Genomic DNA, 72,089 nt, shown 5'->3' with positions numbered 1-72,089 from the left:
CGTCACTACCCGACCGAGGTTAGGGTTGACACTTACTGAGTACCTCTATGGTGTATTCATGCCCTTTCTGCGCATGTTTTTTATGTGCAGATCTAGGTACTTCTACTCAGACTTATCACGCTTGAGATGAGGCGCTTGAAGAGACTCCGAGGTATATCTGCCGCGTTTGTAGACCGAAGAGTCCCTTTCTACTCTCCTTTTTGTATTAGCCCTTCTGTATTTTTCGTTTCTTTGTTAGACATTCTGGAGTTAGATGCTTGTAGACATTCAAAGGCTTGTGATCATGAGATTCTGGGTTTTGGGAAATGTATTTAGATTTTGAGAGTCATTATTATGTGTGCCGAGCGACACTTTTAAATGCTGTATTATTTCACTATTTTGGTTTTTAATTATTTCTTCCGCAAATTGGTTTAGTTTCCGCATTTTAGGCTTACCTAGTCGTAGAGACTAGGTGCCTTCATGAATGTTCACAGAGGGCGAACCGGGATCGTGACAAGTCCTCAGCCAATGAAAACGGATAAACATAATGAATAAAGATGGCACGACATCACCCATCGTGCTTTTACTCTCAACTTCACCATGAAATGATAATAATGGCACGACATCACCCTTCGTGCTTTTACTTTCAACCTCACCATGAAATAATAATAAAGGCACGACATCACCTTTCGTGCTTTTAAATTTAATCTCTCCATGAAACAATAAATATGGTACGACATCACCTTTCGTGCTTTAACCCTATTTCTCACCATGTATAAATCAGTAAATGAAGCAATAATTGGCACGACATCACCCTTCGTGCTTTAACACTCTCCCTTACCATGTAGCAATGAATATAAACATTTGAGAGATAAAATAAGCAAGAATAAATGTTCTATCAACAACGGTTCCAAAATACCAAACTTTAACTTCCAAAAAGAATACTCAATTATCACAAATAGTTCATAAATATGGAAAGAACGATCAATTAAGTAATAAACTAGTCTAAGCATGGATATCATAATCAAAGAAGGCAATAAATTACAAGGAAACAAGTTCTCCCCCCTCCCCTGCGCATGCTTTTACCCAACAACAACACATAGGTACTTGTCACCTCATATATACGTTATACCCATACATTTAAACACGTAACAAATAAACAAACTAGTCCTAATCCCACAAGTCAAGGTTAACCACGACACTTACCTCGCTCCGCAATCGACTCAAAGTTCAACCACGACTTTACCTTTCGAACAAGCTTCCGAACCAACCAAATCTAGAAAATTATTAACCAAACGATTCAAAATAAGCATTAGGAACTACCCACGAATGAAAGAGGTTCAACTTAGGTCATTATTTAAAAAGTTAACAAAAGTGAACCCCCGGGCCCGCTTGGTCTAAACCCAAAAAATTCGGACCAAAATCTGATTATCCATTTACTCCCGAGCCCGGCTATGTAATTTATTTCGAAATCCGACCTCAATTCGAGGTCTAAATTTTAGTTTTACAAAAATTCCTAATTCTACCCAAATTCCCAATTTCTACCATGAAAATCCTAGATTTATGGTTGAAATCTTATGAAATATAATGGGTAATTGAAAGATAGTAGGTTAGAGTCACTTACCAATGAATCGAGGAAGAATAGCTCTTGGAAAAATCACCTCTAAAGTTTTTAGGGTTGAGAATTTGAAAGAATGAACTAAAATCCCAATTTTCCCTTCTTAAGTCCAAGCGCATATGTCACATTGCGACCTGGGGTTCGAAATTACGAACCCTGCAAATGCAAAAAATCCTTCCCAAATGCGAAGTCTTAATATTTCTACTACCATCGCATTCGCAATTGCGAACTTTAGACTTCTGCAATTGCGAACCACTCCCCCAGTACTACTTCGCAAATGCGAACCTGACAAGAATCTTAACAGTTCGCAAATGTGAACATGGACCTCACAAATGCGAGATTAGAGGCTGCACCAAAAATAGTGTGATGACTCGATATGTCTGTTCAAGGACGAACGTTTATTTTAGAGGTGGAGAATGTGATGACCCGATAGGTCACTATGAGTTTTAGTCTTCATTTATGTGTTCTAAGACCTTGAATAACTTCGTTTAGACTTAATTGAATGTTTACTCATACTCATTCTTTTACAAATTAAAGAAACCAATCTGTCGTACTCCAATGTGAGTGGAAACTTAGCAATACTCTGTGGAGAATAACTATAATGTACCGAGTTATTATCCACCACAACCTTACTACCCCAATATAATGCAACCCTAATTTTTTGCTCTAAATATATTCTAGCAAAATCCAAAAAATATTTGATGAATATGAAGTGATACAAAGGATGCTGAAAAATTGAATTTTTCAGAATGATTGTTTGAAGAATGAATATGTGATGACTCGATAGGTCACTTTGAGTTTTAGCCTTCATTTCTGTGTTTTGAGACCTCAAATAACTCTGTTTAGACTTCTTTGAATTGCGCGCATAGTCCCTGTCTTGCACCTAAAAATTTTTATATGAAAATTTAAGAAAATGTGAAATTTTACTTTAAAACTCATATGAGTTGACTACGGTCAATATTTTGTGTAAATGGACCCGGATCGGTATTTTGTCGGTCTCAGTGGGTCCGTATCGTGATTTGGGACTTGGGCGTATACCCGAAATTGAATTTGGAAGATTCTAACTTGATTTAACGTGATTTGTTAAAAACTAGTAATTTAATGGCTTAAAGAATTTTCAAGTTTGACCGTATTCGGATTTTGGTTCCGGATCTAAGTATACGTTCATTTCATTATTTATGACTTGTGTGCAAAATTTGGTGCAAAACGGAGTTGATTTGACGTGATTCGGACGTCCGGCTGTAAATTTGAAAGTTCTTAAGTTTCGTTGAAAGTTTCATTCATTTTACTGTCCAATTCGTGGTTCTAGATATTATTTTGGTGTTTTGATTGCGCGAACGAGTTCATATGATGTTATTACACTTTTGTAAATATTTGGTTTGGAGCCCGGGGGGTTCGGGTGAGTTTCGGATAGGCCATGGAGTAATTTTTGGACTTAGACAATTGTTGGTTTCTGAGATTTCTGATATCTGGTGCATCTTTCTTCGCGATCCCGAAGCTATTCTCGCGAAGGGTAACTAGAGACTGGGGAGAATTTCTTCTTCGCAAACGCGGAGAAGGGATTGCGAATGCGGAGCATGGGAGGAGTAACCCTCCGCGAACGTAGCTCTTCACTCACGAACGCGATGAGTAAGGGGAAAAGCCATCGCGTGTGTGTGTATAAGAGATTGATTTTAGAGAACCACCAAAGCTGTTTTGAAATAATTTTATAGGATCAATCTTGTTTTTCTCAAGCACAAGTAATTGATAGTTTAACATAAGCATCAAGAACACATGGTTTTGTTCTTTGATCACCATTAACCACGACTTCGAGTGGGATATACATGCCCTTAAACGCTATATTTTTTCAAAAATTATTCTAAATACAATATATCTCGTGATTGATTCTCTTTCTTGAGTGCATATTTGCTTCGTTTTGTTGAATCTTCAAATCCTTCTTAAAATTGTACTTGCTTTCTTGCTCACTATTCATTGAGTATTTTCATATGTCGCATCAGTTATCATTAGAGAGACTTCCTTATGAACAAGGGCGGCCCTTCCACAAAGCAAATAAAGCAACCACTTTAGGCCTCGTATTTGTGGGGGCCTTATTTTTTGTTACACCTAACACACTATGTATAAGTTTAAAAAAGAATTTTGTACATTGAAAAAGTTTGATTTCTTTCTACCAAGAAAATTGCACTTGAAATTAATATCGAACCTGAATTTCGTAAAAAACGTGTGATATATAGGAAATAACAATTTGATACAAGTATTAAGGAAAATAACACAATTAAAAGATAACAGTTTAATTAATACAGTTAATCAAATAAAAAGATTTAATTCTTTTTCAAATGCCTAAATTGCTTATGGAATAATTTTAGTAACTCACGTTACCGTTGCTTTGACGGAAAGAAGTTTTCAAAATTCAAATTGATAAAATCTTATCTAAGAACAACAATGGCACAAGAAAGACTAAATGGATTAGTTATATTGTCAATTGAGAAATACTTATTAGGAGTTATTGATTATAAGAAAATTATTAATAACTTTGTATATAAGAAAAAACTAAAATATAGACTTCGAATAAATAATAAAAAAATTAAAAAGTTAAGGCCCCTCATAAAGTTTGGTTTTAGACCCCAAAATTCGTCGGGCGGCCCTACTTATGAAATTGTCTTCCAACTTGTTTCATCCGAGTTCCAACAATAGTTGCCATTAAGATTTCTTTCATATTCAGCTCTACAGATTTGCAAGTCTCTGATAATTTCTTTCATCAATCTTGATGAGTATTGCTTTGTGAATGTTACAAAGATTGATCATCAGTGGTCAAAATATTTTCCTATAGAACTTTTCAAATCTTCATAGATTGAATGATTTCTCTTTGATTCTGAGTTATATTTCTTTATCGTCAAGTAATGATAATTCTTATACTATTATTTGTTACGTACATTATATCTGCAATATAATATTTATATAAATAGTCTGTAAATCAAATTCCCCAAAACAACATTCGATTTGAACCTGAATATATTGCTTTGTCCTTCTTCCTTTTCAGCGTGTTAATAGTTAGCTTTAAGCTTATGGAATAAGACGAATCAGATGGAATTATTTGTTATCTTAAAAGAACAAAATATATTATTATCTTGTTCAATTGTCTTGTTTTTTTCTCCAAAACTCATTTACACTTTTTTTTGACAAAGAAACCAAACATGTATGCATGGTTGGGACTGGTAAGGAGAACAATCCCGACAAAAACTTCAACGTTATTAATATTAGCCTAGGAAACACTAGTACTAATTTCGGATTGTTATCCCAGTCCCTATACTTCATAAAGTTTCATCCAACCACCTCAACTTGATCAAAATAAAACTTTTAAACCCTTTTGATCGTTGACCGAACTTATGTGGCATTGATATGGCATAAGCGGACAAAATGAGTTATTTACACGCACATTTAGTGTGTGAGTTGATGATTTTTCTTTATTAAAAAATCAAAAATCAAAAAAAAATAAATGAATAAAAGAAATACTAGCATAGTTCCCCTCCACCCTTCTCTGTTCTTCTTCATATCTACCCTCCACCCATCTTCTTATAATGACCCAACCGGTCGTTTTGCTTTCTAGAATACCATTCACCTAAATAAGACTACGTGATTTTACTATTTTATGACTTGCAGGGAGGGTTAGTTCAGGATTTGGAAGGGTCCGGGTTGAAACCGGAACACTTGGTTCCTTAAAGTTGGCTTAAAAGGCTAAATTTGACTTCGGTCAATATTTTGAGTAAACAGCCTCGGAATTGGGATTTGACGGTTCTAATAGGTTCATATGATGATTTCGGATTTGGGCGTATGTTCGAATTGGGTTTTGGACGACCCGGGAGTATTTCGACGCCTAATAGTGAAAGTTGGCATTTTGACTGAATTCCATAAGTTTGGGTTGAACTAGATTTTTACATTCTAGACGTCCGTTTGAGATTCTGATCTTGGGAATAGCTCCGTATGGTGATTCTGGACTTAAGAGCGCGTCCGGAAGTGGAATTGGAGGTTCGTAGGTCGTTTCGGAGTCATTTGGTGAAAGTTAGAAATTTGAAATTTTTGGAAAGTTTGACCGAGGGTGGACTTTTTGATATCGGGTTCAGATTCTAGTTTCGGAAGTTGAAGTAGGTCTGTAATGTCACTCAAGACTTGCGCGTAAAATTTGGGGTCATTTCGAGTGGATTTGATAGTAATCGGACGTGCGGAAGTGTTTTTAGAAGTTTTTGAGTTCATTAGTTAATCCATGCGTTTTGGCATCCGATTCGTGGTTTTTGATGTTATTTCGGTGTTCTGATCGTGCGAGCAAGTTTGTATGATGTTGTTAGACTTGTGTGGGTGGTTGGTGTGGAGCCCCGAGGGCTCGGGTGAGTTTCAAACGTTCGGAATGATGAAAAATACTTCAGTTTTTCTGGTATTTTCTGGCAGCAGTTGCACGTCTCGCAAATCCGAGAATTTTTTCGCAAATGCGAACCTCAGATTTGCGAGAAGGGCTTTGCAATTGCGAAGAAGCCCGACCTGAGCAGTGTTCGCATTTACGATCCCAACAGAGTTCGCATTTGCGACTCACTGGCCGCATTTGCGACCTTGGCAGCTGATCTGTTCCAAGCCTGCACTACTATTGAGTAGCGAGGATGGTCGATGCAGTTTTACTCAACTAGGTCGAGATCGAATCCACAGGGAGTTAATTTATTTGAAATTGGATTTATATCCAAGTCTAGATGCGGATTTTGCTCTTAATTACACTTCCACAATTGTTTGGTTTGTTTTCTACTTCTACTTCTACTTTTATTCTATTGCATGCAATATTTGAAACTAAGTACAATATTTTTGCTGTTGATTTTCAAGGGTTTAAAGGAACTAGGGTAGTGACTTCCACCTAGGTGGATATCTAACGGGTAGCAAAAATTGAGAGCAATCTTGTGATTAATTGGGGTCGTAATACAGCTATCATACTCGGGTACTGACTCTATACCTCTCGGTAGTTTGAGTGATTTTGCCCAATTTGGGTTTCTCAAGTCCAAATGGGTATTTGTACAATTCAAGTGATATTAGCTCAAGTCGGGTATCACTATCTTTAGGTTTAACCCTTTAATTGAGACAATCAATTTCTTGAGTTTACCCCAATATTTTATTAGCCTAGTTTTCCTAAACTTAGTCCCTCTTTCTCAAGTAGAGACTAAGTCATAAATGCATGAATTTTGCAACCACTAATTCCATAGTTTTAGCAAGAACTAGGCTAAATACTACTAACCCATACACATTCAAGCCTTAAAATTCAATACCCATCAAATACCCACACTAGGGTTGGGTCACAATCCTAGCTATGGATTTAGCTACTCATGAAAATAACATAAATTAAAGATGAAATAAAGATAAATCCATAATACTAAATTAAAAGATGAAAATCTAATATTGAGAGATAATTCTAGTACAAAATTGCCCAAAAAGATCTATTTATACTAAGCTGAAGTTTCGGACAAAAGTGCCCCTGCAGAGGTTTCGCGGCCGCGTAATTCTCACCGCGGCCGCACTCATGCTTTTGCGGCCGTGTAAATCTGATCGCGGTCCGTGTTTTTAACTTCTAGATTTGGGTTGAGCATTGTTTCGCGGGGTGCATAATTTGCATCGCGGTCGCGTAGGAGATTACCGCGGCCAGGTAATTCTACCGCGGACCGCACTCCTTGATTTTGCTTGAAATGTAAACTCTCTGAACCTCAGCAACCGCGGTTCGCATAATTCTAACCGCGGCCGCAATGCGACTTTCGCGACCACACTTTTCTGGCACGAACCTAGCTCAACATTTGGCCTGAAAATGCACTCTTTAAATCTCCCTTTCGCAGACTGCATATTTGTGATTGCGGTCGCGTTGTGGATTCCGCGGCCGCACTATTTTTGTGCGGTCCGCGGTTCAGGTCTCCTGGCCCAGTCATGATTTTTGTTCCAGTTTTGACTCCTGTATGACTTGATTATGCCTCCTTTGGCTCATTTTGATCAATTCCTGTAAGCAAGCATATTACATTAGTTTCCGAGAATACCTTCTTGCATTTTGGGCCCAAAATGCAAGTAAAAGAGAGTAAATAATAGGTTAAAATCCCCATTTATCAAATCCCCCAAACTTAAGCGTTTTTGGTTGTCCTCAAGCAAATAAGGTAATTCCCACCTCCACTAAAATAAAATAGAAGGATATTTCAGCTGCCTTCATTTGAATCAATCATGCATCAATTGGGACTAACAATTACCCTCAGCACAAATGAATTATCAACAACACAAAACCTTTTGAGTACCACAATTCTAATGCGACACATGAGCATCAAGATTTGATGTAATACACTAAGGAAGCTCGCTCTACTACGTAGGTCATTGTGGAACCCAAACTCCTCCTCCTCTACTCTCTATAAGCAAATCTCACCTTAGATTGTAACACTCAAAACAAGGATTGTGAAGAAGCACGCTCATCTCTCTCAAGGGAATGTCACAAGTCCGACTCTAAGTACCATAAGCTTGCCCCTTATATAAACTACCACTAATGTAAGTTCACTTAACTCGAAATCATATAGGGCTTTTGCGGGAATATAATGAAGGCTTTTGGATCAAGGTAGGACTTATTGGCATATGATGGTTTCATCTTTCCTTAAGAACTCCATTTTCTCATTTCGGCTCATACTTTCTTGACTCTTTGAGTCATTTTCTTCTTCCTTAGGGGAACTAGATAGACACACTATCACTCTTTCTTACTCATGACAACCATTTTTCTCCTTTTCTAACTATTACATGCCTTTCATCATTGCTTTCTTTGAATCCTTTCACTTTTCTATCTTATTCACTTTTTTTGACATATTTCTTTTTGTCTTTTCTTTCTTTTCTTTTGCCTTCCCTTTTCTTCATTTCTTTTTGTTCTTTGTAGGTTTTATCACTTTCATATTTCTCGTCTCTCCCACAAACTTATGCTTTTGCTACTTGTCTATTAAAAATTCCAAGCAAAGACTGGGTGCCAGGAGAGGGTCATTATAGAACGGATAAAGGCTTGTAACGTGGTTATAGAAAGAAAAACGACTTCGACTCAAAGGGTTGACTAGGGATAAAATATTAGTAGGCTACAGAAGCTTTCAAGTTTCAAATTGGATCAAGGATAGCCTACAATCATTTCTCAAGTCGAGCTACCCTTAGAATTTCGCCTAGACAAATATTCAGGGGCAAGTTCTAGACTTATTGGCATGGAACTTGGACTTGCAATTCAATACCTCACCTCACAAGCTATTGGATTGTTAAAGAGAATAGAGTCGAGGGCCCACAACAACCCTAACTAATATTGAGCATCACAAATGGCTCCAAGAAGCCACTCGATGATTGTTTAGTCAACAAAAGAGTCTAAAGGTCACAACTAGAACTATTCTTTGCCAACCAACTTGTTTCTAACCATAAGGTCGAAGGTAAATGTGTTAGGCCCAAGTGAAGCCTTCTTGATACACTTTTATTCATTACTACTATTTACACCAAAACATAAAGAAAACGGACTCAATCCCTTAAGAAGGTTGTCACGCCATCCATCGTCGGGAAGATCCACCCGATTCACACAACATCTACCTTTGGAAAGAACTGTGGCATTAAGAAAATCAAAGGCTTATTGTTCACATAAAACATAAAAAGAAGCTAACAACTTAAAAAAAAAACTATTAAAGGGAATAAGAAGCTATGAAGTAAAATCATGAAAGAAGTTATGAAGTAAACTACGGAAATCAAACTGAATATATACAAACTTGAAGTAAAGCGGATATATACATAAATAAAAATAAATATATACATCAAATGGTAAAAATATATACATACTAAATGTGAAAGTAACGAATATATACATACCAAAATGTGAAAGTAACGAATATATACATACCAAAATGTGAAAGTAACGAATATATACATACCAAAAGTAAAAATAAAGAGAAGTAAAGATAAAGAAAAATAGTATCATAGTTATTACATGCCAATGTCATCAAATCATTAAATCAAAATGGACCACCCCCTGTCACGACCCTGGTTCGCCCTCCGTGAACCATCGTGACGACACCTAGTCTATAGGACTAGGTAATCCTAACAATGTGGAAAAATAAACCAACTTGCGGAAGAAATAATTAAAAACCAAAATAGTGAAATAAAATAGTATTTTAAAGTGCCGCTTGGCATACATAATATCAAATCTCAAAGGCTAACAACATTCCCAAAACCCGGAATCTCATGATCACAAGCCTTTGAATGTCTGCAGCATCTAACTCCAGAATATCTAACAAGGAAACGAAAGTACAGAAGGGCCAATACAAAAGGAGAGAGTAGAAAGGGACTCTTCGGTCTGCGAACGTGGCAGATATACCTCGGAGTCTCTACAAGTGCCTCGTCTCACGAGTGATAAGTCTGAATGGAGGTACCTGGATCTGCACATAAAAAACATGCTCAGAAAGGGCATCAGTACACCACAACAGTACTCAATAAGTGTCAAATCTAACATCGGTCGGATAGTGACGAGGAAGGTCAGGGCCCTACTAAGATTAAATAAAATATAAGGTTCAACAGTGTAGAACAAAAACAGTATGAGTAAGTACAACAGTAAAAGTAGTATAGGATATAAAGGATAGCAACAATTACTACAGAGGCAAAGTAAACACAGAAAGAAAATACAACTCACCACAAAGATAATAAATGAGGATCTCCTAGGATACCGTCCTGTAGTCCCAAATAAAAATATCCAGTGGATCTCCCGGGATACCGTCCCGTAGTCCAACTCACAATGCGAGGGGATCTCCCGGAATACTGATCCATAGTCCCAAATGTAAATACTCAATACAGGGGGAATCTACCGGGTGCAGTCCCTTACTTCCAATGTAAATATGCAGGGGGATCTCCCGGAATACCGTTTCATAGTCCCAAAGTAAACATACCGGAGGATCTCCCGGGATACCGTCCCGTAGTCCCAAAGTAAACACACAGAAACAATAGGAAGAGTACACAATTCAATTCAAGTTTCATACCAAGGTAAAACAGGTATTTCTAACCTAGCATGCTGCACGCAATCCAAATAAGGTAGTTTGAGCAAGTAAGGCAATTAAGTCAATTAGACATGCTTTCCTAAGCTAACAACATGCTTAAATTGCAAGTAGTATAAATAGGAAAAGAAACATACTAGTAATTACTTGATGAAAATTGAATTTTCAACAATTAGCACAAGTACGCACTCGTCACCTCACGTACAAGGCATTTTAATTATCAATAATATCAAATCCTAAGGGGAATGTCCCCCACACAAAGTTAGGCAAGCCACATACCTCGAACCGGCTCAAACTCAACCCGAAACCACATCATTGCCACGAGTACTCGACTCCAAATGACCCAAATCTATCCAATTCAATTGCATAATGTAAATAACACTTCAAGTAATTGATTCTACAAATACATTCTAAGCTAATACGCGAAATTAGGTAAAATGACCAAATCGCCCCTTGGGCCCACGTCTCAGAATCGTGTAACATTTACATTTTCAGAACCCTCACACTCTCACGAGTTTAGTCATACTAAAAGTACCAAAATGGGACCTCAAATGATCCCTCAAATCATCACTCAAAGGTCTCTAATTGATCAAGTTTTAACCCTCAATTTACCACTGATTTTCCTTAAATTTTCATGCTTAGAATGATAAAATCACCATAATAACGAGTTTAGGTTCCAAGAATCTTGCCTCCTCGAAGCTCCCTTGAATTCCCTCTCAAAAACCTCCCCAAAAGCTCAATTCCAGGATGAAAATGGTGAAAGAATAACTCGAATTCGCGAAGGCAAATATTTATATGTTCCGCCCAGCGAATTCGCTTCTGCGGTCATGGGACCGCTCCTGCGGTCCCGCTTCTGCAGAAAAAAATGACCGCACCTGCGAAACACATTAAAGTCCCGAAATCCGCACCTGCGATCTACTCACTGCATCTACGGTCACGTAGGTGCGTTAACTCTTCCGCACCTGTGGCTCCTTGCTTTTCCTCAGCTGGCCGCTTCTGCAGCTAAATTCTGCATCTGCGGGAGTCGCATCTACGGCCTCTCAACCGCAGATGCAGTTATGATAACAGCCCAAAGAACTTCAGCTGCAAACTCCAAGTTCCAACTTCCCGTTAACCATCCGAAATCATCCCGAGGCCCTCACTCAACCAAAAGCACAAACAAGTCATATACCACTATCCAAACTTATACAAATCTTCCAAACACCTCAAACAACATCGAATCAACCAATTATCATCGGATTCAAGCCTAAGAACTTCAAAAACTCTCAAAATATGCTTTCGATCAAAAAGTCTATCAAACCTCGTCCGAATGACCTAAAATTTTGCACACACGTCACATTCAACACTACGGAGCTACTCCAACTTCCGGAATTCCATTCCGACTCTCGTATCAAAATCTCACTATCGTACCGGAAACTTCAAAAATTCAACTTTCGGCATTTCAAACCTAAATTAGCTACGGACTTCCAAAATACAATCCGAACATGCTCCTAAACCCGAAATCACCCAACGAAGCTAACAAAACCATCGAAATTCCATTCCGAGGCAGTCTTCACACTGTTCCGACTACAGTCAGATTTCCAAAACTTAAGCTCTCATTTAGGGACTAAGTGTCCCAAAACTCTCCGAAACTCCAAATAAACCCTCCCGACAACTCATAATAGCAGAAACAAACATGGGAAAAGCAGTTAATTGGGGATCGGGGCGTAAATTCTTAAAACGACCAATCGGGTCGTTACATCCTCCTACACTTAAACATTCTTTTATCCTCGAACGAGCATATAGACATACCTAAAGTAGTGAAAAGATGAGGGTAACAGTTGCACATATCTTTCTCGGTCTCCCAGGTCGCGTCCTCGATCGGCTGAGCCCGCCACTGAACCTCCACTGATGCAATGTTCTTTGACCTCAGCTTTCTAACCTGCCTGTCCAATATTGCCACTGGCTCCTCGACATAAGATAGATCCTTGTCTAACTGGACTGAACTGAAATCCAACACGTGCGACAGATCATTGTGATACCTCCAGAGCATCTAAACATGAAATACCGGATGAACTCATGCCAAGCTGGGAGGTAAGGCAAGCTCATAAGCAACCTCCCCAACATGCCTCAATATCTCAAAAGGGCCAATAAAACTCGGACTCAACTTCCCCTTCTTCCCAAATCTCATAACGCCCTTCATAGCGAAACCCGAAGCAAAACCTGCTCTCCAACCATATAGAAAACATCACGAACCTTCCGGCCCGCGTAACTTTTCTGTCTGGATTTGGCTGTACGGAGTCTATCCTGAATCACCTTAACCTTCTTCAAAGCATCCCGAACCAAGTCTATGCCCAATAATCTAGCCTCACCCGGCTCAAACCAACGGACCGGGGATCTATACCACCTACCATATAAAGCCTCATATGGTGCCATATGAATGCTGGACTGATAGCTATTATTATAGCCAAACTCCGCCAATGGCAAGAACTGATCCCAAAACCCTCCAAACTCAATCACACACGTACAGAGCATATCCTCAAGAATCTGAATAGTGCGCTCGGACTGTCCATCTGTCTAAGGGTGAAATGTTGTACTCAACTCCACCCGAATACCTAACTCATGCTGAACGGCCCTCCAGAACCGTGATGTGAACTGAGTACCCTTATCTAAAATGATGGAAACTGGGATACCATATAGACGAACAGTCTCTCGGATATAAATCTCCACCAACCGCTCAGAAGAATAAGTAGTACACATAGGAATGAAGTGCGCAGACTTGGTCAGCCGATCCACAGTTACCCAAATTGTATCGAACTTTCTCAAAGTCCGTGAGAGCCCAACTACAAAATCCATGGTGATCCGCTCCCACTTCCACTCCGGAATCTCTATCTGCTGAAGCAACCTACCTAGTCTCTGGTGTTCATACTTCACCTACTGACAATTGAGGCACCAAGCTACAAACCCAACTATGTCTTTTTTCATCCGCCTCCACCAATAGTGATGTCTCAAATCCTGATACATCTTCCTGGCACCCAGATGAATGGAATACCGCGAACTATGGGCTTCCTTTAGAATCAACTCCCGAAGCCCATCAAAATTTGGTACACAAATGTGACCCTGCATCCTCAATACCCCGTCATCACCAATAGTCACATCTCTGGCATCACCATGCTGAACCTTGTCCTTGAGGATAAGCAAATGAGGGTCATCATACTGATGCTCCCTAATACGATGAAATAAGGAAGACCGAGAAACCATGCAAGCTAGAACCCGACTGGGCTCCGAAAGATCCAATCTCACAAACTGGCTGGTTAAGGCCTGAACATCTATCGCCATAGGCCTCTCCAATGCTGGTAAATAAGCCAAACTCCCCAAACTCCTTGCCTGGCGACTCAAGGCATCGACCACCACATTGGCCTTGCCTGAGTGATACAAACTAGTGATATCATAGTCCTTCAGCAACTCTAACCACCTCCTCTGACGCAAATTTTGATCTTTTTGCTTGAACATGTGCTGCAAGATCCGATGATCAGTATAAATCTCACAAGGCACACCGTACAAATAATGACGCCAGATCTTTAGGGCGTGAACAATGTTAGCCAACTCAAGGTCATGGATAGGATAATTCTTCTTTTGCACCTTCAAATGTCTGGACGCGTAGGCAATCACCTTACCATCCTTCATCAATATCGCTCCAAGGCCAGTCCTCGAGGGATCACAATAGACAGTATAAGACCCCAAACCTGTAGGCAATATCAAAACTGAGGTTGTAGTCAAAGCTGTCTTGAGCTTCTGAAAGCTTGCCTCACACTCTTCCGTCCACTGGAACGGAGCACCCTTCTGGGTCAGCCTGGTCATATGGGCTGCAATCGATGAAAACCCCTCCATAAAATGACGGTAGTAATGTACCAAGTCAAGAAAACTGTGGATCTCTGTAGCTGTGTATGGTCTGGGCCAACTCTGCACTACCTCTCCTTTCTTCGGATCCACCTGAATACCCTCACTCGATACCACATGGTCTAAGAATGCCATGGAATCCAACCAAAACTCACATTTCGAGAACTTAGCATATAACTTCTTTTCCTTCAAAGTCTGGAGCACTGTTCTCAGGTGTTGCTCATGATCTTCCCGACTCCGGGAATACACCAGAATATCATCAATAAAGACAATAATGAACGAGTCAAGATATGGTCGGAACACACTGTGCATCAAATGCATAAAGGCTGCTGGGGTATTGGTCAGCCCAAATGACATAACAAGGAACTCGTAATGACCATACCAAGTCCTAAAAGCAGCCTTCGAGATATCTAGCTCCCGAATCTTCAACTGATGGTAACCTGAACGCAAGTCAATCTTAGAAAACACCTGTGCGCCCTGAAGCTAATCAAACAGATCATCAATACAAGGCAAAGGATAATGGTTCTTCACTGTAACTTTGTTCAACTTGCAATAATCAATACAAATATGCATAGAACCATCCTTTTTCTTCACAAACATGACAAGAGCACCCCAAGGTGATACACTGGGCCGAATAAAACCCTTATCAAGCAATTCCTGTAACTGATCCTTCAACTCCTTCAACACAAGAGGAGTCATATGATATGGAGGAATAGAAATAGGCTGAGTGCCAAGCAACAGATCAATGCCAAAATCAATATCTCTATCAGGCAGCATGCCCAGAAGATCAGCTGGAAACACATCAGGAAAATCCCGTACTACTGGGACTGAATTAACTGAAGGGGTATCAATAATGACATCTCTCACATAAGCTAGATACGCGTCACACCCCTTCTCAACCATACACTGAGCCTTAAGGAAAGAAATAACTCTACTGGGAGTGTGATCTAAAGCACCCCTCCACTCAACACGCGGTACACTTGGCATAGCCGGCATCACGGTTTTGGCGTGACAATCAAGAATATCATAATGGGGCGACAACCAGTCCATGCCCAAGATAATATCAAAATCTATCATGCTGAGCAATAACAAATCGACTCTGATCTCAAAACCACTAAGAACAACCAAACACGACCGATAAACGCGGTCCACAACAAGAGAATCTCCCACAAGAGTAGAAATATAAACAGGGGAACTCAAAGAATCCCGAGGTACACCCAAATACGGAGCAAAATAAGAAGACACATAAGAGTAAGTGGAGCCTAGATCGAATAGAACTGATGCATCTCTGTGACAAACCAGCATAATACCTATGATGACAGAATTAGAGGTAACAACCTCGGTACTGGCAGGAAGGGCATAGTATCGGACCTGGCCTCCCCCTCTAAGGCGGCCTCTACCTCCCCGACCTCCACCTCTAGCTGGCTAAGCAGGTGGGGTAGCAACTGGAGCTGTAATCATAGCCTGAGAACTCTGCAGGGCACGCTGTGATTGAAAAGTCTATGGAGGTGCAACCCTCCTAAGTCTGGGGCAATCCCTCACCATATGGCATGTATCACCATACTCAAAACAAGCTCTGGGAGGACGTGGAGGTTATGACTGGCTCGGGCCAGGTCTGTTGGTCTGACCACTGAAAGCACCCCGCGCCAGAGGCGCACTAGATACTAGCGGTGCATAATAAGGCTCCTGAGGCCTAGGAGAAGCTGGAACACCACTAGCTGCTGGAAGAGCTGAATGAACGGGGCGACTCATATAACCTCTACCATGATGACCTGCAGTTGGGGCACAGGCACTAGAATAATGGCCCGACTCTCGAGACTTCTTGGCCTCCCTCTCCTTTCTCTCCCTAGCATAAATACCCTTAATCCTCCTATCAATGATCACCACATGCTGATAAGAAATATCCATCTCCAACTCACGAGCCATGCTAGACCTGATGCTGGTAATAAGCCCCTCAATAAACCAGCAAACCCTCTCACGAACAGTAGAAACAAAGGTTGGGGCATGTCTAGCCAAGCTAGTGTAACGGACAACATACTCTGAGACAGTCATAGCACCCTGGCGCAAATGCTCAAACTCTGCGCACCATGCATCCCTAAGGCACTAAGGAACAAACTCTCTCAGGAACATATATGAAAACTGAGTCTAAGTCAATGAAGTTGCCTCGTCCGAACTGTCTAACTCATAGGTATGCCACCACTTATAGGAGGCTCCTCGAAGCTGGAAGGCAGTGAAAGAAATCCCACTCGATCCTGATATACCCATAGTGTGGAGGATACAGTGACACTCCTTCAGAAATCCCAAGGCATCATCTGATGTTAATCCACTGAATACCGGAGGATCATACTTCTTGAACCTCTTAAGTCTCCGCTACTCATCTTCTGAAGTCGATGCCCTGTCCTCAGGCTGACCTAGGACTACAAACTGTACAGGAATAATCTCTAGGACCTGATCAACATGCACTCGCTGCTCAGGAGTGCGGGCGGCGGGAGTCTGAGCTCCTTCCCCAGCTTGAGATGTGGCTGCAGCAAGGGGAAACAACCCTACCTGAGCCAAAGTGGTGTACATGCTCATGAACTGCGCAAGAGTCTCCTGAAGAGCTGGAGTAGTAGTAGCAGTAGGCATATCAGGTGCCTGGACTCTGGCTAGAACTGCTAGTGGTACCTCAGCGGTAGCTCGCGTGGGTGCTCTAGCTGCACCACGTGCGCGTCTTCGGCCTCTACCCCGGCCACGGCCTCTGACGGCTATAGTAGGGGGTGCGGGTGCCTGATCATCTCGGGTAGCATGTGTCCTCATCATCTGCGAGAGAATAGAAGACAAAAGTTTAGAATTGTGATATCAAAATCTCGCATGACAAGGAAATCAAATGAAGTGGAATTTTCCTAACAGTTACATAGCATCTTGTAGATAAGTACATACATCTCTGTACCGATCAACGAGACTCTAATAAACCGGCTTGTGATTTATGACTCCTATGAACCTAGAGCTCTAATAGCAACTTGTCACGACCCCGGTTCGCCCTCCGTGAACCATCGTGATGGCACCTAGTCTATACGACTAGGTAAGCCTAACAATGTGGAAAAATAAACCAACTTGCGGAAGAAATAAATAAAAGCCGAAATAGTGAAATAAAACAATATTTCAAAGTGTTGCTTGGCCTACACAATATCAACTCTCAAAGGCTAACAACATTTCCCAAAACCCGGAATCTCATGATCACAAGCCTTTGAATGACTGCAATATCTAACTCCAGAATATCTAACAAGGAAACGAAAGTATAGAAGGGCCAATACAAAAAGGGAGAGTAGAAAGGACTCTTCGGTTTGCGGACGCGGCAGATATACCTCGGAGTCTCTACAAGCGCCTCGTCTTACGAGTGATAAGTCTGAATGGAGGTACCTGGATCTGCACATGAAAAACATGCGCAGAAAGGGCATCAGTACACCACAGCGGTACTCAGTAAGTGCCAAGCATAACATCGGTCGGGTAGTAACAAGGAAGGTCAGGGACCTACTAAGATTAAATAAAATATAAGGTTCAACAGTGTAGAACAAAACAGTATGAGTAAGTACAACAGTAAAAGTAGTACAGGATATAAAGGACAGCAACAACTACTACAGAGGCAAAGTAAACACAGAAAGAAAATACAACTCAGCACAAAGATAACAAACGGGGATCACCCAGGATACCGTCCTATAGTCCCAAATAAAAATATTCAGTGGATCTCCTGGGATACCATCCCGTAGTCCAACTCATAATGCGAGGGGATCTCCCGGAATACTGATCCGTAGTCCCAAATGTAAATACTCAGTACAAGGGAAATCTACCGGGTGCAGTCCCGTAGTTCCAATATAAATATGCAGGGGGATCTCCTGGGATACCATTCCGTAGTCCCGAAGTAAACATACAGGGGGATCTCCCAAGATACTATCCCGTAGTCCCAAAGTAAACACATAACAACAGGAAGAGTACACAGTTCTATTCAAGTTCCATACCAAGGTAAAACAGGTATTTCTAACCTAGTATGCTGCACGGAATCCAAATAAGGCATTTGAGCAAGTAAGGCAATTAAGTCAATTAGACATACTTTCCTAAGCTAACAACAGACTTAAATTGAGGGTAGTATAAATAGAAAAAGAAACATACTAGTAATTATTTAATGAAAACTGGATTTTCAACAATTAGCACAAGTACGCACTCATCACCTCACGTACAAGGCATTTCAATTATCAATAATACCAAATCCTAAAGGGAATGTCCCCCACACAAGGTTAGGTAAGCCACTTACCTCGAACCGGCTCAAAGTCAACCTGAAACCACGTCCTTGCCACGAGTACTCGACTCCAAATGGCCCAAATCTATCCAATTCAATTGCATAATGTAAATAACACTTCAAGTAACTGATTTTACAAATAAATTTTAAGCTAATACGGGAAATTAGGTAAAATGACCAAAATGCCCCTCCTGCCCATGTCTCAGAATCGGGTAACATTTACATTTTTAGAACACCCACACTCTCACGATTTTAGTCATACCAAAAGTAACAAAATGGAATCTCAAATGATCCCTCAAATTATCACACAAAGGTCTCTAATTAATTAAGTTCTAACCCTCAATTTACCACTAATTTTTCTTAAATTTTCATGCTTAGAATGATAAAATCACCATAATAACGAGTTTAGGTTCCAAGAATCTTACCTCCTCGAAGCTCCCTTGAATTCCCTCTCAAAAACCTCCCCAAAAGCTCAATTCTCACATGAAAATGGTGAAAGAATAACTCAAATTCGTGAAGGCAACTATTTATATGTTCTGCCCAGCGAATCTGCTTCTACGGTCATGGGACCGCACATGCAGTCCCGCTGCTGCGGAAAAATTGACTGCACCTGCAAAACTCATTAAAGTCCCAAAATCCGCACCTGCGACCTACTCACTGCATCTGTGGTCACGTAGGTGCGTGAGCCCTTCCGCACCTACGACTCCTTGCTTTTCCTTAGTTGGCCGCTTCTACTGCTAAATTTCGCATCTGCGGCCCCCAAGACCTCAACCAAAAGCACAAACAAGTCATATACCACTATCTAAACTTATACAAATCTTCCAAACACCTAAACAACATCGAATCAACATAGAATCGGATTCAAGCCTAAGAACTTCAAAAACTCTCAAAATACGCTTTCGATCAAAAAGTCTATCAAACCTCGTCCAAATGACCTGAAATTTTACATACACATCACATTCAACACTATGGAGCTACTCCAACTTCCGAAATTCCATTCTGACCCTCGGATCAAAATCTCACTATCGAACCGGAAACTTCAAAAATTCAACTTTCGGCATTTCAAGCCTAAATTAGCTACGAACTTCCAAAACACAATCCGAACACGCTCCTAAAACCGAAATCACCCAACAGAGCTAACAGAATCATCAGAATTCCATTCCGAGGCCGTCTTCACACTATTCTGACTATGGTCATATTTCCAAAACTTAAGCTCTCATTTAGGGACTTAGTGTCCCAAAACTCTCCGAAACTCCAAATAAACCCTCCCGACAGCTCACAATAGCAGAAACAAACACGGGGAAAGTAGTTAATAAAGGATTGGTGCGTAAATTCTTAAAACCGGCCAGGTCGTTACATCCTCCCACAGTTAAACATTCGTTTGTCCTCGAACGAGCATAGAGACAAACTGAAGTAGTGAAAAGATGAGGGTAACGGCTGTGCATATCCTACTAGATCTCCCAGGTCGCCTCCTCGACCGGCTAACCCTACCACTGAACCTTCACTGATGCAATATTCTTTGACCTCAGCTTTCTAACCTGCATGTCCAATATTGCCACTGGCTCCTTGACATAAGATAGATCCTTGTCCACCTGGACTGAACTGAAATCCAACAGGTGCGACAAATCATTGTGATACCTCCAGAGCATCGAAACATGAAATACCGGATAAACTCCTGCCAAGTTGGGAGGTACGACAAGCTCATAAGCAACCTCCCAAACACGCCTCAATATCTCAAAAGGGCCAATAAACCTCAGACTCAACTTCCCCTTCTTCCCAAATCTCATAATGCCCTTCATAGGCGAAACCCGAAGCAGAACCCACTCTCCAACCATTTAGGAAACATCACGAACCTTCTGGTCCACGTAACTCTTTTGTCTGGACTAGGCTGTACGGAGTCTATCCTAAATCACCTTAACCTTCTCCAAAGCATCCTGAACCAAGTCTGTGCCCAATAATATAGCCTCACCCGGCTCAAACCAACCCACTGGGGATCTACACCGCCTACCATAAAAAGCCTCATACGGTGCCATCTGAATGCTGGACTGATAGCTGTTGTTGTAGGCAAACTCCACCAATGGCAAGAACTGATCCTAAGACCCTTCAAACTCAATCACACATGCATAGAGCATATCCTTAAGAATATGAATAGTGCTCGGACTGTCCGTCCGTCTGAGGGTGAAATATTGTACTCAACTCCACCCGAGTACCTAACTCATGCTGAACGGCCCTCCAAAACCGTGATGTGAACTGAGTACCCCTATCTGAAATAATGGAAACTGGGATACCATGTAGACGAACAATCTCTCGGATATAAATCTCCGTCAACCGCTCCGAAGAATAAGTAGTACACACAGGAATGAAGTGTGCGGACTTGGTCAGCCAATCCACAATCACCCAAATAGCATCGAAATTTCTCAAAGTCTGTGGGAGCCCAACTACAAAGTTCATGGTGATCCTCTCCCACTTCCACTTAGGAATCTCTATCTGCTGAAGCAACCCACCCGGTCTTTGGTGTTCATACTTCAGCTGCTGACTGTGCTGCTGGAGCTAGTCTAGTAGGATGTCTCCAGCAGAAGTAAACCTCTCTACCTCCTTCTTTAGCAGCTCCACTTGCTTGCCCAGATCCTTGATAGCCTTTCCATGTGTATCAAAAATGTCTGGGATCTTCTTTTGGTTGTCCAAGAGCTTCTTCTAGTTATCCAGAAGCTCCTTCATTGAATCCTCCACTGATGGAGGTACCTAAAGCTGTGCTGGGGCTGACTGTGCTGCTACTACACTAGATAAGACAGACAACTTTGATGTAGTTGTCTGTATCCAGTTGTTGATGCTGGATAATGTCTGAGAAACCTGCAATGCAGTCTGAGGGTAAGTGAAAGATGAGGGCACAAATAACGACACTGTGATGGATGTCCTAGATGAAAGAGAAGGCATGGCAACTGAAGATCCCCCTACTGTAGAAGGTTCTGACCTAGTGGCCACTACCCTTGGCTCTTCAGACAGGCTAATGGAGATAGTGGCTTTACCCTTTGCTTTAGGGTTGCCCGATCCTTGGAGGCTATACCAGGATAAAGACTTTTTTGGTTTCACCTTTGTATCATAGTGCTTCTTCCTGACCCCTTGGTCATTGAAATATATAGTGGGGAAGTTGGGGTAGGGATATGATCTTTCCTCTTTTCCAACTGCCTTGGAGATGTGATAGTACTTGAGGTTCCCCATATTGACTGGATATCCCTCTATGATGGAAGTTATCAAGATCACTCGGGTGAGTGGGAGGAAATTATCATGCTGGCACGGGTCCAGCCGGTTGCACACAAATGTGGACCACCCTTTGGCTTCAAAGCTGAAGGTGTTTCTGGCTATTGGGACTCCAGTAGTGAGCCATGCCGGTGTCGTCCCAGGAAAGGCTAATATCTCTGCTAGCCATGGACGGGCTGCTTCATCTAGAACCAGTTTCTCCTAGTATTGCACGACTTCCACATCCTCAAAAATAGCATATTCGTTCAAAGTGTGGCCATCAAACCAGATCTTCAAGTTCTAGACCTTTGTCACAATGTTGCCCTTTTTGATGTGGGCAACATTGGCGTAGAACTCTTTGACAAGGTACTCATTTACATCCGGCAATTTGACGATGAAGAACTTATACCCCTTTCTCTCCTAAAACTACCTCTTGAAATTTGGATTGTGGGGAAGGAGGTCTCTCTATATGGACAGTCGCTCAAGGGTGAGCGGCCTTTGGGGCCACCATTCTCGGAATTTCAGATATGCTTTCTCGCTCACGAATCTGTCAGCCCACACCTCGGGTTTCTGGACCTGGTCAGCCTCTAACATTGGTATCACCCCCTCTCCCATCATCCGGAACTTCGTCATCCTCATCAACATTAATAGGAGAAGGAGAAGCATGTGCGGAAGAGGGTTCAGAATTTTCACTACCCTCTCCCGAGCCCTCGGATGAACCATCAGTTGAACCCTCAGAGGAGGTGGGCTCATCAACTAAATATAGTCTCCCCGAGAATTATATGGGGATATGTGTTGTCACGGAGTCTCCTTCTGAAGCTTTTCGGGAAGGGACATACTCACTAGTGTCAGAATGGTCCGCGACTTTATCCGCAGCTTTGATGGAGGCTCTTAACTTGCCAATAGACTTTTGCACTGCTAGGGGTAACATAGTCTTGCCTTTACCCTGCCTCGGGAGGGTTCTACCCTCCCTTTCGACGTATCACCTCTACCTCAAGGACGGACCATTGTCTGCAACATACAAGCATTGAAATATAGTTAGAAAAAGGGCTTCAAAAATGTGTTAAACAGTATTGATGAAATGTGTGTACGGCCAAAATCAAGGAGGACCGATTTGAGGCTTCTGTGGCAGTTCAAGCCCGACCTCGATGGGATCAAAGCACGGTCCAAGGCCCATCCCCAAAGCACTCGCCTAGGCATGGTGCATCGAAGAACCACCACAATATACCTCGAGGCAATGTGAAAATCGACGACCGTCATGGAAAGGCGGGAAACCCTCGAGGGCATGCAATGAGGACTGACAAAGTCTGCAAGAATAATACAAATCTGTACTGAGCCATTATACAGCTGTACCAATAGCATTTATTCATCATTTAGTAGACATGTATTGTGTTAGGATTCACCCCTCCTATATAAATGGGACCCTTGTCATCTGGTAAAAGGATTCGGCTTATTACACAACATATTGAATACAATACAATATTCTCTGTTCTTTACTTAAACAATTGTTCTACACATTTATTGCTTATTCTTTCATTATTCATTTATTCTTCTTCATTTATTGCTCATTATTAACCATAAAAAGCCATCTTTGAGGCCTTCATTATCATTGATTCTTCATCAATTGTTCATTTCTATTAGCCCCGTCTAGACCTTGAGGCCCTGCTCTAGCCAGCTCGAGGCCTAGCTTTGTGACCCTATTAGTTTGCATTTCTTATTTTCTTTACTTACACTTAGCATCTATTGCCTAACAACTAGTATTAAAATAAATTACGTATTTTTAGAACCGCAAAATCAAATATAATTGTAATTATCATTTTCAAGGTAAATAGTTTGGTGCCCATCATGGGGCTAAAAATAATAGTGATTGTTTTGGTGCTAGTTTTCTCATAACACACGTTACTCTTCACACTTTTTCTTGTCAAAGATTCTTTGATTTCAGGATTAATCATGTCTAGCACCCAAAATGCACTTCTTCATGACAGTGAAGGACTTGGAGAAAATAACGTCATAGGGCTGGGTGTACCACCTGTAAACCCTAAGGGAGTACCAAACATGGAGCCAGCTGATATCATCTCCCACAACGTCCTAAACACGAAAGCAGGTGCATACCTCATAAGGAATGGACACAGGGAAGCCCAGGATGGAGGCCAAGAAGCATAAGGGATAGAAGAAGGAGGAGTCAGCCTCCAAGTCATTTTTGAAATGTTGCAAGCACAACAAGTAGTTATTGCTCAGCTGCAAAGTCAACAAAAAACTCCAAGTACGGCAACATCGGAAATGGCTCCTCAAGTCGAGCAAGCACCAGAGAGATCAAGTCACAACGGGTCAGCAACGGACCTCACTATTATGAATTTGCTTGAGGAACTCACTAAAAGGATTGAATCAGGAGAAAAGAAGATAGAGGCTAACGACAAAAAGGTGGAGACTTATAACTCGAGGGTCGATCAGATCCTAGACACACCCACGATTCTAAAGGGTGTAGATTCGAAGAAGTTCGTGTAGAGACCATTCCCATCGAGTGCGGCTCGGAATCCCATCCCAAAAAAATTTAGAATGCCCGATGTCCTGAAGTATGGCGGGACCACGGACCCCAATGAGCACTTTACCGCTTACACTTGTGCTATAAAAGGGAATGACTTAAAGGATGACGAAATGAATCTATCTTGCTGAAATGTTTTGGAGAAACACTGTCCAAGGGGGCCATGATGTGGTATCATAACCTACCCCCGAACTCAATGGATTCGTTTTTCATGTTGGTAGATTCTTTTGTGAAGGCGCATGTCGGTGCCATTAATGTTGCTATAAGGAAGTCTGATATCTTCAAGATCAAACAAAGGGAGAATGAGATGCTAAGGGAATTTGTATCTTGCTTCCAGATGGATCGAATGGAATTTCCACCAGTCTATGATGACTAGGCACTACAGGCCTTCACTCAGGGCTTGAACGAACGAAGCTCGATAGCTTCGAGGCAGCTAAAGTAGAACTTAGTTGAGTATCCCATCGTGACTTGGACAGATGTGCACAACAGGTATTAATCGAAGATTAGGTTCGAAGATGACCAACTAGGAGCCCCCTCGGGCTTAGTATATCCAAGTAGGCTCCTAGCAAAGGAACCAAGGTCTGCAGAAAGGGAGTCGAAATCAGGCAAAGATAGGTATTACCATACTTCAAAGATCAAAGAGACACTTTGAGGCGAAATGTACCTTTAAATGATCGAGGAGTAGATCGAGCCCAAAAATCCCGTATGAGCAAGACCGAGTTCGACATGCATTCGAAGCCAATGAAGGCTCCCCGATTGTCAGAATACAACTTCAACATTGATGTCTTAGGCATCGTATCGGTCATGGGAAGAATCAGGATATCAGATGGCCAAAACTCGCACAGTTAGATCCTTCCCAAAGGAACCCCAACTTGATGTGCGAATACCATGGCATTCACGGTCATAGGACCAAGGATTGTATGCAACTCCGAGAGGAGGTGGCCCGGCCGATCACCGAAGGGCACCTTCGATAATTCCTCAACAATCGAGCTAAAAACCAATTTTGGAAAAGAGAGGCAGACAAAAAAAATAAATCAGAAGAACCGCAACACATCATCCAGATGATCGTTGGAGGGGTCGATGGCTCATAGGAACCCATTTTCAAACGAACAAAAATATCCATCACCAGGGAAAGGTGAACTCGGAGTTACATACCAGAGGATAGTCTCACGTTTAGCGAAGAGGACATCGAGACCTTGTCTCAGCCTCATAATGATGCATTGGTAATTTCTTTTCTTTTAAATAAAATTGGGATTAAAAGTGTGCTCGTAGATCCAAGTATCTCAGCCAACATAATCAAGTCGAGGGTGGTGGAGCAGCTCGGACTGCTTGACCAGATTGTACCCGCTTCTCGAGTCCTCAATAGATTCAACATGGCAAGCGAGGCAACAAAAAGGGAAATCACCCTCTCGATCAATGTGGCTGGTACAATCCAAGATACCAAGTTTCATGTCATCGAAGGTGACATGAGATACAATGCCCTACTTGGAAAGCCATGGATACACAGTATGAGGGCAGTGCCATCAATCCTTCACCAAATGATAAAGTTTCCAACCAAGGACGGAGTAAAAGCAGTGCACGGGGAGAAACATATAACAAGAAAGATGTTCGTGGTGCACGACGTAGCACCGACATCAATACCCCCCACATCGAAGAAGCCAAAAGACAAGAGTCAATAAAGGACCGTGCTGCGTCCTCAGAGCAAGCAAGTAAAACGGATCAAGGCTCTAACGCTATCAATGCTAAGGTACAACCGTCTCCCTTTTCACTTATGTTTTATACTAACTTATTGCAGGTGTTCAAGTAAGAGGAATCAAAGCACCCTCCAGCTCGAAGACCATGGGTTTTAAAGCATGTATTGCACTCTTTTTCCCTTAGACCGGGTTTTATCCCGAATGGGTTTTACCGGCAAGGTTTTTAATGAGGCAACATCCATATGCTACCTAAGGAGAACTCATCAAGTATTCGAGGCTTCTTTTCGATCAACCCTAAATACTAGGGGGCATCACCCCGGGAGGTCTCCTCTTCGAAGAAATCGAATTATGCCTAGGAAGATCTCGATAGGGGAATGTTGTATTTAGCCAAATGGTCAAATGAACTGTGTCCATATAGAATAATCAAGCCTCCAAAAGCAAAAAAAAACATGTACACATATATCAAATAATTGAGTAAGCCTCTTTTCTTATCAAAACACTTGAAGAAGTTCACTACTTTCACGCGAAAACTACTCAAGGGCCAAAAATCTTCGAACACTCGAGGACTGTCATCGACAACTAGCTCGTCGAAGCCATCAAATTCAAATTCGTAAGACCTCAATAAGGGAACCTCGAGTTCGTAAGCCCTCAGTAAGGCAACACCAAATCTGTAAGACCTCAACAAGGCATGCCAAAACTTATAAGACCTTCAAAAGGCATAACCCTGATATTAAGACCAAGGATATATCGAACTTGTAAGACCCCTAAAAAGGCATACCCTCGATATAAATCCCGAGGTCATCTCACCCGGGGACTAAAGTCTACGACCGAACATAAAGACTACGGTCATATCAAAAGGCTCTGGCTAAATTAACGCGGCTCGAAGACGTCCAACCGCCGCCATAAAATTAAAAGCCTACGAATACTTCGAAAAGAACCGGTTAAGTAGGATACCCCTAGCATAATCAAAAGAGTTTCGATCATATCAGCTCTAAACAATAACAAGGCTTCGAGATAATCAACCTTCAGCAAAAAGGCTTCGAGATAATTAGCCTTCAACAAAAAGGCTTCGAAAAATCAGCCTTCAAGAGAACCTCCTGAGGTACTCAATTATTGTCATATATCAACTCATAATCGAGGTTCTTATTTGAGCCGTCGAAGAGTCGGACGAACACAAAAAATGCCAGGCATAATCAAAATTTCAAAGTCTTCAGCCAAAACAGGGAAAACTATAGCCATATTAGAGGTCGCATTGACCCAATCTAAAAACGCCTAAGGGCCAACGCGTAAGAGCCTAAGGGCCAGCCTAAAGAGCCTAAGAGCCAATGCGTAAAGCCTAAGGGCCAGCCTAAAGAGACTAAGGGCCAATGCGTAAGAGCCTAAGGGCCAGCCTAAAGAGCCTAAGAGCCAACCTAAAGAGCCTAAGGGCCAATATGTTGAAACCTAAGGGTCAATGAGCCCGAGTAAAAATTTGACTCGAGGATCGAACACCGAACGGTCAACTATTATCAATCACTCATCGAGCATGAAAACCTAAGGGGTTTATATCATAAGTCCGACACACCAAACTGGTTATCGACAAGCATCAAAATTTACTCCAAAAGGCAAAGGGAAAACAAGAAATGACGAAAAGCAAAAATCCATATATATATTGTAAAGTTTTCTCGAAGACATATTTCCAAGGCTCACGCTTGAATCCCTTTCACAAAAAAGGAACAAATGAAAACCTAATCTACCACCGAGGTTACTTGACTAGACGGAGCTCCCTCGGAAGTTGTGCCTTCAATGGCCTGGTCCTTGACCCCCGTAACATTGACGACCTCTTCCCCCTCGGGGACTTCACTATCACCCTCATCATCCTCCGAGCTGCTGGTCGATTCACTGGTTGAACCATCATCGAAAGAAAGCAGAGTTGCCACTTCTTCCTCTAGGACCTTCATCCTTTTGATCTCGGCAGACAAATCGATGCCCCCTGCATATACATCCTTGAAAGCCTGTCTCCGAGATCTTAATCGAGCATGTTCCAAGGCTCAAGATAGTTTAAGCTCGGCCATCTCAGACACTTTTCTAGCTCGAGCATTTGCAACAGTAGTATCTTTTCGGTATGAGGACATGAGCGCAACGGCTTCGGACTTAGCTGCAAATAGCTCAGCAACTAGTTTAGCATGTAGAACTTTATACTTGCGACTTTCTCCCTCGCCCCTTGAAGTTGGAACTTAGCCGAGGTCAGCTTCTCTCGAAGAGTTTCTTTATCGGAAGACACCTCATCCATGCGCTGCTTCAGCCCAAGGATTTCGGTATCTCTTATTCTAAGCTCCTATCGCATTAGACTATCTTTTTGCTTGAGCTGAAAATGTCAAATTAAGGTATCAAACGCTCAATTGACTGAAGCACAGAAATAAGCTCGTGAAGTTCATACTACCTACTCATTGAGATCGGCCAGCTCTCGAGATATCCTCTCCAAATGAGCTCTAAGGTCACCTAGCTCCCCCTCCTTTTGGGCATAAAGGGCCTTAAGTTCGTCCAATTCAGCAACGAGCTTCTTAAATTTGTCCTCACAACGAGCCAACTCTTCTTGTGACTTGGCAAAGGCTTGGTTGGAGAGCTTTAAGGTCTGAAAACACAGAAGAAGAGAGTCATAAAAGCAAGAATCAAAACTCAAAATGCAGCGGTCAAATCAAAATTACCTGTTGTCGAAGCTTCTCAGCTTCTTCAAAGATCAATGAGGCATCTATATCGGGGCCTTCCTCAACCCCAACAAAATATCCTTCAAACATACTATTCTCCCCGGGGGATGGCCCCACGACGGGAATTTTCATATCTTGGGCATCCCGCATTTGCCTAGGAGAGAATGATGGGCCCAGTAGAGGCTCATCTACGTTGATCACCTCAATTGGGTCGACGGGGGCCCTCTCCCTCCTACGAGGGGCTTCATCATTGGTTTCTTCGGTTTTATCAACGAGGTGCCCCTTGGCACCCGAAGTGTTTTGGTCGTTGGTCGGCCCTGGGACTTTGTCTAAGTCCCTTTTAATAATTCCCTCAATTCGGGTCGGGACCACCTCGGCGACCTTAGTTCTAGCAGCCTCCGGCTCAGTCACCTTCAACTCAGTAGATTTAGAGGCAGCAACACTTCTTCTCCCCCTAAGTACCAGTGGGCAGTCATCACTCTCTTCGCCTTCGGCACAAAGACTTTCAGCCGCCTCCCAAGTTGAGGCCACTGAGTCGGCCTCGAACTTTTAAACTCTAGCCTTTTTTGGCTTCGGGGATCCGGCCGGTGATTTCTTCATTCTCTTTTTCTATTTAGCAGGCTTCAGGATATCTGCTTCCCCTAGCGGGGGTTCCCTCATCAAAACGGCCTCTCCAAGGCCTGCATAGGCACAAATGATGAGAGCACTAGTGAGAGATATCTTCTCTAAAGAGCTTAAGTATGAATAGAGATAAAAACTCACCCTGATTTTTGTCCTCCCAACGGGCCTTAGCCAGATCGCGCCACACGCGCTTAGCATATAGAAAGATCGAATCAAGTCGTCGAACCCAGCCCAGGAGATTGTTTATAACACCGGGGTACCACTCAACAGTTGTATCATCAAAGAAAGTTAATTCAAAGTCAAGAAAAGTTATCCGATCAGCGGAACATGTTTACTTACGATTTATATTCCATTTCTCGGGGAATGACATTCTCTTAGCAGGGATCAAGTTTGAGGTCCTGACTCGAACAAAGCAGCTCATCCACCCTCGGTCCTTTTCTTTATCAATGCTAGCAAAAAAGGCCTTCGGGGATCGGCGTTTCAGCTTAATTAGGCCACCTCGATAAAGTCAAGGGCTATACAGTCTAATCAGATGGTCGAGGGTAAAAGGCATCCCCTCAACAAAGTTTGAGAAATACCTAATCATATAAACAATGCACCAGAATGATGGATAGATTTGCCCAAGTGTCACCTGATATTGGCTGCAGAAATCGAGGATCACGGGATCTATCGATGGTAAAGAGGCTCCTACCGGGCCTAAGGTGAAAGGATATGTGTATACACTGAGGAAACTGGCCTTGTGCTTGGTTATGTCTTCTCCTCGTGAAGGAATCTCTAGTTGCACCGCCCTCCCCCAACGGCAGTCAGCCTTCACCTTCTCGATTTCAGTTATTAAAATGATATATCGAGACATTGGTTCACATCATCCCGGAACATATGAAGGGTTTTCAACCTGGAAATCAGAAGATGTATCACAAGGTCCGGGAATACACTCCTCGATACTAGGAGGAACTACTAGTTTACTTTTAGTCGTTTGAGAAGACGATAAAGCTTTTTCCTTTTGAGGAACCGTTTTAGAGGTCTTTACGATTTCTAAAGTAAAGGATCCGAGAAAGTGGAAAATGTCGTTAGAAAAGAAAAGGGAGAGTTCAAGGAAATTGAAAAGGGCTAAATGAAATCTTGGAAGCACTAAGGGAGTAATATCGGCAAAGTTATGAAGTTTTGTCGATTTATAAAGATCGTTTGAACATGTTGAGGAAGCCAAAAGGCTGACCGTGGGCTGCCTACAATTAATGATTTTGAGAATTGTACCAAAGCAACCTTTCAGTCACTTCAACTGCTTACATCATGATGTTGCCGTCAAAATCAAAGCATTGGGAATTAGATTGTTAGTTAAGAACAATCTACGAGCTAGGCTCGAGTAGTCATTCACTCGACTATTAAAGCCCAAAGGCCACTCGAGTTCGAGCCAGTTCTCGCTCGGGGACTATTCATAAAGCCTCAGGGCTATCTTTATTTCGAATTCAAGCAAAAACTCGCTCGATTATTAAGCCCAAAGGCTACCCGATTTCGAGCTAGTTCTTGCTCGGGGACTATTTATAAAGCCTCAAGGCTACTTTTTCTCTCGAGTTCGAGCGAACGCTCACTCGATTATTTAGCCCATGGGCTAACCAAGTTCGAGCCAGTTCTCGCTCGGGGACTATTTATAAAGCCTCAGGGCTACTTTTTCTCTCGAGTTCGGGCGAATGCCCACTCAATTATTTAGCCCGCGGGCTACCCAAGTTCGAGCAGGTTCTTGATCAAGGGCTATTTATAACGCCTTAGGGCTATCTTTATTTTAAGTTCAAAGCAAATTTTCACTCAATTACGGGCTGCCCGAGTTTGAGTAGGCTCTCACTCGGGGATTATCTGTGAAAGTCTAAGGGCTATCTTTATTTTTAGATAATTGAGCAAGCTCCCCCCCCCCCGGCTGTAAAATCTAAAGGCTGCTTTAGCTTGAGGAACTTACCACCCGAGGACTATCAACGAGGCCTAAAAAGCTAAACTTTATTTCAAAAATCGAGACCCTACTCTCACTCAATCCGGGCCCATATGTCCCGGCGATATAAGTTCGCATCAAATCAATCCAGACTTAGTCCAAGGGATAACAAAGAGCTTCAAGGAATATCATATTGACCAATCAAAAACCTAAGGGTTTATTATGTCCAGGCCCGGTACCCGGACCGATCAATAGAGCCATACACTTGGATTTTTCACGCACGAGGGAAAAATGGAGTTTAACACAAGTCGAAGGCAAAATGAAGAAACTCTTATATTAATGAAAAACGGTTACAAAAGCCCACGAAGGGTCCTTACACAGAAATAAAGAAGCAAAAAACAACAGCTGAAAAACTAATCTACTTTCGAGGGATTGTCCTCAAGGGCAACATCCTCGAGAACCCTCTTCTCGGGGACTCCTTTTTGATCTTTAGAATGTTGTCTTCGAGAACCCCCTCCGAAGCAGCAATAAACGAGGAAAAGGCTATAGCCTATCAAAGAGCAAAAGCTTTTAACGAGCAAGGAAAATTGTGGACTGGTGGAAAACTTGGCAAGTATGGGTCTCATCAGCACTACTATTGTGAAGCCACTTCTTAAGACATTGTACCAGTGTGGGATGCAAAAGTTAGTAGATAGCACACCTCACTCCATGGAAAGCAAAAGGAGTGAAGCTCCACACCAGGTTGAAGTTAAGAGAGATGAGCAGCGGTTTACGGTCTACATATCTTCTGATGCGTGTAGAATCTGAAGCCTCTCTCTCATTATTTCGGGCCAACAACAACATCAACAACAACCATATATAATCCCACTCAGTGGGGAAATACTCTGAAAAAGATCCATGGCGTAACTGACAAAGCTATTGCCGTAGGACCTTTTAGTCACGGGTTTGAACCATAGAAATTGGAGTTTAGAGGAGGATGTAGATATGGGAAAGGGCTGAAGGCTATTGAAGGAAGACTGAGTGAAGTCTTGACTTAAGTAATCCCCTATTTATAGAGAGACAGTAACGTAATCGACGGTGCAATCAATGCCTTTGGGGAAATGTATCAACGATACAATCAATGCTTTTGGGGAAACGAAACGGCGGCGCAATCACCGCTTTTGGGGAAAATGAATTGACAGTATATTCAATGCTTCTAGGAAGAATAACCGATGAGGTGTTTCAATCACTTCGAACGCTTACATCACGAGAATAACGTCATCATAAGAGGCTCGAGAAAATCGAGATCGAAGTCGTTTCATATCATTCTATTCTAAGAAATGCGGGGACTATCTGTATATGTTCAAAATCAAGGAAGAGCGATCTGAGGCTTTTGTGGCAGTTCAAGCCCGACCTCGATGGGATCAAAGCACGGTCCAAGGCCCGTCCCCGAAACACTTGCCTCGGCAGGGTACGTCGAAGACCCACCATGGTATACCTCGAGGCAGTGTGAAAATCGATGACAATCATGGAAAGGCGGGAAACCCCCGAGGGTACGTGATGAGGACTAAAAGAGTCTTCAAGAATAGTATAAATATGTACTAAGTCGTTATACAGCTGTACCAGTAGCATTTCTTCATCATTTATTAGACATGTACTGTGTTGGGATTCACCCTTCCTATATAAAGGGGACCCTTGTCATCTTGTAAAAGGATTCGTCTTATTACACAACATATTGAATACAATACAATATTCTCTACTCTTTGCTTAAACAATTGTTCTACACATTTAGTGCTTATTTTTTCATTGTTCATTTATTGTTCTTCATTTATTGCTCATTATTAGCCGTAAAAGGACATCTTTGAGGCCTTCATTATCATTGTTCTTCATCAATTATTCATTACTATTAGCCCCGTCTAGACCTCGAGGCCCTGCTCCAGCCAGCTCAAGGCCCAGCCTTGTGACCCTATTGGTTTGCATTTCTTATTTTCTTTACTTATACTTAGCATCTATTTCCTAACAACCAGTTTTAAAATAAATCACATATCTATAGAACCAAAAAATCACATATAATTATAATTACAATTTTCAAGGTAAATAAAATGCAACACTGCTTCTCAAAACAGGGCACCACAAACCACGTAAAAGTGAGCGCAACTGCAAAATACCCACCGCAGACTACGTAAAAGTGAACGTGGCCGCGAAGAGGTTAGGCTCAAACTACTGACTCTCTGTGCTTGATCAACCGTGGACCACGAAAAACAGAACGCGGCCACGAATGACCCACTGCGGACCACGTAAAAGTAAACGCGGCCGCAGAGGAAAATGTTAAGCTCTCTCAAGTTTAGAAGCATGGACCACAAAAACTTGGACGCAACCGCGAAAGACCAACCGCAGACCGCGGAAAATTGACCTCGGCCGTGAAAGCTAAACATCCTCAATGTTTTTAAGTTAGGGTATCGTGGATCGCGAAGTTTTGAATGTGGTCGCATACCCTATCGCAGAACGCGTAAAAATGACCACGGCCGCGAATTTCAAGAGAGATCGGCATTGAAGAACACTAATAACTAGGGTTTCACTAATTGTGCAAAAATTAGAGCAATTAAACATGCAATGTTACTAACCCCAACCCCATTAGGCATACAAATACTATCCACATGTATTTAAGCAACAATGACGCATTAATTTGATATTATGACATGCATTTAACCCTAACAAAAAAGAAAAATTAAAACAAAGAGAAAAGAAAAGAAAAAGATAAAATCAAACCATTGAATTGAACATACCACGTGTAAAATTTGTAGGAAATCTATACTTGAAGTGAGTGAGATGAGAATGAAAGCAAGGAGAGATGAACAGTGCTTTAGGTGTAGTAAACAGTTGGGGTGCGTAAAGTATAAAATGGCAAGAAAAAGTTCTATTTATACTATTACCCTAGCGCCCGACCAACTTACCAAAGTGGGGCCGCAAAATTTTGTCGTGGTCCGCACTCTGTTACCTTTTGTAGATCTGCTTCAAACTCATAGGCGCGGACCATGAAATAATGACTGCGGTCGTAGAATTACTCCAGTCCACAAAAATTTGAACGCGGTCGCTGACTCCGAAGGATTTTTTGACTGGCCAACTTCAGAGAGTTGGAAATTTCCATCAACCAGCTGCACGGTCCGCGTCATATTTATATGAACGCGAAGTGCTTGAGTGGTCCACATATTTTTTAGCGCGATCCGCAAAATTTCATCACTTAGCCAAATTTTTCCTTGTCAATTTCCTGCACTGCACAACCAATTCCTACATACACTTCACAACCGGTTAGTCCAAAATAATGCCTAATCTAAGAAAAAAATCAAAAGAAAGAAAAATACATGGGCTGCCTCCCAAGAAGCGCTTGATTTAACATTGCGACATGATGCATGTTACCATCATTCACTTGAAATGGATCAATTCCACAACGTGGCCATCATCAACCTTACCAAGACAGTGCTTCACTCGGTGCCCATTGACTCTAAAGATCTCACCATTCTTATTTTTCAAATCTAAAGCACCAAAGGAGTTACATGCACCACTTCAAAGGGATCGCTCCATTTTGACTTTAACTTTCCCGGAAACATCCGTAACCGAGAGTTGAATAAGAGAACCAGGTCACCTTCTTTGAATTCTTTATTCCGAATATACTTATCATGTAGGTACTTCATCTTGTCCTTATACAAGGACGAACTTGAGTAAGCATGGAACCAGAACTCATCAAGTTCATTCAATTGCTCCACTAGAAGATTGGCAGCTACATCTCACTCTAGGTTCAACTTCTTCAACGCCCACATGGCCTTATGCTCTAATTCCACCGGGAGGTGACATGCTTTCCCAAACACCAACCGATACGGAGACATACCAATTGGAGTCTTGTAAGCTGTTTTATAAGCCCATAAAGCATCGTCAAGTTTCCTTGACCAATCAGTCTGATTTGCATTGACAGTCTTGGATAAAATACTCTTGATCTCTTGTTGGAGATCTCAACCTGTCCACTTGCCTGGAGGTGATAGGGGGTTGACACCTTGTGAGTGACACAATACTTGGAGAGTAAAGTGTCAAAGGATTTGTTGAAAAATGAGAACCCAAATCACTAATGATGGCCCTTGGGGTGCCGAACCTTGTGAATATTTTTTTCTTCAAGAAAGACACCACACTCCGTGCTTCATTGTTGGGCAAAGCCACAACTTCAACCCATTTGTAAACATAATCCATAGTAACAAGAATGTAGGTGTTCCCACACGAACTCACAAATGGACCCATAAAGTCGATGCCCCATACATCAAAAACATCAATCTCAAGGATGGTGGTAAGAGGCATCTCATTCTTCTTGGAAATCCCACCGGCTCTTTGGAAATCATCACATCACTTAACAAGCTCGCTAGCATATTTGTATTAGGTAGGCCAATATAATCCATAGCGTAGAACCTTTGTAATAGTTCTTACCCCACCATGGTGACCACCATAGGGTGAGGAGTGACAAGCTTAAAGAATACCCAATTGCTCTTCTTCTGGAACATATCTCTGGATAACACCATCGGTGCAAATTTTGAAAAGATATGGCTCATCCCAATAATAATCCAAGCAGTCCCGTTTGAGTTTCTTCATTTGGTTTTAAGAGAACTCATTCGGGACAAATTCCGCTCACAAGATAGTTAGCCACATCGGCAAACCAAGGTATCCCGGTCAAAGACATGGAAATGAGTTGTTCATCCGAAAATGAATCATTGATCTCAAGGCCATCATGGGGTAAGTGGTCCGCCACTTGATTCTCACTCCCTTTTCGATCTATGATTTCAAGATCAAACTCTTGTAGAAGAAGTACCCACCTCATCAATCTAGCCTTTGATTCCTTCTTACTCATCAAATAACGAAGCGCTGCGTGATCGGTGTGAACGATCACTTTGGTACCCATGAGGTATGGGCGGAACTTTTTCATAGCAAAGACAATGGCTAAGAGTTCTTTCTTGGTCACTGTATAGTTGACTTGGTCGTCGTTCATGGTCTTACTAGCATAGTAGACCGGATGGAATATCTTGTTGATTCTTTGCCCCAACACCGCTCGTACCGCCACATCGCTCGCATCACATATGAGCTCAAATGGTAAGCTCCAATTTGGTGCGGTAATTATGGGAGTAGTAGTCAACCTATACTTGAGTAGCTCAAAAACCTTCACAAAATTATCATTGAACACAAATTTTGCATCTTTTTCCAACAACTTGCACAAGGGGTTCACCACCTTTGAGAAATCCTTGATGAACCGACGGTAAAACCCTACATGCCCTAGAAAACTCCTCACTCCATTGACGGAAGTAGGAGGAGGGGGTTTTGATATCACTTCAATTTTTGCTTTATCCACTTCAATACCATTCTTGGAGATCTTATGGCCTCCTCAACCATAAAGTGACACTTCTCCCAATTAAGCACCAAGTTAGTCTCTTCACAACGTGCCAGGACTTTGTCAAGATTATTCAAACACTCATCAAAAGAATCCCCCACAACATAGAAATCATCCATGAAAACCCCGAAGAAGTCCTCCACCATATCCGTAAATATTGCCATCATACACCGCTGAAAAGTAGTTGGTGTATTACATAGACCAAACGACATCCTTGAGAATGCAAATGTGTCATATGGACAAGTGAAGGTGGTTTTCTCTTGGTTTTCAGGTGCAATAAGAATCTGGTTATACCCGGAATACCCATCCAAGAAGCAATAATAAGCACGTCCGGCTAACCTATCCAACATTTGATCAAGAATTGGAAGCGGAAAATGGTCTTTCCGAGTCACTTTGTTGAGCTTTCTATAATCCATGCATACCCTCCAACCGGTGACAATTTTCATAGGGATCAGCTCATTGTGTCATTTGTAATCATAGTCATGCCCCTTCTTTAGGACACATTGTACCGGTGAAGTCCATGAACTATCAGAAATGGGGTAGACAACCCCAACATCCAACCACTTGATGACTTCTTTCTTGACAACCTCTTGTATGGCCTCATTTAACCTTCTTTGATGTTCCACGAAGGGTTTGGCATCCTCCTCCTATATAATTTTGTACATGTAAAAGGCGGGGCTTATACCTCGAATATCTTCCAATGTCCAACCTATTGCTTTCTTCCACCTTTGGAGCACCGCAAGGATGGTATCTACCTGCACGTTAGTTAAGCACGCGGAAAGAATAATAGGTAAAGTGGAACAAGGTCCTAAGAACTCATACCTGAGGTATAAAGGCAAATGCTTCAATTCCAATATGGGAGGCTCCTCGATTGAGGGCTTTGTTGGTAGAGTCTTCCGGTTCTCAAGGTCCAAGGGAAGTTTCGGGGGCTCATATGTATATGAACCCATTCCTTGTAAAGCATTAACTTATTCAACCAAGCCTTCCTTCTCATCCACATCATGATTCAACAACACAACTTTTAATGGGTTTTGCACATTAGTCACAGAACTTGTGTCTTCAACAATCACTTCAGTTACAATATCCACAAATGAACACACTTCGTTGCTATTGGGCTGCCTCATTGACTTGCAAACATGGTACATAACTTTTTTATCGCCCACCCAGAAGGTAAGCTTCCCTGCATTCACATCAACTAAGGCCTTCCCTGTAGCTAGGAAAGGTCTCCCAAATATGATCGACACCTCATAGTCAACCTCATAGTCAAGTATCACAAAATCTGCGGGAAGTATGAACTTGTCAACCTGAACTAGCACATCATCAATTATCCCCAATAGCCTCTTCATTGTCCTATCTGCCATTTGCAACCTCATGGATATGGTCCTTGGTTGCCCAATCCCTAATGTCTTGAACACAGAATATGGCATCAAGTTAATGTTTGCCCCCAAGTCACACAAAACTTTCACGAAATTAGCACTATCAATTGTGCATGGGATTGTAAAGGCACCGGGGTCTTCTAACTTTGGAGCCATGGAGTGCACAACAGCACTCACTTGATGTGTCATTTTGATCGCTTCACAGTTCATTGATCTCTTCTTTGTTACCAAGTCCTTCATGAACTTGGCATATCTAGGTATTTGTTCTAGAGCTTCAGCCAAACGCACATTTATGGAAAAAATTTCATCATATCAATAAATTTCTTGAACTGATTCTCATTATTTTTCTTTGCGAGCCTTTAAGGATATGGTGGAGGAGGCCATGACAAAGGAGCCTTGGCCTTGGGCACTACCGTTTCTGGTATGTCTTTTCCTAGACGGGTTTACATCAATTTGTGTCTCCTCCACATTGTCATCAATGTCTATCCTCGCTTAATCATTCACATTCTCATCATTCACTTTCAAATAATTGCTTGGTTTATCATCATCTTTCACCAACACATCATCACTCACAGTCTTTCTTGGGTTAGAGGTACTAGCAACTCCACCTCTACCACTCCTTGTAGTCACCGCCATAGCATGACCTGTATTGTTCTCACCCTTCGAGTTTAATACTGTATACTTGGTAGTGCCCCCTTAGGGCGAGTATTCAAAGCTTGAGAAATTTGGCCAAGTTAGATTTCCAAGTTGCGGATAAAAGTGTTGTGGGAAGCTAATTAGACATCAGAGTCGTCATTTTTCTTCATCAGTTGTTTGGTTGTTGATACATCGGAGGCCTTTGAAAGCTTAGCCCCCGATTCCCTTGATTATTATTGTTCCAACCCACTTAATTGTTATTGCCCCCCCCCCCAATTACTATTATTGTTGCCACCCCGATTGCTTTGGTTTACTTGGTTACCCCAATTTTGATTGTTGTTGTTCTCCCAATTGCTTTAGTTGTTGTTGTTGCCACTATTCCAATTTCCTTGTTGACCTTGATTTCCCCAATTTCCTTGTGATCTCCACTATTGTTGATTCGGAGCATTGCCCCGTTGACCCTAATAATTGTTCACATATTGAACCTCTTCACTTTGATCATCATATGAATCATCTTGATTGTACCCACTACCACTTTACTCAAATTGGTCCGAATTATTTTGAACTTGTTGACCTCGTTGCCTTCTCTTGTTGATCATCATATTCACTCCTTCCATGACATTCACTTGTTTTGGCCCTTGAACTTGTTGCAACTAAGCTTTGGCCAATTGGTTCATAGTAGTAGTCAACTCTGTTATAGCTTGGTCGTGGTCATGGAGCTCCTTGTGTAGGTGAATAACATTAGGATCACCTTGTGTCACATTAGCTCGACTTTGCCACGGTAGAATATTTGTTGGATCATGGCTTCGGTCATATCATTATTCGGACATTCTTTAACCATCGTCCGATACCTTTCCCAAATCTCATGAAGCGGTTCATTTGGCTCTTGTTTAAAAGCAAGGATCTCATCTCTTAGCATCGCCATATGTCCCGGAGAAAAGAACTTCGCGATGAACTTCTCGGCCAACTCATCCCAAATGGTGATGGAATGGTTGGGTAACCTTTCTAGCCAATCTAAAGCCTCCCCCCTTAGAGAAAATGGGAAAAGCCTTAACCGCAATGCGTCCTCTGAGACATTAGTTTGCTTGCTCCCCCAGCACGTGTCAACAAAATCTTTGAGATGTTTGTAGGCATTTTGGTGTGGAGCTCCGGTGAAGAAACCCCTCTGTTCTAAGAGTGTAAGCATGACATTGGTTATTTAAAAGTTGCCCGCCCTAATCTGGGGCAAGACTATTGCACTTGCATAGACTTCGTTGAGAAACACCCGGTGTGCTGCCCTTGGAGGAGCTGGGGAGGGTTTGGAATATTATGCGGTCGGCCTCTCCTTTGTGCTTGAGGTTCGGGTTGAATCTCATCTACATGATCATCATCGACCTCCTCCCCCAGTGGCAAATTCCCCAGGGCTTCATTGTTAAGAGCCATTTGGTACCTAAGAGCAATTCACACACAAATTAGAAAAAATGGAAGGAAAGAAAAACAAAACACACAAATACTCAGATATATAGCTAAAACCGTCTTACTCCTCGGCAACAGCGCCAAAAATTGATCAGTTCCAAGCCTGTACTACTATTGAGTAGCGAGGATGGTCAATGCAGTTTTACCCAACTAGGTCGGGATCGAATCCACAGGGAGTTAATTTGTTTGAAATTGGATTTATATCCAAATCTAGATGCGGATTTTGCTCTTAATTACACTTCCACAATTGTTTGGTTTGTTTTCTACTTCTACTTCTACTTTTATTCTATTGCATGAAATATTTGAAATTAAGTACAATATGTTTCTTGTTGATTTTCAAGGGTTTAAAGGGACTAAGGTAGTGACTTCCACCTAGGTGATATCTAACGGGTAACAAAAATTGAGGGCAATCATGTGATTAATTGGGGTCGTAATATATCTATCACACTAAGGTACTCACTCTATACCTCTCGCTAGTTTGCGTGATTTTTCCCAATTTGGGTTTCTCAAGTCCAAATGGGTATTCATGCAATTCAAGTGATATTAGCTCAAGTCGGGTATTACTATCTCTAGGTTTAACCCCTTAATTGGGGCTATCAATTTCTTGAGTTCACCCAAATTCCTTATTAGCCTAGTTTTCCTAGACTTAGTCCCTCTTTCTCAAGTAGAGACTAAGTCATAAAGGCATGAATCACTGTTTGCAATCACTAATTCCATAGTTCTAGCAAGAACTAGGCTAAATACTACTAACCCATACACATTCAAGCCCTAAAATTCAAGACTCATCAAATACCAATACTAGGGTTAAGTTACAACCCTAGCTATGGGTTTAGCTACTCAAGGAAATAACAGAAATCAAAGATGAAATAAAGATAAAATCCATAATACTAAATTAAAAGATGAAAATTTAATGTTGAGAAATAATTCTAGTACAAAATTTCCCAAAATGGAATTTGCAGCCATCTCACGTGTTTAGCTAAAACATAACTTAACCTAAAAATGTCAAAAATATCTTTTTATACTATGCTGAAATTTCCGAAAAAAATGCCCCTGCGAAGGTTTCGCGGCCGCGTAATTCTCACCACGACTGCAATCATGCTTTCACGACCGCGGTCCGCGTTTTTAACTTCTGGATCTTGGTTGAGCATTGTTTCGCGGGGCGCGTAATTTGCATCACGGTCGCGTAGGAGACTACCGCGGCCGCGTAATTCTACTGCAGACCCCACTCCTTGTTTTTGCTTGAAATAAAGAACTCTCTGAACCTCAGCAACCGCGATTCGCATAATTCCAACCGCTGCCATGACGAGACTTTTGCGACCGCGCTTTTCTGTTGCGAAGCTCACTCAACATTTGGCCTGAAAATGCACTCTTTGAATCTCCCTTTTGCGGACCGCGTATTTGTGATCGCGCATTTTAGGTCTCCTGGCCCAATCTTCGTTTTTGTTCCAGTTTTGACTCCTTTATGAGTTGATTATGCCTTCTTTGGCTTATTTTGATTAATTCATGCAAGCAAGCATATTACATTAGTTTTCGGGAATACCTTCACGCATTTTAGGCCCAAAACGCAAGTAAAAGAGAGCAGATAATATGTTAAAATCCCCACGTATTAGCAGCCTAAGACCAAGTTCACAATTGCGATGGCTTTGTCACATTCGCGACCTTCGCATTTGCAAACCAGGTGTCGCAAATGCGACACTTGAGACCTATGTACAACTTATTAATTGCGAGACTTAGATCATTTAGCTTATTTCCTCTCATCTCTTGGGTGATTTTTGGAGATTTTGAAATAAGATTTTCACCTAGCACTTTAAGGTAAGTAATTTCTACACAACATGAGTTAAATACATAGATTATGAGTAGATTAATATGTAAAAATTGGTGAAAATCAAGGGTTTAGATGAAAACCTAGGTTTTTGATAAAAATGAGATTTAACCACGAATTTGGTTATGAAATTAAGTAAAAATCATATATTAGAGTTCACGGGGTTATGAGTAACAACTTTTTTCGAATATTTCCGGAATCCGGGCATGTGGGCCCAGGGGTGAATTTTGGAAATTTTGCAAATAGGCTTGGGAAATCACTTTGATAGTTAGGATATAAACATTTAAGCATGTATTAATTATTTTATATAACTTTTGATTATCTTCGAGTCGTTTGGCACCAAATTGAGGATTTGGGCACTATTTTGGACCGAAAAGTAGGCCTTGAGACGATGTAAGCCTCTTTTCTAACCTTGTAAGAGGGAATTAACCCCATAACTGAATTAAATAAATATGTGTAACTATTTGGCCGGGGGGGGGGGAGCTACGTACGTACGAGGTAACGAGAGTCCGTACGTCGCTACTAATTATGCTATTATCCGGGTAGGCTAGGACCCATATCATGCTATACTTGCAATGTTGCCCTTACTTGATAACTTAATTACTTAAGTCATATTGGAAGTTGATAAGAGAATTGTAAAAGGTTAAATTTCACATACTTGAAGTTGTAAATGAGAGACTTGACTGTTATTGAAATAACTATATTTTTTTGAAGTATTTTTTGTTTGTGGAGCGGGCCAAATGCCTAGGTAGCATATAGATGCATCTATGGTTCGTGTCGTTCGAACCTCGGCAATGTACAGTTTAAATATTATGTTGGATCGGGACGTACGACCTCGACATAACTTGCGCATGATATATCTTTGGAACTATTCATAATTGATATTGTTTAAATGCCTTGAGATACAAACTGTTAAATGATGAAACTAGACTTGGGACTTAATAATTGTGAAGGAAGAATTTATTACTTCCTGTTATTGAGCTTTCAGTATTATTCATGGAATCCATGCTTAGTATATAGTTTTGATATATCATTGCTAGCCCATAGTAAGTGTCAAAGTTGACCCCTCGTTACTACTTCTTCAAGGTTAGACTGGATACTTACAGGGTACATGTTATTTATGTACTCATATTACACTTCTGCACTTAATTGTGCAGGATTTGAGGCAGGTACATCTGGTTACCAGTCCGACGCACATGTTTGATCCCCGCTACGAGACTACACGGTGTGCCGCCCTTCCGAGCCGTTCTGCAGTGGTCAGAGTCTTCCTTTTATTTATTTATTCGATCTATTCCATTTCAGACAGTGGATTAGAAATCTTTTGTATATTCTACTAGTAGCTCATATACTTGTGACACCGGGTCTTGGCACACACTAATAGACTTATGATTTTGGGTTGTAATTTTACGATTATGATTTCATTTAGCTGCTTTCATTTTGATTACTTAAAAATTCGTTATTCATTAAATTCTTTAAATTAAGGAAAGTTAGTTATTTGCAAAACTTATTTAAAATGGAAATCACTAGATTGTTCACTGTTGGCTTGCCTAGCAACGGTGTTGGGCGCCATCACGACCTAAACTAGAATTGGGTCATGACACTTCTCTTCTTCAGATCCCCTCCCCCTTTGTTCTCTCCCCCACCTCCCACCCTTCTATTCTTCATCTTCTTCTTCTTCAGATCCCCTCCCTTCCCCTTTTTCTTCATCTTTCTTCATCCCTTCTTCCATTAGATTTTTTTCTTGGTGTGTATTTCTTCTTCCATCATGTTATCTTTCCACTCTCTATGGCTCCACCATTTTTTCCGGTGGTATAAGATTTCAATTTTTTTTACGGCCCTTCCAAATTGGAGTAGAAGAATAAATCAAAATTCAAAAGATTAATTCTCTATTTTTAAGAGGATTTTTCATAGATAGATAACTTTCTTTAAAAGAGGACTGAAGGAGATGGTGGTACTCATGGTAGAGGAGCCATGGCAAGTGAGTTATTCTTTTAAGAAGATTGAGTGGGGCGACTTTAATTTTAATTTTTTGCTTTTCTTTTATTTTTTATTTATGAAATTAAAATTTTGTTGAATAATATAATTTTGGCATAGAATATGATGTGAATGCTGATTTGTCATTCACATCAAGCAAGTGAGCATCACACGAATCCGAAAGGGGTTTAAAAGTCTTGTTTTGATTAAGAGCCTGTTTGGATGGGCTTAAAAGCTGGTCTTAAAATCTTCTTAAAGGTCAAATGCTTTTAAGCCAAAAGGTCCAAATTAAGCCAAAAGTGATAAGTTGGGTAATTCCAACTTTTTTTTCTAGCTTAAAAGTCACCCCTCTTTGACCAAGTATTTTACATTGCTATCCCTGATACTTATGTATGATTTCCAAAATACCCAATCATTTCTTTTTCTCCTTTCCTCCGCCATTTTCAATCCCCGTCTTCCAAATTCCATAATCTTTTTTTTCTCCTTTCCTTTGCCATTTCCAATTTGTGCCTTCCAAATTCCATCACGGCCGAACTCATTGTTTTGTTTTAGTTTCTTTTTTGGTTCCATAACATTTTTTTTAAAAAAAGATTGCTGTTGAATCCCTCATTTTTATAAATTGGTGAAACTTTATTCTAAATCAAAATTTTCAATGAGTCTACATGTTAACAAAGAATTTGAAGCTATGAGACGAAAAAATATATTGTGGTGAAATAATAGATTATTGCATGTTATTTAAATAAATAATTTATATTTAGGCAATCAGTTTAAATTGAAAATGAACTAAATTATAATTTTTTTGTATATGTATTAATTTAGAATAAAATATTATCATAATCATATTCTTTATAGTGTTAACAACTTTAAGGATATTTCAGTCATTTTATAGAAACAAGTGCTTACCAGCACTTATTTACCAAACATTTCAATAACTTTTTTTAAGTTTCAGCACTTTTATCCAAACACTTAACTGCTTATTTATAAAACAAGTTCCAGCACTTAAAAAGTGCTTTTAAGCACTTATACTTAAAAGCCACTTCTTTTAAGCCAATCCAAATGGGCTCTAAGTTGAGGTGTCTGAATGAAACTTTATGGAGTGTAGTGACCGGGATAACAATTCGGAACAAATACAAGTGTCTCCTACGCCATTCTGCCTTAATATTAGTGTAAAATATTTGGATTTATATATTCTTTTCACATAGTATTATTCTATTACAATATTTGATGTCGACTTTCTTTCCTCTATTACTAATATTTACATGAGTTATGTAAAAATAATGTATTATTTTATACGAGATGACATGTTAAATAAAAATGCAAAAATAATTATACATGGACTAACACCACTAATGATAAACATAAACCTTCCTAAAGTAACTAATTGCAATTCATTAATCGTTGTGCTATTACACATGTTCTTTTGGTTGCATTGTATTCATATATTACATGTTATATATATCTGATTTGATGCCCGATTAATTGAAATTCATGTCATATAAGATCCATTAAAGACCTTAATTCTCGGATTATTATCCCAATATAACTTGCTTTAGCCAAACAAAAACAAATTGTATCAAAATTATACAAGTAGTGAAAAATGATTAAAAGAAAATAGTTAACTACTCATATTATCCACTAAAAATAGGATTTATAATGAGCATTTAAAAATGGGTCAAATATGGATAAGAACCATATTATCCATTTATAAAATGAATAACTAATGGATAACTGATGAGTTTAACTTTTATATTTATAAAACCTCAAATTAGAGGGTTACTTAAGTTTGGGAGATTAGGAATTCTCTCAAAAGTGATCATATTCAAGAAGCCATGAATAATATAGTTACACATATTATCCACCCTTAATTTAATTTTTATTTGTATTAAATAGAGGCTGAATAATTTGTCTATTTTTTTATTATTCATTTCGACCCGGCCATTTGACACCCCTATTAGTACAAGTATCGACGTCAACAAAGACGGGACTTTTCAGCAGCAGATATGTGTAGTACAAGTATATTGTCGTTAACAAACATTGCTACTTTCAACAAATTATTGAAGTTAACGTTAACCCCTTGGAACAAAGTCCAAAAAGACACATACAAAGGCAAACTTTAGACGGTCCAATGTCTTCCTCTTTCCTCGTCCCTTCTATTCTTCATTCTACTACTTCTGGTGCCTAACATTCTTTGAAATTAGAATCCCCCATTTGAAGATTTGCTTTTACAACATTCTCAGAATCTGACCAAAAAATTAAATAACAGAAAATAAAAGGAAAAGACCAAAGAAATTCATAGCTCTATCAACGCCCTCTTTCACGTTAGCACACCTCTCCTACTTCTCCTCCACCCCCTTTCATCTCTCTCTGTATAATTCACACACAAAAAAATCCTATATAGTGACCCTTTACCTTAAAAAGCTTCAATCTTGCCCTTTTTCTTCTTCTTGTTGAATCTTTGTTTATTAGAAAATAGAAACAATGAAGAATAGACATAGTGTTAAAGTATCTGTAAAATGGATTCCCATTTTCTCTATTGCCTTCTTCTTCATTGGAATGCTATTTTCTAACAGGTAACTAAATTAGATTTTGGAGTTTTGAGTTATGAAAAGTTTTGATTTTTATTTGATGGATCTATTTGTTTTGCTGAAGATTGTGGTCACCAACTGAATCCAGCAGTCAGCTCATAGCTCAGCATAGAAGGGATCAAGAACTTCAAGTTGTTTCTGAGGACTGTAATTCAACCAAAAAGGTTTCTTTTGATCTAAATCTAACCTGTGTTTCTGGTTTTGCCATGAGTTGTTGATTTTTGTATATTGAACTTCATTGTGGATTTTAGCTGCTTTTAAGTTAAAATTTGTCTTGTTTTGTGAATTCTTGAGTTCTTGATTTTGGAGTTGGTTAGGAGTTCATCAATCTGTCTGTTCTTTTCTGGAGTTTTGCTTTGTGGCTGTTCATTCTAATAGTGGATTTTAACTTCTATTAAGTACAACCTACTGTTTCTACAAAAAAATTGACTTATTGTTTGAAGCTAATTCTGGATTTTAGCATTTGCTGAGTTCATTCTGTTTTTGCAAAAATTATGAGTTCTTGCTTTCTGGGTATTGAAGCTAATTGTTGATATAAGCTTCAATCTGTCTGTTTTTTGAACTTCTTTTTTCTTTATTTCTGGGTGCTGAAGCTACTTGTTGATATTAGTTTCTGCAAGTTCAATCAATCTGTTTTTTTTTTTGTTTTTTTTTACCTTTATTCTGGTTACTGAAGCAAATTGTGGATTTTGGCTTTTGCAGATTGCAATCTTTTTAATATCTGAACTCTTTTGAGTGTTGAAGCTAACCGTAGATTTTAGCTTCTGCTAAGTGCAATCTTTCTGTTTGTAATTTCTTTCTTTCTTGATATATCTGAGTACTGAAGCTGATTGTGGAGTTCTGTTTCTGTTGAATTCAATCAATCTGCTTTGTTTTTTTCCTCTGAGTTCTTGATTATGATGATTGAAGCTAATTGTGGAATTAGCTTCTTTGAAGTTCAATCTATTTGCTATGTGGTTTTCATGAGTTATATCTTTACGGTTATTGAAGCTGATCGATGGAGGTTTAGCTTTGTTAGGTTCATTGTGTCTTCTTGTACTTTTTCATGAATTCTTGCTTTCTGATAGTCGAAGCTTATTTTGGCTTTTAGCTTGTGGCCTTACTTGACAAACTTATGCTGAATTGTCATAATTTGCTGGTATGCTAGAAACAAGGACAAGACAAGGATGTAATGCAAGAGGTGTACAAAACCCATGAAGCAATTCAGTGAGTTCCCTAAGCCATCATACTTTTGTTTTTTTCCCCTAACTTTCTATTTTTGGTACTAATGGTTGTAAGCCTGTTTTGGGAGGTCTGCTTAGATCATTGGACAAATCAATTGCTATGCTTCAGATGGAGTTGGCAGCCACTAGGAGTACACAGGAAATGAAGGTGGCTGATCAGTCTTCCAATTCTTCTCGTTCTCAAGATGGACCTCCGAGGAAAAAGGTTTTTGTGGTAATTGGAATTAATACCGCTTTTAGCAGTCGGAAGAGGCGTGATTCCGTTAGAGAAACTTGGATGCCTCAAGGGGAAAAGCTTCTCAAATTGGAGAAAGAGAAGGGAATTGTAGTCCGGTTCATGATTGGTCACAGGTATATGCTGTTACTTCGTTTCCTTATTGACATATGGATTCTAAATCCTGCATTTTTGCAATAATCTTGAGCTACTGTGTCAGTAGTTCTTAAGTTTCTGCATGACTTGGGTTTCCTAAACGGGAAATCAGAGAAAGAAGTTTAATCTTAATTGTGGATGCTTAACAGAATAAACTAAATTGGATTGAACATGCTATCATGTTGTCGTGCCTTTGCCTTTTTGTTTTTTTCAAATAGAAGAAACACGTTTTACAATAAAATAGTTCAGATGATTAATGCTGGTTGTTATTTGATGGACACAATAAAGTTTTAACCCTCAGAGAGAAATCGTAGGTGCTTTGAAGATGTAGCTAATTTTGAACAGAGAATTAAGTCGGACTGTATATTTTTATTTCACTTTTGGTATAAAGAGGCCTTAGTAGAAGATGTATATTCAGTTGTAGACATCATTGGGTCATTGTAGCTATTACAGGACTAGGTTTTTGGGTTTTTGCTTTAGGGATCCTGTATCTTTTGTTTCTCTTAGCACAGTCTTTGTGCTAAGGGCTACTTTCTCTTTACTTATATATAATCTGTTACCTTCTTAAAAAAAAAAAAAATTTAACCTTCAAGTTCTTCTTGGTGACAAGAATTTAACGACATAACTACTGTATTCTTTGTAAACGGTTGATTTAAAATGGTCTGTATATGAATGTTTAGTGTAACATATTGAGACTAAATAATAAGAAAGTTCTCTCTCCATTTGACTTCTGGAGATATCAAACAGAGAACGAGCAGTTTTGAATTCCTACAAAGAGCATTGTCTAGTACCTTTACTTTCAGTATGAGTGTCTTGTTAACTTAGTGTTAATACAACAACAACAACATACTCAGTGTAATCCCACATAGTGGTGTCTGGGGAGGATAATATGTACGCAAACCTTACCCCTACCTTTGTGGAGGCGGAGAGGTTGTTTCCAATAGACTCTCGGCTCAAGGAAAGTATAAGCACAAGTGCACAACAATAACGAAAAAGGAATACGGTAATGTAGAAGCCATGAAAAGAAGCAGTAACAACAGCAAAATAATAAGATGACCGAAGAAAAGAAACAACACGTAGTACTAGAAATCTAAGAATAAGAAAATGCGAGACTACGTACTAATACTACAACAATAATAAGTGGGGTCTGGTGAGGGTAGGATGTACGCAACCTTACCCTTAATACTACTAGTAAGAAAAAGAAGAACGCTCGACTAGCCAGTATCCTCCTACCCTAATTTACAACCTCTACCTTCCTATCAAGGGTTATGTCTTCGGTAAGCTGAAAATGCGACATGTCCTGCCTAATTACCTCTCCCCAATACTTTTTCAACTTACCTCTACTTCTTTTTAAATCCACTAGCCAACCTCTCACACCTCCCCACTAGGGCATCTGGGCCTCTCATTTTCACATGCCCGAACCATCTCAGCCCCGCTTCCCACATCTTGTCCCCCATGTCCCGAATATCTTCATTCTTGATCATATCTCTCCTAATATGCCCACACATCCATTCGAGCATCCTCATTTCTGCCACTTTCATCTTCTAGACATGAGAGTTCTTGATTAGCTAACACTCCGCCCCATACTACATAGTCGCTCTAACAACCACTCTGTATAACTTACCTTTTAACTCCCGGAGGCACATTCTTATCACATAGGACTGTCACCTTAGTGTTAGTATGTTGGTGATTTGCAGAATGTGTTTAAATTGCACTAATTTGATTTTTCTTTTTGTCCCATTTTAAATTTCAAAATTTTTAGTCCTCATTTTTAATATTTTTCCTTTTATTTTGTTCTTTGCTCGAATGTAGTTAATTGGAACCATAGAGAATGCTGCAGGTAATGTGAAAGCAGTTGATGCAGTTGGCTTCCGTTAGGGTTACCCCAAGCTCTATAGGGATGTTTGAAAATATCCGTCACCAAGTTTATGCAAGAGTCCTACTTTCCAAAGATGCCAAAAAGAGAGGATAAACTTTTTGAAACTGGTATCCTTTCTATATTTCATATGTAGCAAAAATAGTACTTAGGTAGTACTGAAACCATATATACAAGAGACTCTATCTATCACTAACACTCTCTATATTGAGTCTAAAACATCAATAATGGTATTAGTATATCATTTGTGTACATCTGATTACACCAAAAACTTAACAACAAAATAAAGTTTAACTTGATCTTCTGCACTCCATTCTCCACATTCTCAAAATATCTGGAGTTTCTCTCTTTCTAAATTCTCCACCAAACCAAACACAAGCAGGTATAATTCAGCATCTAGTCATGTCCTTTGCATGTAGTCCTGCTTCCTCCCAACTTTTAAGAGTATCTATAACTTTCCCAGGCATGGTCCAGGAGATGCCTTTGAGGTTAAGAATAATTCTCCATAGGTGAGAAGTTATCTTACAATGAAGGAAGAGATGGTTAACTGTTTCTACTGTTTCCCCACACAAAAAACATCTAGAACATAAGAGAGGCCTCTTTTCATCATATTATCTTGTGTAAGGATAACTTCCTTAGCCAATAGCCACACAAAGCAAGCAACTTTGTGAGTAATTTTTGTTTTCCAGATGTGTTTCCATGGACAATCAGCTATCTGCTGGTTGGAATGATTCATCCTTTTGTAAGCTGCGTTGACCTTGAATATACCCTTACTGCTGCCTTGCCACCATAGAACATCTGCACCTTCTTGTAATCCACTGAACTGTTCTAGTACACAGAAGAAATCCACCACTCTTTGTGCTTCCCAATCATTGATATGTCTTCTAAAAATGATGTTCCATCCTTGAGGTGTCCACATCTCTGCTATAGTCCTTTGCTGATATAGAGCCAAACTGAAGACTTCTGGAAAAGCCACATCCAATCTGCCAACTCCATGCCAATTGTCCTTCCAAAAGTCTTATTTCCATCAAATACTTTGATCTTGGAGTCATCCCTCAATTCACTCCACAGTGATCTAATGGATCTCCATAGACTAACCCCATATGGTGTAGTGACCTCCTTAGTCATCCATTTGTCTTCCGGTCCATATTTTGCTTTAATAATGTTTCCCCAAAGGAGCTGATCCTCCTTGTTGAACCTCCACAACCATTTCATTCTAAGAGCTTTGCTCTGAATTTTCAAGTTTCTGATCCCTAGGCCTCCAAATTTCTTGCCAATAGTAAGTGCTTTTCATTTCACCAAGTGATAACCCTTCCTTTCTTTGTTCCCATTTCATAAAAAGTTCCTCATGATGCTATCCAACCTATTGATGACCCTTGTTGGAATGGGGAACAAGGACATCATATATGTTGAAAGTGCATCAAGAACTGAGTTAATAAGAGTCACTCTGCCACCTAAGGATAGATATTGGGTTTTCCACCTAGCCAGTTTTGTTCACACTTCTCTAACACATTGTTCCAGATCCCAATTGACTTAGATTTAGCTCCTAAAGGCATTTCAAGATATATTGTTGGTAAAGCCCCCACTTCACCACCCAAAACAGCAGCTAATAGTTCTATATATGTGACTTCATTTTTAGGGTACAAAAAACTCTTCTTTCAGTTGATATGCAAGCCAGAGATTCCTTCAAAAAGAACCAAAATCACCCTGAGGTGTTTCAGTTGATCTTCTTCAGCATCACAGAATATGAGTGTATCATCAGCATATTGTAAATGAGTCACTTCTAAACTATTATTGCCCCTCCTAGCTACATCAAAACCTTTTATCCACCCAAACTGATTGGCTATTTTAATCATATGGTTGAGACCTTCCATAGCAATCACAAGCAAAAAAGGTGATAAAGGATCACCTTGCCTTAGTCCCCTTTCTGCTTTGAAGAATCCTGTTGGAGAGCCATTTACCAGAACTGAAAACTTGGTTGTTAACATGCATAATTTAATCCAGTTTATCCATTCTGGCCAAAACCCATTCTTTCTAGCATACACAGTAGGAAATTCCAGTTGACATGGTCATAAGCCTTTTTCAATATCAAGTTTGCACAAGATACCAGGTTTCTTTTGTTTTAGCCTAGAATCCACTGTTTCATCGGCTACCATTACAGCATCCATTATTGTCTAACTTTGATAAAAGCCATTTGTTGATAGTCCACCAATTGTGAAATTACCTTTTTGAGTCTCTCTGCCAGAACTTTGGAAAACAGTTTGTAGATGCTACCTATCAAGCTGATAGGTCTGAAATCCTTTAGTTCCTTAGCACCTTTCTTCTTTGGGATGAGAGCAATCAGTGTTGCATTAAAGCTTCTTTCAAAAACTTCCTTGTCATGAAAGTTTTGAAAAGCATTCATGATGTCAGATTTCACTATCTCCCAGCATTTGATGAAGAATCCCATAGTGAAATCATCTGGGCCAGGGGCTTTATCTATTGCACATAGCTTCAAGCACCTTAGCACTTCTTCTTCTTCAAAATTACCCTGTAGAGCTTCCTTATCCTACACAGTTAAGACTGGGCAGTTGTCGTAGTAGCATGCAGGTCTCCATTGAGTAGTTTCTTTTTACAGCTTCTGATAAAAATCAACAATTTCCTCTTCTATTCTAGCTGGCTCCTATGTTAGTTCTCCTTGTACCATCAGTTGATCAATATTATTGAATCTTTTATGTGCATTTGCTACTTTGTGAAAAAACTTAGTGTTCCTGTCTCCTTCTTTCAGCCATAGTGCCCTTGATTTCTGTCTCCATGAGATTTCCTCATTTTTTATCAATTGCTCATACTCCATGAAAAGAGCTGCCTTCTTGATAGTTTCTTCCTCTGTTAAAATTCTGTCTCCGAGCACCTCATCCAGTTCAGCCAATTGACTTAGTAGTTTCTTCCTTTGCTGTCCCAAATTCCCTGCCTCACTTCTGCTCCACTCCTTGAGTTTTGATTTGAGAGATTTTAATTTACAGGCCAATATAAAGTCAGGCTTGCTTGAGAAATTGAAAGAGCTCTACCATTCTTTAACTCTGTCATTGAAGCCTGCTGTTCCTAGCCACCAATTGTCAAATTTAAAATAGTTTTTGTTTTTGTTCCAAATGCCCCCTGAAGAGCTACTGGAGTATGATCAGATGCTAATCTTTGCAGTAGAATCTGTTTTATATTACTAAAACTATCATCCCACTCCTCAGAAATCAGAAACCTATCTATTCTGGAAGCCTTGTCTTGATTATCCCCTTTAAACCAAGTGAAGTTACCATCTTCTAATCGTAGATCAATTAGGCTCATGTCTTCAATGAAATCAGAAAATTCCACCATACCCCTTGTTCTCCTCCTACAATTCCTTTTTTTTTGAAATGAATCTTGTGACATGAAAGTCTCCACAAACAGCCCAAGGGCCTTCCATCAATCCCCTAACCGCCCCTATCTCATTCCACACTATCCTCCTCTCAATATAATTATTTGGAGCATATACCCCAGTTACATGGCATGAGAAATTCTGAAAATGTGCCACAAACTTGCAAGTCATAGTGTAGCTACCCATTTCCAGAACTTCCCCCTCCCAGCTTCTACAATCCCACGTCATCAAGGTACCCCCTCTAGTGCCACTAGCCTCCAGATGAGCAAATCTGATCTATCTACCCCCCCCCCCCACACACACACACACTTGTTTGATAATCTCTCTAATATCCCCTTCTAATTTAGTCTCTTGGAAGCATATGATGTCTGCCTTTCAATCAACTACCAAACTCTGCACTATTCTTCTTTTATCCCTATCATTCAATCCCCTTACATTCCATGATACTATTTTGAACTGCATGGAACCAGTGTAAGCATCTTCCCCCCTTACTCCTTTTCCCCTCGCTCTTGAATTTAACATCAAAAGTAACTAGCCCTTTTAGTTCCTGTTCCCCTTTGAATCTTGTCTTCTTACACACACTATCAAACTCCATCCTTGCTTGCTTGCAACTATCTACTTGTAGAAGCAATCCCAATGCCTCCTCTTCATGCCCCTGGAAATCTACCAAAGTAATTTGCCCAGCTTGATCAAATTCTTTTGGAGCCATAATAATGTCTCCCTTGCGGTAACTTGAATGGCTTGTTGTTGCTGAATGAGAAGAGGTTCTGCCTCTTCCACTTCCCAATTCTCTATTTCTCTGATTGTATTTTGTTGATCTAAATCCAAAGATAGTTCTTGAATTCCCCTGCTCTCCTCTTCTCTCTCCTACTGATCTTCTGCTGCCCTAATTAAGTCTAGAGAAGGTCCCCCAAGAACTGCCTCTGTTAAGGCCTTGTTTATCTCTGCACTTTTTCCATTAAAATCTGCACTTTGGGATTTTGCATGCGCCAACTAAAGGATCTCTGAATACATCTTGTGAGTTGGAATCTTTTAAGTCATTAAAAACGACTTGGGCTGCAAAGTCTGGCCCAAAGGAGTTATTAAAGTCAGCCACGTTATTGGGCTTAGCTTGCTGGCCCATTTTATGACCTTCATTAAACCCAACACCTGCCTCTCACGTGGACCCTTTTTAAAAATATTTCCACCTGTCACAGAAGTACTAACCACGTGCTTTCGTGTTGTAAAATCCCTATAGAGAGGGGATTTTTGTACTTCATTACAGTTGGTAGCCCTATTTGCCCGCTGGGTAAAGGTAGTACCTGGTTCTTGCACAGAATCTTCTTCTCCGATGCCTCCCTCTGCTAATTCGGGCGAGATTTCATATCTTGACTTGCTTTCCGGCCAGATTGGAATGTGATAGGGTGATTCCGTTACAAGAGATAGATACCTCTCTTGGTAGATTCCTCCCATTGTTCCTTACCAAAATTCTGGCCCACTCCAGGTGATTTTTGAGCTCTGTTTCTTCTTCAGTGGCCACCCATCCTCCACAGGATTCACCTATTTTTTAGAAAATTCTCTGCGACTACAGATGAAAGGGAATCCCTACTGCTTCGATCCGCGTTTCTTTGATTTCAATAGAATGTGGGGTACATCCTGCCATGGGATTCCACCATTCTAATCGCAATCTAAGCTTTTTCCAGAACCACTGCCCTTGTAAGGTCCTTTAAGCCATGTATCTATTAGGGAATTCAGTAAGAACAAATCCCCATGCATCTCATATATGTTCACCCCAATAACATTCTTCCAAGCTGAGGTTGACCACCTTCTAATGTCAGCAAGTGTTGGTTTTTCCTTCGCCTCTTCTCCAAAGCTTCCCACTGGGCATCTCTTCAAAGGCCCGTTGTCTTGTACCTTGACAGATTCAAGAATGTCAATATTTCCATTGTTGCAAGTCACCTCTGCTTCCCAAAGACTCCTATTCTGCCTTTTGCTATCTTGTACAGCCTTCTTATAGGGATAATTTATCTCAGTTAATCTTGGGGGAGCTACCACTGTCACTTCTTTGAGTCTTTAATGAAGTTGTTGATCTTAAATGTCATCTCATTCCAGCTTGCATTAAAGACTGGTTTAGGGATAATAAGTATTGATCTTCCTGCACCATTTAATGACACAGAATACTCATGTATCTCCCATACACATTAAATTTCCTGGTGCAAAAGTACTCTGTGGCCTGCTCTGATATTTTCCATCTCCTGGCCACTTTATCTGGTCCTTTGAGGCCTCTTTAAGAACAAAACAAATCCATTCCATGATCTTTCTGCTCATGGTCGATCTGCTCATCATCTTTCGACTTCTCTCAACCCATTCGTACCACTCTGTGTTGCTAGCAGACCACCTAGTAATATCAAAAGATTTGAACCCAGCATTGAAGTAAATCCTGTTCTCCCCCATACCGCAAGCTTGGGAAAAAGTCAAGAATGTAGAAAGCAACCACAGAATGTGATTCCTTGAACAAAGAAAAACAGAGAGGAAGGGAGGGAAATAGATTGTATCAGGAAAAATCGAGAAGGAGGGAAGGGAAGAGTAGAGAAAGAGAGATATCTCCTGTGGAAGAAGGCCGGAGAAGGAGAGATTCTCCCTCCTAGAAGGGAGGAGAGAGAAAGGTCTCGAAAAGAGTGCCTGAGAGCATTTTTTTGTTAGTCTCTAGAACAAAAGGCTCTTAGAGGATAAACTTGTATAGATGAAAAGGTGAATATTAAGTTAAAGCCAAGGAATTATATTCTCAACTCAAGCTCTCTACTACACCTGTCTCAGGAATCCAAATATAGGAAAGAGACGCAAAAAAATGCTCCTATCCTATACTTCCAGCTTACTCGGTTAGCAGAAGAAAACTAAGAAGCCTTTCCCTGCATCATGATGCAGCAGAAGCATTCTCTAGACACCTTCTTGCTTTGGGAACTACAGAATTTAGATATGTTTCAAACAAAGGCCAGATAATGCAATTTTTTTTTTATCGGATGTTCTAAAGGAGAGGAAATGATCTCCTATGACAAAATAACGACTACAAAGATTATTGGTGTTTTATTTACACATCTTTTTTAATGTCAACCTATAGTAATCTCTTAGGAGAATAATCATATAACTAGAATAACATTTATAATGGACTACATAAGCAAATTATCCCGATGGACTAACAATGCAAATAATACAAGTTATATGTTGTGTAAACACCACTAAGGGTCGTGGTGGATAGATGACAGGATCCCTCATCCCTCCACCCTTAAATTAGAGTCTCGAGTTCAAGGTTTTTTGGAATGGAAAAGATCTTGTTAGTCAGGGTACCGATGCGAGTACATACACCGAATAAGAAACCATCTGGTATAAACATACTAGATAGCACCCTTTGCTATAAAATAGGTCGTGCAGCGAAGAAACCACCCCTAAATCAATCAATTTGGAACTTGATGAAGAAAACCCCTTAAATCGCCTTAAATCGTGGTATGCTGATTGAGAGAGAAAGCAGAGCACGGGAAGGAGAGGCAACTCGAGTAATGGTAGGAGTGAACGAGTCAACAATCAAGGGTTATCCACTTGTTTCCATTAGCAGTAAAGGTGAATTCAAGTGGAATCTTAAGTAGATCGTCTGGTCCAACACTTCTGGTTTCAAACTCCTTTTCCTCACACTAGAAAACACACATAACATTTACAATCTCAAATTTGTTCCTGACCTTTTATTTTTGATCCAACAATCTTAAGATAGAGCGTAGAATATTCCAAGCATATCCCTTTAGTTTGTCCTTTATTTTATTTTCAAGAGTAAATATCGTTTGTCTAATTCATGAAAATAAAATAAAATAAAGGATAACAAAAGGGATAGAACCTTGTAAATAGACCCTAAAATTCTTAAACTAACCTCTTCTCTTTTCCTGTTCTACACAAGTTTTGGACCCTTCACAGTCTATATTTTCACCATTTTGGTGCAAGTTTTACCTCTCTCCATTTTTATCTTGTGAGTATGATAGGATGAAAGTGGAGAGAGGTAAAACTTGCACCAAAATGGTGCGACCTAGACTGTGAAGGGTTCAAAACTTTTGTGTAGAATGGGAGAGTTGTAATTTAAGAATTTTAGAGTCTATAGGTTCTAGAAAACTGAATTTAAAAGTGTTAGTCAGATCAACTTAGATTCGGCCAACGGTATTAATTCATGAAATAACTAAAAGGATATGTTTGGAATATTCTAGTTGGGTTAAAGGTGTAGAGTGTGTTTGTTGTGTAAGTGTGACCGTTGGATCAATAACTAAGTAATGCATTAAAAACCTGTAATATTAATATTCTTTTATGGTCTTAGATTGATCTCCACGCTTTGGTGGACCAGCAATCTCTGTTTTTGGGAGCCTGCCAAAGTCCCTCTGAGATAGAATATGTGCTCCCCACTGTCCAGCTTTCTGTGAAAACATCTTTAGGGGAACCTATCAGCTGAAAATTTGTCTTCAGGCTGTTTTCCACACAAAGGAGGCCATCTGGTTTGTCGCCTAATCTACCAAATACACAGTAGTTGAATTTACTTATTCCTTCATCCACTGTTTCCAAGTTTTTGTACCCAGGGTAAAGTTAGCCGTAAATGTATAGTAAGCTTGCTATGAAGAAAATTGGCTGTACAAAATGGATGTCAAGCTTTTTTGAACTTAAAGTTGGCCATCTGGTTTGAGGCATTAATCTACCAATTTGCACACTAGTTGAATCCGCTTTCCTCCACTGCTTTCAAGTTTTCAACTTCTGGGTGCAGTAGCTTGTAAAACCTTTTGTTAACCTGCTTGGGGAAAAGAATTAAAGAACCTTTTCAAAAGAGTCTTGGCAAAGTTAGATACTCTATTTGCTTGGAGAATTGGTATTAAAGTTTTTTAGTTGCATACAAGTTTAAATTCATGAAATTGACTCTAGTGCTGAACTCAAACGGTTTATTTCCTGCTTGTTCCTTTCTAATGTTGAAAGGAGGTGAAGAAACTAGAAACTGATTTAAATGCATATGCAATTTTTGGTGAGAAAATAATTTAAACCAAGAGGATGATGCTTAGCAAGAGAGACTATCTGCAGGTGTTTGGCAGATATTTAAAAGTATTTTTTGTTTGTAGATATTTGGACAGCAAAACACCTTTTGCAAAAGCTCAATTTGGGAGCTCCTGAAACTACTTCTAGGCCTAAAATTTACGCTCTATCTCGATGGTTTCAATAGTTTAAAACAAATGAGATTAATTTTCTAAAGTAGTTGATATAAGTATTATGGGAAATTTCCTCACCAAACCCCAAATGACGTGTCTGAAATTTTCAGAAGCAACACTACAGCAAAACACATTTTAGCTAATTAAGGCATGATTTTGTGCTGTTTAAGTTGGGAGGATACATTATAAACTTCTGTTCATTCTAATGTTAGCTCAAAGTACTTGCTATTAGATATTACCACTAACAAGCCTATACCAGCACGATGAGGATTAAAATCTTGAATGTTCCATTTTCATATAGTTTGGCTTAGACCCGCTTACTGCTGTATGATGTTTACCTGATACAACTAAATGTTCCATTCACCTGTAGGATCCTTGCATCTTTTGCATTTTCTCTGCTCCCCCCCACCCCCCACCCCCACCCCACCCCACCCCACCCCACAAGCTGTTACTTCCTTTTTTTGCTGTACTATATATTCGTAATATGTGTTAGTCATCACTCGATAATCTCATTGCACAAGGGTGTAAATGTAAATGCAAATGAATGTTACTGACAAATATCTATGTTGGTTATCCAGTGCAACATCTAACAGCATACTGGATCGCGCTATTGATTCTGAAGAAGCTCAACATAAAGACTTTCTCAGGCTGGTAGGGACATATTCAGAACAGTTTTGCTTTTATTGTTAAATCTGGAAATCTTACAGATTTTGGGTCCCAATATGCATGATGTTGTAGGAGCATGTTGAAGGATATCACGAGCTCTCTGCCAAAACTAAGATTTTCTTTTCTACCGCTGTTGCAAGATGGGATGCCGACTTCTATGTCAAGGTTGATGATGACGTCCATGTCAATTTGGGTATGCACTTGATATGTTTTCTATATATTTTTATAGTTCGAAAGCTAATCATCTTTGTTCACCTTGTATTTAAATGGATGAATAATTTTACAGGAATGCTAGCTGCAACTCTAGCCCGTCATCGGTCGAAACCCAGAATTTATATTGGGTGTATGAAATCTGGACCAGTTCTTGCTCAAAAGTATGTATGAAGCTTCACTAGCTTATGCCAATTGACCCTTTCAGCTCGTATTTTAGTTTCAACTGTAGTAACATTTTAGTTGCGTGAACTGAACTTTAATGTTGGTTTCTAGGACTGTAAAGTACCACGAGCCAGAGTACTGGAAATTTGGAGAAGAAGGAAACAAATACTTCCGACATGCAACTGGTCAGATCTATGCCATCTCCAAGGACTTGGCCACATACATATCAATCAATCAGTAAGTTCTGATAAAGCTTGAATTTGTAATTGTCCATTGAAGTCACTGAAGTCCTAATGAATGGTAAAAGACTTGAATTTCTTGAAATGTCCATGTAAATTAGCACGTATACTGGATTATTAATGCTAAAATTTATCCGTCTCGTCTCCATCATACTAAATTCTCCTATATTCAATCAAAAGTATCACTACATATAGCCAACCCCAACGTGTCTAGAATTAGGCATTAGTTGTTGTATCAGTATCATATTTTGTGAGATTATCAGTAAGTATAAAGGGTTTAAACTTTTAAATCAGGCCCATATTGCACAAGTATGCCAATGAAGACGTGTCATTAGGGGCTTGGTTTATCGGTCTTGAAGTTGAGCACATCGATGAACGCACTATGTGCTGTGGAACTCCACCAGGTATTTTCTCTTTAGTACTGTTATCACATTTATTGCTGGAGCAAGATTTCTTTCAAATTTTATGGCCTTGACAAGTGTGGAATACAAAAAGAAGTTCTGGAGTAGCTTGTTTAGTGCACATTCAGAATGTTTTCTAGTAAGATATAGCATAAACTGGTTTTCTCAGTAAGATTTTCTTTTAAGTGAGACTTTCCCGATAATGATTATTTTATCAGTTGCCATTCCTTCATTCCATGCCTAAAATTTTAATTTATGTAGACTGCTTGATGTTCTTCATCTTCGAATATTTTTTATAAAATGTAGTTCTAAGTTTTGTTGGCTATAGCTAATGCTGTATTTTGTCCCGGGCCTTAGTGGGCCTAACGGGCCGGGCCTCGCGGTCCCGGGCTCTGGCGGTCCCGGTCTTTGTGGGCTCAATGGGTGGAACCGGCCCGTGACGGGCCTAAGCCCACATGGTCCTGTGCTTAACGTGCCGGGCTCGTGGGCTTCGCGGGCCTAGCGGGCTTTTTTTTTTTTTTAAGACAATTTCTTGTAGTATCATGGCTATATTAAAAATATATATGTAGTATATATGTATATCTAATTATTAAAGTGCTTGACGAAAAAGAAAATAACAAAACAATAGTAAAACACTAAATTGTCATGCATAATATATTTTCTTGTAGTATATTATATTGTATCTTATGTATATATATTCTCTTATATATTTTCTTTTAGTATATGTATTGTATCTTATGTATATATATTCGCATAATATATTTTCTTGTAGTATATATATTGTATATTATGTATATATTTTCGCATAATATATTTTCTTGTAGTATATTATATTGTATCTTATGTATATATATTCTCTTATATATTTTCTTGTAGTATATATATTGTATATTATGTATATATTGTAGCTTATAAATAATTCTAAGTATAGACAAAGAAATATTGCGAAAAGAAGCTCATGGGTAGAAGCAATAAATTTTATTACCAAAAAATGACATATCTTTCTTAGTCATCCTTCCCCCAATGGAATGAGCACAACAAGGTACTAATACCACCATTAGAAGGAAAAAAAACTAAGGAAGATGTGCCAAAATACAAGTTACATATTATTCTATGTATTATCTCTAACAAATCTCATAAATCCTTCAAGGTTCGGAGGAGGTTGCGTTGGTGGTGGTGGAAAAGAAGCTTGTTCATCACCACTTCCGGGCGAAGCCGAATCCTCCGCAAGTTCCGCTATCATTTCTTCATAAGCTTCATCTATCGCCGGTTGTGCTTCTGCAATTCCAAAGTTTCTTCTTTCCGAGCGGATCCAATCTCTAAACAATACTGATTTTTCCAAGCTATCCCTCATAGACGCTCTATGATCACCTATTTGCAGTCTTGCTTGACTGAAAGCGCTCTCTGATGCAACAGTTGAAGCTTGAATTGATAAAATATCCCGAGCCATCCTTGCAAGAACAGGAAAATGTTTTTCCCTTGCCTTCCACCATTCCAAAAGATCAAAAGAGCCGTCTGGATTCTCCTTTTCAAGTCCCTGAGATAAATAAACTTGAAGCTCATTTAGATGTGAAGTTTCATCATAATTTTCACCTTGAGACCCCCTGAACTCCGTCCAAGATTTAAGAGCTTTTAAGCCCGCAACTCTTTTAGAGGATTGTGAGCTAGACGAAGTAGGGGTTGGAATAGTTGGCCTAGCATGCTCTAAGGCAAGTTGATAAGCATTATAAACTGTTTGAGCGTTAATCTTAATTGAAGCTTTTGCATCTGCAAGTGTCGCAATTTCCTCATTTGAAAGATCTAAAGCCTTATAAATATTTGAATACCAAAAATGAGGACCTCCCAATTTCATTGTAGGATTTAGCATTGCAGCAAGACCATAAATAGGAGGGATAGGAAAAAAATATTTTTTAAACTTTTGTTTCATTTCATTTATAGCAAGTTCATAAATATCCCCACCCTCACTAAATTCAACAAACAAATCAGATAGTGCTGCAATATAAACTAAACAGTTTGAAATAGTAGGATAATATTGCCCAGAAAATGCATTTGTTGCAATTTGAAAATGTTCTAAAAAATCTAAAAGAATTTTAACATTAGTCCAATCTTGAGTGGTAAGCATTTCATCATCATCTTCACCACCTACCCGAGAATTAAACGTTGCATTAGTAAATCAGTAGAGAAGTTAAAATACGTCCATGAAAAGTGCGGTGAAGGGGAAGAAGCTCTTTGGAATGCTCTCTTCTAATTTCCCTTAAACAAATAGAGATTCTTGCTGAGAGATAGCTGTCGGATAATTTCCATCTGGCTGGCTGTTTTTGATTGCCAAAATACACTCAGAACTTGTTGAGTAGAGCAATTTGTATAATATGAAACTGTTAGATTGAGAGCATGTTTGTTGTAGATTATGTCTCTGTCTAGATGATGATTTAGATTTCGGATTTCGAAGGACAGCGGAAATCCCTTTCTAATTCTTGTCAGCATATCCCTTAGATATGTACTCACATTTTTTGGTAATGTAATTTTGGTGGTGGTGAGTGAGGTTCATTGTTGTTTCTTGTTTGTGAGTAGAAGGCCTCCATTTTGAAGATTGACAATCTAGTGTTATTTTCTTCTTCTTTGAATTATTAATATTCTGGACTCCAGATTATTTTTGGTTGCAATGAAATTTTGAGGAAGGAAACACATTTTTTCAAACAGTAGTTCTTCCTCTTCAAACTCCTTGTTTTTTCGTTTATGAATTCTGATGAGTGAATGACTTGCTTTAAAAAGTTAGGCTTTATTTTACAGCATTGTAATGGAACTTGTTTTGTTTTTATTACATTACATGCAAGGAAGGGAAAAGTGAAAGGGAGGAGGTTTTGTGCGTTGTATCAAATTAAACTATATGCTATGTAGGTCCCATCAATTTTTTTTAAAAATTGCCCCAAACTTTTGTATTTTATAAAAGAGTCCACCATTTATTATTTTGTAACAATATTGTTTCGTTTTCTCAGTCATTTGATAGTGTATTATGTAGTTCTTTTATGAAAATAATAATTTTGTACTAAATTTATTTATGTTCAGGACTGGTTTGCGATAATATAATGAATGTTATTGATAAAGGTACTGTTGGGTATTTTTGTGATAGTTTTTAGAACTTGTGGGTATAAGTTATGTTTCATGTTTTTTTTTAAAAAAGTGAAATATGTTTTGAAAACTTATGTTTAAACACATTTTCCTTTTCAAACTTTACCCAAATCAAACTTTTTTAAACAAATTTGAGAATTTATGGTCAGACGCTAGCTTAATCTTGTTCGCATCCCATGCAGTACCACTAAATTATATGTCAAATACTGGGCGTTGATTTATTATTTTTATTTTTGTATAAAAGAATTGATCAATAAATTAATCTAATTTACTAAAATTAAAAGTTGAAAAAGAATCTTTTTTAGGAGTTCTCGAGGAAAATTGTAACGTGAAAATGTAAGTAATTGACCACGTCATTTGTTAACTCACAGCTAGACATTTGAGTTCAAGACAGAATAGATAATTCTAGTTCCTGCTGCATATGCATTTTGTTTGATCCACACCACAACTTATTGTCTGTATTTCGTGGATTTGGTCACCACTGTCCTTTTGTCCGCGGCAGACGGCAGATGTAGTGTATAAAGTATGTGTTCAGTATTGTCGATACATAATATGTAAAATATTATTAAAAATTTTAAAAAGTTATATTATGAACCCATAATTTCTAAAGGAGAAAGGGTTAAATAATAAAAACCTAAAGATTGCCCTCATCAAATTAAAATTTGGATCCTTGTATTATACTAGGACTATTGTGGTGTCCATTGGGATGTGTGCAGACAAATCAGAACTAGTATAACCATGCGTCCAGCAAAGACAACAAAACCAGCTTTTTACATGACTTTGGCCTCTATAAAACTAGGCAATTTGAGAAACAGATAGGATTATTTATTTCTTCTACCATTTTCAACTACTCATAATGTTTTCTACTTTGTCTCTTCCCTTAGAATTATCACTCAGCCTCTAATAATTTATGGCATGCATGGCTTTACGCAGACAAGTCTCCTTAGGGCAAATATATAATTTTGGCAAAAATTATTGTATTCTGCCGAGCCCATGACCAAGCTTCTATCCACCCTTGTGGACCTTAGGTTATTGTATAGTCTTTGGTTTCTAATTATTATCTGAAAGACATCGACTCCACTAATCTGAACTGGATGTTTGATTTTATGATATGATATTTTAAAATTAAAATAAAATTCTAGAAAATGGTGTACCTATACCTATAGTGACGAGCTTGTACTTGAATCACTTAGTTTTTGAATATTTTCTTACGATTGTATATGTCAATTATGAGAGACTTTGTTATTATTCGTCAGCTTGGACGCTTTAAACTATGTTGATATATACCAAATAATCATGATTAAGGTTAATGGGTATTTGTCTTTCCTTGAAATTAAGGAGCATCATCTCAAAATCCATGAACTGATCGATTGCCTAATTCAACTCTAATAATAATTTGAGGAATTACACATTTCCACTAGATTTGAAATGTATTAGCCGTTAATTAATATACATGGAGTAAATCTTTTTTCTTATAAGGTTCTCGAAACTCAAATCAACAAAGAGATGTCCTAAAATTATGATAATAAATTAAGTAAAATACTAGTAAATAAATAAAGGAGGAAAATTAATTGAAGCAGGTCCAGATGGAGTTTCACGTGCTCTCCGCATGCCAACAAATAAAAATAATGTCGTATGTCGGTTCAAAGGCGAGCACTTCCAACTATGTCGCACGTGATTTGCTACCTAAGCTTTCCCCTCCCCTTAAAACTCTTTACTTAAAACTCTTTATTTTACTTTGTCTAAAGCATATTACCTAATCCAAACAATAAATTGTCTAGAATAAGAATATTTAAATCTAATTTTATACCTTGAGTATATAAAGTTCAAAATTAGTGGGTTCTATAATTTAAAATTATACTTCATATTATATATATAAAAATTAACTAAATGTGAATTAATCTAAATAACTTTCATAAGCTATTTAATGATAGAAGCAAAAAGAAATAAGTGTGTCACGTTATTTTTGGCTTCTTTGTTTTTTCTTCAGAATTGTTGGTTAATCATCGACCTCATACGAATGTACTAAAATACAGAAAATGATACATTATTTTTTTGTTGTTGTTGTTTTGAAAATGTTTTGACTCTTCTTTCATCATTGAAAAACTAGATATAGCTGGTTTAGAATTGATAAAACGATCTCAGTATTAGATTTTTGTTTCTTTTAAATGTGATTATAGAAACACAGTAAAGAGATTTGGAATGTTCGGTAAGTAATTTGTTGAGTGAGGACTGAGGACTGTAGACCTTAATTTGCGTTGGCAGCTAGCTGTATCTTAATTACCTCAAGCCTGGAAGCAACTTAATTAAGTTTTCTCTTATAATAATAGTAAATATATGCTTCCACTGCAGCAACAGATGTGTCTTTGAATTAAAAGTCATACTCGTTAAAGCAAATTATATACAACTTTCTTGAAGTATTACCACCATTAAAGGCAGCGGTGGAGGATCATTGAATGTTTGAAACCTCAACGAATATTAAATTTAAGTGTGTAACACACACAATATATTGATTGTTGAATTTTATTAATTCAAGGAAAGTTTTCAGTGTAGTGGTATTAGTCTTGTTTTAGATCTTGTTGTCTCCTATCTTGCTTCCGCCCCTATTAATTAAGGGTGTGATCCAAATGCGATTCCCTTATAAGAAACTCTTTGCTCGACGGAAAATTGTTAGGTAATATATAAGGTTTTTCCATATCTGTTTAAATTTTGATGGACATAATTATTACTCGTGAAAAGTAGCAACTACTCAAACTTAATCGAGTTATGTGCAAGCACTGCAATTATTATAAGAAAAATAGAGTTATTTGCGTCCTCTTAGTCAGGGGCGGCTCAACGAAATTGATGGTCTAAAGCCGACGTTTAGAAGAGATTCAAAATTTATTTAATAAAATTGTATATATTTATGATTTCTTTTCTTTTTTGTTATTAATAATAGTTTTATGGACCGTCTTGTATATATTTTGGCCCTTCACTCGGTTACCTGCTAGATATCTAGTATCTAAGGTTTCAAATTTTATTGTAAGAAAATCTGCAGTTAAGAAAACATTTTTATAAGTTCCAACATCTAATGATCGTAATTTTATATACTACTAAAGTAGATTTTAAAATAATTTTATACATTTAAAATAGTTCAAGTTTATTTGAATTAAAAAAAGGACTTGATCTACTCTTTATAGGAAATAATTTACTTTAAAAGATATTACAAGAGATTTTGTTTTTATATTTTTATTATCAACGTCATCATCAAATTGTTATTTTGCCATATTTTATGTTTATTATGAAATTCAAGTAGTTATCTAAATAACTTCTATTTTTTCTAAATAACTTTTATATTCAAAAAGAAAAGACATAAATCTAGTATCTTTTTAATAATATAAAATTAACTAATAATGAAAAATTGGGGCCTAGCTACCTCTCCCTTGGGCCGACACTCCTCTTAGCCTCTTACGTAAAAGATGTTTGAGAATTATTATACTCTCTCCTGTCTATAATAAGTGATCCTTCTACCTTTTTTATTTTGGTCTAAAATAAATGTTCTTTTACATAACCATGAAAGTATTCATTCTGTTTTTCCAAATTTACCTTTATGTACTTATTCCTAAAAGGCCTTTTAAATTACTAACATTAAACAAGTTCAACAATAAATTAAGGGTAATTTAGTTAGAATATCTATTTTTCTTAAGATTTAATATTTTTTTAGTGGGCGTTTCAAAGGTAAAAAAATCACTTATTATGAATCGTCTCGAATTTGAATTATGTGTTCAACTTTCAGATAGGCCACACTTGGCTATTAGGGAGGAACTTTCGGGCTTCTAGGGCCAACCAATGAAGTAAAGAAAAGGGACTTTTCCCAAATTCTGAGCAATCTCCATCAATGCGCTTAATTAAACTTTTTTTTTTTTTAAAAAAAAGTCGAAATTTTAGCTAAATTTTGTAAGAAAAATAAGAAGTTTTTGTCATTTTTCTCACTTACGTGTCCAGTTACCATTATATAGCCCTGTGTACCATTTTCAGGATTTTATTTCCTTCTTGATCTTTTTATTTCTGCAACCATAACTTTGTACTAATTTTTTTATGGTTACTATCGAAAGTCCTATAATTAAAATAAGATAAAGGAAAAGTTTCAGTTTCAGGTGTTATATCGAGGAAAGGCAAACCCGAAAAGATAATTGCATTTTGCACAAACAAAATCACTTCTCACTGGGTTCCGAGTGGGAATTAATAGCGCAATTCCATCTTTTGGAAGGGAGAATTATTTTTCTTTGTATTACTTTCGGAAAACAACAATTTTGAAAGAATGAGGATAGAATGTGGGTTTCATGTGAAAGATAAACTTGTATAATTAAAGTTTACAAAGAGAAGCCAAAAGCTAAGTGGTTTCCGCAACGTATATGTACAAGATTCCAAAGCAGTGATCTCCTTTTTGGCTCTCCCGTCCCTTTTCAATGGAATAGTTCAAAAAGTTTAGGTTGACAATTTGAGCCCAAACTCATCTAACCCGTCCAACCCGCCCAGAGATTAATGAGTTGAGTTACAAACATTTTAGCTCATGGGTCAATTTGGCCTGAGCCCAAGTTAACCCATTATATTTTATGCCCATTCTAACCCATTAAGCAGCTTAAATACAACCCATGAAACTCACCCAAAACAAAAGGTATCTCAACCCAACTTATATAGAAATTTATTTAGTTGACCTAATTTTACTTTTTTTTTTTTTGTATTTTTAATTTTACTTCTTTTGTTTTTCTGCACCATCCACCCATCCTGCCCCCCTCCCGCAAAATCCCCACCCTCAAAAAAGAAGCTTTTTTTTTTTTTTTTGTATTTTCAGTTTTTTTTTTTCTGCACCACCAACCCCCTCCCCCACCCCCCTCAAAAAAAATTTTACTTTTTTTTATATTTTTAATATTCTGACCCATTAAGCAGCCCAAATACAACTGATGAAACTCACCCAAAACAAAAAATATCGCAACCCAACTTATATAGAAATTTATTTAGTTACCCCAATTTTACTTTTTTTTGTATTTTCAGTTTTCTGTTTTTTTTTCTGCACCTCCACACCCGCAAAACCCCCCTCCCCTAAAAATTTGTTTTTACTTTTTTTTTTTGTATTTTCAATTTTCTATTTTTTTCTGCACCACTTCCCTCCCCCTCTCAAAAAAAAAAAATTTTACCTATTTTTTTTTGTATTTAAAAAAAATTACTTTTTTTTTATTTTTAGTTTTCTATTTTCTGTTTTTTTTCGTTTTTCTGCATCACCACCTGCCCCACCCCCACCTCCACCCCCAAAATATTTTTCAACTTACACATTTTAAGGTAAAAGACTTTTTTTATGCTAGATGAGCATGGTTCTAAAACACAGGTCAAGTTGGGCGGGTTGGGTTATGACCCATTGTTTAGCCCATCTTGACCCAGCCCATCTTAGCCCAAGTACACTTTGGGCTGGATTGGGAAATGACCCATTTATTGATCTATTCCATCTTGACCCGCCTAAATTCAGCCCAACCCGTCCATTTGCCACCCCTATTCAAAACCCTCACTATTCAACTCCCTTAGACCGACCTTTAAACAAAGAGAGAGTACCTTTTTTCCTTCTCTCATTGCAAAATCCTTAATATGGAAAATACCAGCACAAGAATCTTAAAAGGATATGTCAAAAATTCCAGCATAATCTAATCGTATAGTTGTTTGGTTGAAAGTAGTAATAGAAAAATTGATCTCACATCATTAATGCAATGTTTAGTTGGCTATAGAAGAAAAAATCAATTCTTGCATATATATAAACAATTCTTGCATTATGATCTCTGCATAATTAGTATGTGAATAAAAAAAAACCTCTAACGATAAAAGTTTTATAAGGGTATGATATTTGTGTGGTATAAAAACTTCTCATTAAGGGGTAAAATAAAGAATTTAAAGTTAAATTATTGTCAATTATAAAAATATGTCATTCTTTTTTAAACGGACTAATAAAGAAAGCGTGTTATCTAAATTGAAACCAAGTGAATTGTACAACTTTTGAATTTTTGCGTAAGGACAAATTCTTTCTTCCCTCGTTCAAAATGGATGACAAAAAACTTATGATCTTGTGGATATAAAGAGAGAAAATAATTGTGCACGGAATTATTATGATTTGACAAACTATTTAAAGTGCACAGAAGGATAGTGATCACGAGCTGGTATATATTGTTTTCTTCTTGTAATATAGCTCCTCTACATGGTTGTATTTCGATGGATGATTGAGATGGGGGAGGACATGCTACCTGATGCTGATAGTGTTTTAGATCACATGTGGAGCTAGTGCGTAGGTTATAGGTTCGGCCAAACTAACTTTAGACAATTTCCTGTATTTGTCGTAAATTTTTTATAGAATATGTACATAATACATACTATTAATTTCAAAATCAATAACTTACAATCACTAAAATTTCAAACTCATAAACTTTAAATCTTGACGCTATAGACTTGAAAGGATGAATTTCTCTCCTTATTTTTTTGGTAATAAAAATATTTCTTAAAATACGCCAAGAATCATTACAACTAGGACTACTTTAAGACACAAAGTTCCTAGCTTGCCCGTCTTAAAGATGGGAATTTCTCTCCCCCGTTTTAATGCTATTGACATACAAAATTTAACATTAAAATATGATCCGTTCTTTCTAAACAAAAAAATCACCAAGTACAATATTTGTATTACATTTCTCTCTATAATTTAGGCTAGTTTTAGGCTAGTTTGATAGAGTTGTATCTCAGGCTGCTAGTAGCCTCGGTTATGTTAGTATTACTTCATTAGGTTTGCAGTTTAGGTTGTAGGAGGCTAATTTGATACTCCCTCCGTTCCAATTTATGTAAACCTGTTTGACTAGGCACAAAGTTTAAGAAAAAATGAAGACTTTTGGAATGTGTGGTCCTAAACAAGTCAAAAAGGGGCCCGGAGTATTTGTGTGGTTATAAAAGCTTCTCGTTAAGGTGAGAATTGTAAGTTTAGCTGAATTGTTACTAAATTTAGAAAGAGATCATTCTTTTTGGAACAGACCAAATAGGAAATAGGTTCACATAAACTGGAACAAAGGGAGTAGTATTTTATCTTAGGATGCTAGTGACTCTTGTTGTGTCCTTATTACTTCCATTATGTATGTAGTGTTATACCATTGTTACTACTTATTGTTATTGGTTTTCTTCCTGATGCCGGGTTATCACGGTGTTGATGTTATCTTTCTGACTTCCATTGATGCTAGAACTCCACTGTCCTTTACCATCATCGTGAGCCGAGGGTCTTTCGGAAACAGCGGAGTAAGGGTAAGGTCTACGTACACACTATCCTTTCCAGACCCTACTTGTGAAATTCCACCGGGTTATTGTTATATTTCTCTCTATAATTTTCTTAAGTTAATAACACAGGCAAGCAAAATGATGTATGTGAGCACGTGATTTTTGCCTCCCGAAAACAACTCCAAAATAAATCAAAAATAAATAAAATAAATCTCTTTTAGTGTGCAATTTTTAGAATTTGTGTGGTGTTTGTTAATTATTTGTGTTGTCCGTAAATGTTTGCTTTGTTATAATTAAACAAAATTAAAATAAATATATGTTTCATGCATATCTAGGATTTAATTATGCATTTAATAATTGATTAAGAATAAAATTACAAAAATATGCATTTGTTCTAATTTTAATGTTTCACTATGTGATTAATATTTTTGTCTATGTGTTAATAATTGTTAAATGTTGATTAATATTTTGAAGGAGTAATTTTGTTTTTATAATTTTAATTAGGATTTTAATAATTGAAGAATTAAATTGGAAATTAAAAAGAGTGGAAATTAAAAAAAACGGATCTGGGCCAAAATTTCTAAACAAAATCAGGCCCAACCAAATTAATCCCCTTCACAGCCCAATCCCAACACTCCCATGTCCGGTCCAATTTAAACGAACCAAAACGACAGCGTTTGGGCGTATTTCATCAATGGCCGTTGGATTGAATCCATCCAACGGCTGAGATCTCATCACCCTAACCCGTGATCCTTACCCGACCCACTGCCCCGGTTCAACCCGTCCCCCAACTTAAACCAAACGACATCGTTTGGTTAAGTGAATAGATCTTAGCCATCCATTCTGCCTGATCCAACGGATGAAATTGATCCACCCTTCCCCTATATAAAGTCCAAACCCCTACCCCGACCCCCTAACTAAGCACCCCCCCTTCCTTACTATTCATCATCTTCCCCGAACCAAACCTCTAACCCTAGCCACCCTCATTCCCCACCGCCTGAAACCCGGCGGCAACAACGCCGCCGGTCACCACCTTAACACCCCAGACTCCTCACAACCTCCTCTTCACGGATCTGGACTTAGTTTCCTTCGAATCAGACCCCAACTCTTCGAATCTTAAATCGAAGGTTGGTCTGAAAACTGAACCCTCTCCGATTGTCTCCAAATTCACACCGTAGCCTCCCACAACTACCCTAGCTATG

The 72,089-nt window shown here is 39.1% G+C and overlaps 2 protein-coding genes across 2 annotated transcripts; one reads left to right on the top strand and one right to left on the bottom strand.

Annotated features, from left to right (window-relative positions):
- Positions 1-37,864: 37,864 nt before the first annotated feature.
- On the bottom strand, positions 37,865-38,461 carry LOC138889966 (uncharacterized). Its single transcript, XM_070173314.1, has one exon. It carries the CDS (start codon positions 38,459-38,461, stop codon positions 37,865-37,867), a length of 597 nt encoding a protein of 198 aa, XP_070029415.1.
- Positions 38,462-46,302: 7,841 nt separating this feature from the next.
- Positions 46,303-60,572, top strand: LOC104234739 (beta-1,3-galactosyltransferase 7). Its single transcript, XM_070172163.1, has 9 exons — positions 46,303-46,729; positions 46,809-46,908; positions 47,892-47,950; positions 48,046-48,318; positions 59,381-59,453; positions 59,541-59,661; positions 59,755-59,842; positions 59,955-60,080; positions 60,377-60,572. Exons 1-9 carry the CDS (start codon positions 46,638-46,640, stop codon positions 60,555-60,557), a joined length of 1,113 nt encoding a protein of 370 aa, XP_070028264.1. The 5' UTR covers positions 46,303-46,637; the 3' UTR covers positions 60,558-60,572.
- Positions 60,573-72,089: the final 11,517 nt, after the last annotated feature.

The sequence above is a fragment of the Nicotiana sylvestris genome, chromosome 4 (assembly GCF_000393655.2).
Source record: "Nicotiana sylvestris chromosome 4, ASM39365v2, whole genome shotgun sequence".
NCBI lineage: Eukaryota > Viridiplantae > Streptophyta > Magnoliopsida > Solanales > Solanaceae > Nicotiana > Nicotiana sylvestris.
The sequence above is the reverse complement of the archived record's forward strand: the minus strand, read 5'-3'. Positions and strand labels throughout refer to the sequence as shown.

Excerpts from the sequence above, each read along its gene's own strand:
- LOC138889966 (XM_070173314.1), bottom strand. The coding sequence starts at position 38,461 with ATGACACATCAAGTGAGTGCTGTTGTGCACTCCATGGCTCCAAAGTTA.
- LOC104234739 (XM_070172163.1), top strand. The coding sequence starts at position 46,638 with ATGAAGAATAGACATAGTGTTAAAGTATCTGTAAAATGGATTCCCATT. Across the intron at positions 59,454-59,540 it reads ATAAAGACTTTCTCAGGCTG|GAGCATGTTGAAGGATATCA; the intron begins GTAGGGACATAT and ends ATGATGTTGTAG. Across the intron at positions 60,081-60,376 it reads ACATACATATCAATCAATCA|GCCCATATTGCACAAGTATG; the intron begins GTAAGTTCTGAT and ends CTTTTAAATCAG.